General features: G+C 60.4%; 4 protein-coding genes across 5 annotated transcripts in view; 2 read left to right on the top strand and 2 right to left on the bottom strand.

Annotated features, from left to right (window-relative positions):
• NCBP3 (nuclear cap binding subunit 3) overlaps window positions 1-859 on the bottom strand; it is an 8,194-nt gene extending 7,335 nt beyond the window's left edge. Inside the window, exons 1-3 of the mRNA XM_031957356.1 lie at window positions 675-859; window positions 487-552; window positions 52-157 (exon numbers count right to left, since the gene is read on the bottom strand). Of these exons, the coding sequence (XP_031813216.1) occupies window positions 52-157; window positions 487-552; window positions 675-854 (352 nt within the window). The 5' untranslated portion in view covers window positions 855-859. The remainder of the gene's footprint in view (window positions 1-51; window positions 158-486; window positions 553-674) is intronic.
• Window positions 860-21,482: 20,623 nt separating this feature from the next.
• On the top strand, window positions 21,483-40,254 carry SMTNL2 (smoothelin like 2). The gene is given in 9 exon segments (XM_031957297.1): window positions 21,483-21,929; window positions 21,932-21,957; window positions 33,115-33,202; window positions 33,651-33,854; window positions 34,705-34,780; window positions 35,377-35,627; window positions 35,885-35,982; window positions 38,857-39,029; window positions 39,702-40,254. Coding segments are annotated over 9 exon segments (1,428 nt in total). The 5' UTR covers window positions 21,483-21,565; the 3' UTR covers window positions 39,850-40,254.
• Window positions 40,255-47,754: 7,500 nt separating this feature from the next.
• LOC100922817 (tricarboxylate transport protein, mitochondrial) lies at window positions 47,755-59,876 on the bottom strand. Of its 2 annotated transcripts, none has more exons than XM_031957352.1 (10): window positions 59,387-59,876; window positions 58,426-58,533; window positions 57,697-57,796; window positions 56,948-57,086; window positions 56,361-56,445; window positions 56,057-56,161; window positions 54,861-54,976; window positions 53,268-53,341; window positions 48,694-48,807; window positions 47,755-48,406 (listed from the first exon to the last, which is right to left on the bottom strand). In XM_031957352.1, coding segments are annotated over exons 1-10 (1,311 nt in total). In that variant the 5' UTR covers window positions 59,856-59,876; the 3' UTR covers window positions 47,755-48,405. The 2 variants fall into 2 exon arrangements, with proteins under 2 accessions (XP_031813212.1, XP_031813213.1); XM_031957353.1 differs by lacking the exon at window positions 59,387-59,876 and adding an exon at window positions 58,888-59,188.
• On the top strand, window positions 59,863-66,632 carry TEKT1 (tektin 1). Its single transcript, XM_031957354.1, has 8 exons — window positions 59,863-59,946; window positions 61,586-61,792; window positions 62,489-62,654; window positions 63,315-63,443; window positions 63,778-63,918; window positions 64,901-65,123; window positions 65,958-66,154; window positions 66,419-66,632. The coding sequence occupies exons 2-8, from the start codon at window positions 61,603-61,605 to the stop codon at window positions 66,576-66,578; spliced, it is 1,206 nt and encodes a 401-aa protein (XP_031813214.1). The 5' UTR covers window positions 59,863-59,946; window positions 61,586-61,602; the 3' UTR covers window positions 66,579-66,632.
• The last annotated feature ends 296 nt before the right edge of the window (window positions 66,633-66,928 follow it).

Raw genomic sequence — 66,928 nt, 5'->3', positions numbered from 1 at the left:
CCGAGGCCGGCGCCCCTCCCCCAGCCCCTCCCCCCAGCGCCAGCACCCTACCTTTCTTCATCATATCCCGGTCCAGGGCCACGTTCCTCTGGGCAAGGTTGACCTCGGCCCGGAAGTGGAAGCGCTTGGCGCGCTGCTCCTTCTTCTGGATGGCCTCCTGGAGAGGGGGGGCCGAGAATGAGGGGGAGGAGCGGCTGCGCCCGCCGGGAGCACGGAGCCGGCACGGCGCCCTCCCATACCCCCGGCGGCCCCTCCCCCCGAGGCTTCCCTCCTGGGCGGCCGGGGCCCACGGACGCGCTGCCCGCCGGGAGAAGGGAGCGCCCGGGCAGAGCCGGACACTCCGAGGGATCCCGCCCTGCACACAGTTGGCGCCTAATAAGCGGCTTCCTGGCTGGCTGACAGGAGGGGGGGGGGCCAGCACCGCGGGAGGGGGGGCACCCCCGGCAGGTGCATTGTGGGGAGGGCCTCCCCGCGGCCCCTCCCTACCTTGGAGGTGACGTCGATGCCCGTGATGAAGCTCCCCGCCTTGTTCTCGTAGCGGCGGCTCGTGTCCTAGAACGAGACGGGCCGTGAGGGCCTGAGCCCGCCCCCGCTCCCCGCCGCCCAACGGCCCCGGCGCGCCCGGAGGGAGGCCCTGCGGGCGCAGCCGCCCGGCGTCGGGCCCCGCGTCCTACCGGCAGCAGCGAGCGCCGCAGCGGCCCGGCCTCCAGCTCGCCCTCCTCCACCTCCATGGGCTCGGGCTCGCCCCGCTCGGGACCCGGCCCCAGCAGCCCCAGGGCCGGCCCCCCCGTTGGCGCCGCCGCCGCCGCCGCCTCGGCCTTCACTGACACCCGCAGGCCGCGCACGGCCGCCATGGCGCCGCCGCCGCCGCCGTCCGCCCGCCCTCCCGCAGTGCCAGCGAGAGCGCGTGCGCGCCGCCCAGAGCGCCGCCGCACGCCCGCGCGCGCACCAGCGAGAGCGAGCGGGCCGCCCAGAGCGCCGCGAACGTACCATTGAGATGTGGCCCGCGTGGCCTAGAGCGTCCACAAGGATCTCACCACGCCCCCTCCGCCCTGGGGGCGGAGCCGTTACCATGGTTACGGCTTCCCTGGCTCTGGAGTCTGCGCAGTCGGGCTGGGAGGGAGTCCCTGCAGGAATTCGGGGTCCCCCGCGCCCCTCGGCCTCCTCCATCCCCCTGCTTCCATAGAGGCCTTCTGGAGCGGGCGGACTTTGTTTCCTCCAGCATCTATGAAGCACTTACTGCTGCCCCCCGAGGGGGTCCCAGGTCCGCCTTGCTCTTGAGGGGCGGAGGCTCTACGGGGGCGCGACCCCTGGAAGGCCGGGCTGCAGACCCAGGGACCTAGAGCCGGGCCCCGGAGCCAGCTGCGGGAGGGCACACGCGGGGGTGGAGGAGCTGCCAGTCCGGGAGGACTCTGGCCCCGCCCGGCGCCGTCAGCCCGCCGGGACCGCCCGCTGTCCGTGTGTCCTGTTCCTTCCGCCCGGCCCCGCGGTTCCGGGGGGTGATCAGAGATGTGGGGTCGGGGGCACCAGCCTGAGCGAGACCAGGAGGAGCTGCCCCTGCTCTCTGTGGGCGAAAGAATTCAGTTCCTGGCGCTGACCGGTTCTCCCTGCCCCGGGCCACGGGGACTGTGTCCTGGGGGTGACGGGCTCTCCCTGCCCCCCTCCCCCCCACGGGGACTGTGTCCTGGGGGTGACGGGCTCTCCCTGCCCCCCCCACGGGGACCGTGTCCTGGGGTGACGGGCTCTCCCTGCCCCCCTCCCCCCCACGGGGACCGTGTCCTGGGGGTGACGGGCTCTCCCTGCCCCCCCCCCCCCACGGGGCCCGTGTCCCTGGGGGTGACGGGCTCTCCCTGCCCCCATGGGGACCGTGTCCTGGGGTGACGGCTCTCCCTTGCCCCCCCTCCCCCACGGGACCGTTCCTGGGGTGGCAGGCCTCCCTGCCCCCCATGGGGCGGTGTCCTGGGGGCGGGCTCTCCTGCCCCCCTCCCCACGGGGACCGGTCCTGGGGGTGGGCTCTCCCCCCCCCAGGGGACCATGTCCTGGGGATGACGGGCTCCCTGCCCCCTCCCCACGGGGGCGGTGTCCGGGGTGGCGGGTCTCCCTGCCCCCCCCCCCCGGGGACCTTCCGGGGGTGCGGCTCTCCCTGCCCCCCCCCACGGGGACCGTTCCTGGGGGACGGGGCTCTCCCTGCCCCCCCCCCCCCCACGGGGACCGTGTCCTGGGGGTGACGGGCTCTCCCTGCCCCCCTCCCCCCCACGGGGACCGTGTCCTGGGGTGACGGGCTCCCCACCCTAGGGCGCGCACCCACAGACTGCTCCCTGGCCTCTGTCCTTTCCCTCGGGTCACCTCCCCCCGGGCCCGGGGTCTTGTTCAGGCCCGTCCGGCCTTGGGTCGGGGTCACGCGGGGACCCAGGGGAAGGCGGCGCCAGCGCCCGCTGTGGGGGTGGGGCTTGTACCCCAGACAATAGCGTGGGAGCCCGAGGAGGGAAAGTGGGCGCGCATCCAAGGTCCGGCCCGAGGGTCTTGGCCCCTGGGGCAAGCCGTGGCCCCCCGGGCCGGGCCGAATCTTCCCGGCCCCGGGCCTGCGGGCTGGGCGCCTTCCAGGGGCGGGCCTCCAGGCGGCGGCTGTGGGGGCGGGGCTGGGGAGCACGGGGGGGGGGGGGGGGGCCTTCAGTCCGCGGCCCCCGGGGTGCTCCCCGCGGCGCCTGAGCCGCCTCCAGGGGGCGCTGCTCACGCTGCTGCTTGGGAAGGCTCCAGCCCGGGTTGGCTGGGGACGGGCGGCGGGAATGCGCGGGACGCGATGATTGGGGCCGCCAGGGGGGCCTGGGAAGGCCCCTGGGGCGGGAGGGCCCGGGGTGCAGATCCGGCTGGGGGCCTGGGCGGCGCGGCCCCCCGCTGCCTCGGGAACAAGTGCAACCAGGCGCCTCGGCTGCCCGGGTGCGGGGCGTCCGGCCCGGACTCGGGCAGGAAGGCGGCTCGTCCAGAAAGGGGCCGGGCCCACGGCCGCCGCCTCCCCCCCTCCCCTCCCCTCTCCCCCCTCTCCCCCTTCCCTCTGCCCCTCTCCCCCCCCCCTCTCCCCTCCCCTTTCTCCCCTCCCCCTCTCCTCCTCCTCCCCCTTCCTCTCCCCCTCCCTCCCCTTTCCCCTTCCTCCCTCTCCCCCCCCTCCCCTCCCTCCCTCCCCTCCCTCCCTCTCCCCCTCCCCTCTCCCCCCCTCCCCCCCTTCCCCCCCCCCTCCCCTTCCCCCCTCCCCCCCCTCTTCCCTTCCCCCCCCTCCCCCTCCCCCTCTCCTCCCCCCTCCCCTTTTCCCCCTCCCCTCCCCCTTCCCCTCCCCTCCCTGCCCCCCCCTCCCCCCTTTCTGCCCGGGGGCCTCCCTGAGGGGGGGGCTGCGCGCGCCCCCCTCGCCCTTGGGCCCCCCCCAGCGCCCCGGTCTGGATCCCACGCAGGAGAACCCCCCGCCGGCCTCCCGCCCCTCCTCTCCCCCCGCGCCCCCAAGCGCCCCCCCGGAGGGAGAAAAGGCACAGAGCTCCGCCCTCGGGCCCAGGCTTCATCTGGGACCAGCGCCCCCGCGATGGGGCCTCAGCGGTGACCCTTAAAAGGCCTTGCTCCTGTCAGGGGCAGCCCCACCTCCGGGGCCCGGGAGGTGCCAGAAGCCCGGCCCGACCCCCCCCCCTTCCGGCCCCGGCCCCCGCCAGCGTCCGGCCATTTTGTTTTAACTCCTTTGTCCATTCTTAACGGCCGTTCAAGAGAGGGGCCAGGGCCCAAGGCCTTCCTCCCAGCCCTTCTGCCTCGTGGCCCTCCCCCCCAGCGCCCCTCCCAGCTGCCCCAGGGCTATTCAGCCCCTGTTACCCCGGGGCTCCCCAGGCAGAAGTCCAGATAAAATCCAGCCTCGGAAGATGGCAACACGGCCCCAAAGGCGGCCTGGGGGCAGCCAAAGCCCCGCCCCGGCCAGTCTGTCCGGCCCCGTGCCCCTGCCCGGCCGGTCCGGCCCCGTGCCCCCCGCCAGTCTGTCCGGGCCCCGTGCCCCTGCCAAGTCAGTCCGGCTCTGTGGCCCCCCGCCAGTCTGTCCGGCCCCGTGCCCCCGCCCAGCGGTGCGGCCCCGTGCCCCCCGCCAGTCTGTCCGGCCCCGTGCCCCCGCCCAGCGGTGCGGCCCCGTGCCCCCCGCCAGTCTGTCCGGCCCCGTGCCCCCGCCCAGCGGTGCGGCCCTGTGCCCCCAGCCTGGCGGTCCCGCTTCTTGGAGGCCGTGACTCCCTGCTCCCTCCCTGGCCGCCCCAGCTCATGCTCCCCGGGGGCCCCGGGGGCCGTGTCTCTGGTCCCAAGGGCCCTCCTGTCCGTCGTGGCCAAGCTCCCAGAAGGGGCGCCTCCAGCAGACGCTCCCACTTCTGATCCCCTTGTGCCTCCCACACCGCCCTCCCCATGACTCTTCGCTGACCTCTCTAAAAGAATTATTTTGACCTCCTTTTGGTTTTTGACTTCCAAAGTCTCTGCCCCCCAGAAGGGAAGCAGTAGATTGTCAGTCATATTGCTAGGATACTTCAGGATTACCCCGCCCCCAAAGCAAGAAGAATCCAGGGAGCACATGACCCTTCCATTTGACTTGGGGGTCATCAGTTCTCTCTGGCGTTTTTCTGGGCGAGACCTCCAGCCCTCCACCCTTCTCTTTGCCCCGTTTCCCCTGACCTTGCAGCCCAGGACACTGTGGGTCTCTCTCAGGCCACCTTGACTCCTGGTCCTCGGCATCTGGCCACTCCTTTCCCGTCTTCTTGGCCCAGGTCAGGCCCCCGACCACAGGGAGTCCATGAGTTCTGTCCTGGGTCCTTTTCTCGGGTCCTTTCCCCTGGGTCCTTCCCCCCGGACCGCTTCAGCGGGCGCCCTCATCTGCTGCCTTGGATCCAACGACCACCGCTCCGCTGCTAGCTCTCCAACCTCCCTTTCTCTGCTTCCCTGCCGTCCCCACACCCGTGTCCAGCTGCCTCCCCGACATCTCCCAGGGGGCGTCCAGGAGCCGCAGCAAATTCTAAATGTTCAAACGGATTTCCCTCCCCCCCCCCCACCTTCCCTACGTTTTTGTTTTTCCTTATCGGATGGCCATGACATGGGGGGGGGGGGGCGCCATGACAATCACAGCGAGGGAGGCCTGGGCAAGGTCGCCGGCCTCGCTTTCTCAAGGGACTTTGGTGATTTCAGCCTGTCCCTCTAACCTCCTTTTCCATATTCCAACCGGGACTAAGACTGGTCTCCGCTTGGGATTCTGCGACGCCACCCTCCATTCTCGCCGTTCCCCCCTTTATTTTGTCTCTCCTAATGTATTTTTGCTCAGGTTCTGGAAAATCCTCCTTTGGCTGTTTAACTGGCCTAGCAGCGGTCAGTTAAACATCAATTCGTGCTGTCTCGTTTTTATTATATTGACACAGTCCAGCCATGGACAATGAATCTCGTTCCAGTTAGTGATGGCTTCCTTTCTCTTCCCTTTGCTTGAAGGACTAAGTAGACCCAATATTTTCCCCTTCTCCTTTCGTACTATTCTCTTCCTGAGGCGGAGCACGGATTTAAGCGCCTTCCACAGGCCCAGGAGGACTAAGTACCTCCCATGTGCCAGGAATACAAAAGCAAAACACATCCCTCCTCTAAAGGACTCTTATTCTACCGGGAGAGAGAACCTACAGAGCCCGTGTGCACAGGACCCAAATCAGAGAGAACCAGTCTGAGAGAGGCAGCTCTGGGAAAAGGGAAGCCAGAAGTGAGGCGGGCAGACCACATCCGGCCCATTCTGGTGGCCATTTCTGCCCCTACGGCCGGCGGAGAGGGCGAGGCAGGGCAAGGCTGTGCGTCCTCTGGGCCGTGGAATCTCCCACGCAGGCACCTTTGTCTTGGGTGACCTGGACATGTACCAAGCCCAGATCCATTTACATGAACCTCAGAGGGGTGTCCCTCTGCTGGAACTGAGTGATGGGGGACCCCGCCACCGTGTGCCAGCCTCCGGAGGGGCCAGGACCCTTGGCAGGGGCGCAGCTGCCCTGACCCCGCACAAACAGGATTCCGCGGGACCCTCTCACAGCCCTGGGAGGGGGCGACTCTTGTCAGCCTCTCATTTGAGAAATGGGGAAACTGAGGCAGGCCAAGTTCAATGACCCGACAGGGAAAATGCAAGAGTTTCTGAGGCAGGATTAAAACTCAGGCCCTTTTTTTTCATTCTGCCACCCAGCTCTCTTCTCCAGGACCCCCTAAAGCTAGAGGGAAGGCAGGGTGCTGGGGGAGCAGGGCAGCTGGGGGCACTGGGGGGGCAGGGCTGGCCCAGAGCCACGGTTTGCTTGTTGGCTATACCGCCACCCAGGGGTCACTTACAGGCCTCCAACCTTTGGCTGCCCGGGCCCCTGGAGCACCTGGGAGCCTTTAACTTACGGTGATTAATGAGTGGCTGAATGGGGCTCCTTTGGGACCTGGCTGTCTGTCGTCCTCGCAGCTGCCCCTGCCCCCTCCTCAGCTGCTCCCTCCCCCTGACCTCCCCTCATCATCCTGGGAAGGGGGCTCCCGGGCCCAGATGAGTCAGGGCCTGCTCTGGGGCTTCCTGGGGTACCACCAGCTCAAAAGAGGGAGCCGGGGAAGCCAGGGTCAGGGGCCAGGGGCAGGGCCGCGGAGGCTCCCCGGCAGCTGGCTCCCTTCGGGCAGCACCAGGCCCTGGGCGGCTCACAGCCCCTTTGCCCTCGCTTGCCCAGACCAACATTCCTGCGCTCGCAGCCGTGTTCCCACACGCTCGCTTTGTCCAAGAAGCCTCTGCCCAAGGGAGGGAGAGGCAGTAGAGGGGCAGGCAGTGGAGAGGCAGGGGGGGCGTCTCCCCTGGGCCCCCTGGGCCCCTCACCCCCTCAGCCCCCATGGCCCCTCGCCCCTTGGCCCCTCACTCCCTGGGCCCCTGTGGCCCCTCATCCCTCGGCCCCTCCTGGGCCCCCGTGGCCCCTCGCCCCTCGACCCCTCACCCCTGGGCCCCCATGGCCCCTCACCCTTCATGGCCTTCTCACCCTGGCCCCAAAAGCATTTCAAACCTCCCTTACCCCCCTAACCAAAAACCAAACTTCCCTTTCAGTCTGGGGCCCAAACCCTTGGGGTAACCCCTTAACCCCCTCAAAATAACCTCCCCCTTAAGAAATTTCAATGGGTGGAACTAAATCCCAGGAATCTGGAAAGAAACAAACAGGGCAACTCTAAACCCCTCTAACCCTCCAAACCCAAAACCGGGGGAAACAAAAACTTAACCCCAGGAAAATCCAACCTCACCCAAACCCCCATCCAAAATCCCCCCTCATAAACTTTTTCCCAAGGAATCAGCAAAAAATCCTAAATCCCAAAACAAAAAGGGGAAAAATCTCAATCCAAATCCCAAAACCCACAAAAAAACAAGCCAAACCAAAACCAAAATCACATTAAACTCTCCAATGGCCAAGCCAAAACACCTCATTCCCCAGCCAACTCCCAAAAATAACAAGGAAACAAAATAAAAACAACCCAAGGAAAGGGGGAAAAAATAAAACAAAACAAAACAAGGGGCAAACAAAAACAAGGAAAACAAACAAAGTAAAGGAAAATTAAAAACAGAAAACACAAAATAAAAACAAAAACAAAACACCAAGGTACCCTTCTCTCCAACCATCCCAAAACCGGGAAACAACTCTGGCCTCCAAGTCTTCCTGACCCCCACTTGGCCAAAAACAATTCCCTTGCCAAATTCCCAAAACTTTAACCTGGAAAAAATGGCCCAGAAAAACCAATGCCCAATAACACCTTCCCTAACCCTCAAATGGGCCCAAACCCCCAAAGGCCGAGCCCAAAGGGGAAGGAGGAGGAAAAACCTCCAAATCCTTCTCCCCACCCCTCCCCTTTTCCTTCCAAAACCTCAATTTCCCCAAAGGGTCAAGGAAAACCCTCCTTCACCCGGGCTACAAGGACAAAAACAAATCCTCCTTCCCCTTTCCCCTCTTAAAAATCTGGTCTCCAAATCAACATTGCAAAACCCAATCCTCCCCAGGGAAAACCACCCCCCAAATCAACAAGGGACCCAACCCCCCAAAAAAACACCCCGGTCAACACCAAGCCAGAAACCCACTGGGGCCATAAATCACCCCTCCCCACAAAACCTTAAAACATCCCCATCCAAACACGGGGCCAAAACCCCCATCCCCTCCCTCCATTCCAACTCTACCCCCCCCACCCCAAGCACGGGGCCCAACAACGGGGAAACTGCTGGGGGATCTCCCACCTTGGGAGGAAAACAATCCCAAACCACTCCAAAAATGGAAACCATGGAACCCTCAAAAATCAAAACCACCAAACCTAAACCCTCAAAAAACCGTAAACCTCCAAACTTAAACCCCTCAAACTTAAACAGTGGGTGACCCTGGACAAAGGGGCCAAAATTGCCGGGAAACATTCCATAATACCAAACCCAACCAAAAATTTCCGGGGCTGGAAAAGGCAACCCCTTAGGGGTGGGAAAGTTGCCAACCCTCCAAAATTTGGCAATCTCTTTACCTGTCCAAAACAAAACTCCAATGGCCCCAAAACCCCAAAATCCATGGAAACCAACAGGGGGGGGGGGAAAAACAAAACAAGGGAAAAAACAACCACCCCAGAAAACAAAGGGAAAGGGAAAGGAAAATCTACCAAACCTTGGCCCTTCACACTCAGGGCCCTCCAACAAATTCAAACCCTTTCTCAAGGCAAAAAAACATTGGAAACTCAACACCAAAACCCAACCCTAAAACCTTTCTCCCCCTGGGAACTCACAGCCCCCCCTCCCCAAGGGCCCACCCCCCTCTCCCCCAAAAAAACCACTCCCCAAAAAAACCACTCCTTCCAACCAAAAGAAAATCCATAACCTCAAACCCCTTCTTCCGGTTCCCTATCTCTTCCCTGGGGCCAAAACTCTCCCTCCCCTCCCCTCAGCCCAACCACAACTTTTTTGGTTGAAAAAACACAATCTGGGCCCAAAAACTTTAAATCGGTCTAACATAAAAACCCCAACCCCCACCCCAAATCTCATAAAACTTTAAAAGGGAAAAAACCTCTTTCCGGGCATTGGGCCTTTTCCCCCAGGCAGGAAACCAAGGCCAAACATGGCAAACTCCCCAAAAGGCCTCCCTGGTTTCCCCAAGAAAAACGCCCACTCCAACTCCCACCTCAGCCCCAGCCCCTGGGAAAACCCCTCAATCAAGGGAAAAAAACAAGGGAAAACATTGGGCTTTTCCCAATAAACTCTTAAAATTAAACCAACCACCTTTCCCCACTCTCTTCCCCCTCCCCACCAAACCCCCCCTTTCTCATCCTTCCCTTCTCTTTCCCCCCCCTTTCCCCCCACACCCCAAAACCCACTCCCTCCCAAACCACAAACGGCAAACAAGGGGGGGGGAAAAAAAAAAAACCCAGGGGGAAACTAAGTAAAGGGAAACAAAAAAAACTCCAACATAATTAAAAAATCCCAAAAACTCAAACTCTAAACTCCCCAAAACCCTTGTCCCGGGAAAAAACCCCCTCTCTTTCCTCTAAAACAACCAAACAAAAGGAACCCTCCCACATCCACTTAAAAACTCCCTTCCCAAACCCAAAACTTTCCCCCCAAAGGGCAAAAACCCCCATCTTACCTCTTAACAAACCCCCACCCCAAGGCCCACCCACAAAGGAAACCCTCAAAAGTAAACAACCTCCAAACCAACCTCCCAATCTCACACCTCCCGAAAAGGGAACCCCCCGGGCCCAACCCCCAAGGTAAACCCCACCTTGCCTTTAACCCCCCACAACTTCCCATCTTGGAACCGGGTTTATCCGGAAAGAACACAAGGCTCAAACCCTTCAAATCCCAAGGTCCCCCCCCAAAACCACCATTAAACCAAACACAACTCCCTCCCCCCCCTTCCAAACCAAGGCAAAACAAGGAAACAGTGGAAAACCCCCCCCCCCAAAAACCTTCCCCCAATCTGGTGGGGAACCTCTAAAACCTCCAAACTCCAAACAAAATCTTCTAACAACCCACTGCAAACCTCCCAAAACCAAAGGTAAACAAACCCCTCTTCCTTCTTCCCCCCCAGGCCCCAAAAAAAACCTCCCCGGAAACCCTCGGCCAAACCCCCCTCCCAACCATCTCCCCCCACCCTTCCCAAAACCTTTCCCACTAGGAAACCTTAAACTTTCCAACTTCCCCTCCCCAACTTTCGGGCTCTTGGCTCCCCAGGAGCCGGGCCTGGGTCTTGTCAGGAGAGATAAGGGAGCTTATGCTTCCTCCCCAGGCCTGGGAAGATTGATCCCTTCAAAGGCACATGTTTCCAGGGCCGGGGGGAGGGTCTTTGAGGCACCGATGAGACATGGGAGGCGTCTTCTTGCCTGGGACATGGCCCGCGTCCCCCCATGACTGCTCTGACCCGGGGGCTTCGAGTCCCAGAGCACTGCAGGGAACCGGGAAGAACAGCTGTGGCTGGGGGGGGGGGGGGGCTGAGCATGGTTGGATAGAGGGATGACGGAGGGGGTTCTATGGGTCTCACAAAGGAACTTCCCAAGCTAAGCCCCCCCCCCCCCCCGCCTCTGGGTCAGCTGGCAGAGAGTCTCCCATGGGTGTCTCCTGCCCACTCACTCACTCGCTCACTCAGCAGGGAACCAGAGGGTCTGTCGGGCTTGGCCCCCAGAGCCTGGGTTTGGAGCACTGCCCAGCCCGAGGTCCCCAGTGAAAGGTGCCGCAAACTAGCACCCCGATTCCACTTAGCCCAAAAGGGGTAACCCTTTTCTTCTTTTGCTCCTTCCTTCCCTCATCCCGTCCTTCAGCCTTCCTTCCTTCCTTTGCCCATTCCTTCCTTCCCTATCCAGATCCTCCTCCTCCTCCTCACAATCGGTTCTTGTCCCAGCCTGTGCGGCTGGTTTCCATGGCCCCCTCTCCCTGGAGCACTGTCTCTCTGGCTGCCAGTGACTTCTCCCCGGCTTCCAGAACCAACGGCCTTTCTTCACCCCCTGGAACCTCTCTGCACTCAGGGACACTGATGCCCTGGTTCTCCCCCCGGCTTTTCTCCCCCGACTTCCCTGTTGCGGGTCCATCCTGACTACTCTGGCTCCCACCTCTCTGTTCTTTCCTCTTCATCTTTAAGGGTCTTTTTCTTGGAAACCGGGTCCTCACCCGACTTTCCCTTATTACTTCTAAGTTGGTGGTTCCCACATGTGTCCCTTGGGCCCCGAACTCCGGGCCTAAGTTTTCGATTCCATCCTGCGTGTCCCAGGAGAGGGTCCCTTTTCTGACGCTAGGATTGGGAAGCAGAGGGATCTGGGGGCTGGAGCTGGAGGCGGGTGGTCTCCCTGAAAGCAGTTGGGGGAGCAGAAAGTAGTCAAAGCGCTCCTGGGATTTAGAGGGATGTGGAGATCATCGAGCTCGGTTTTCTCGTCCTACATGAGGAAACCGAGGACTAGACTTGAAGTTCCTCCCTCCAGGCCCACGCGTCCATTGCTGCCACTTCTCAGGGCTGACGCCAAGGCCAGGCTGGCGGCTCTTCCTCCATCAGTCCGCCTTGCCTCGCGCCTCAGGTGCGGCCCAGTGGGCCTCCTGTGAGAGCCTCCGTGGATTCCATTCCCTGGAAGGCTCCTTGGTTTTCCATGGAGGACAGGAAAGTGCAGGTGGTCTCATGGGAGTCCTGGGCCCATGTGGCCCGACCCCTAACCCCCGCCAGCCTGACCCCTGACCTGGGCCACGGATGAGTGGAAGCCCCAGCCCCTCGGGCAGTCTGGCAGGCGCGGCAGCGGCAAGCACGGACAAGACGGCAGAATGGGACGTGGCGGGACAGTGAGGGCCTTCCGAACCAGGGTTACAGCTGCTTTTGGTTTGGATAAAAAGTTATTGTGGCTTAGGTAGAAATCGTTTTCATTCTAGCCCCCCATGTGCAGAGGGCCCTCAGTCCGGGGCTCCTGGGGACCCCCTTGGGGGGAACCCACACGGACGGACCCCCGGAGCTGACGGAATGCTGGGAGGAAGCACCGATCCCTGCCCCCCGCACTCTACAGAGACCTCGTCCGAGCCCCAGAACGGGGAGCTCCTCAGGGCCCAATGTCGAGAACAAAGAGGAAAGAACAGTGGAGAAAAGCGAGGGGTGCCTAAGTTAAGGGACCTGTCCAGGATCACACGGCCGCCAGGTGTTTGGGTCTGGATTTGAACCCCATCTCCCTGGCTCCAGCCTCACCCCCACCTGGCTGCCCACACGGGGAGGCTGGCCTTCATTTCCCCTGCGATGCTGAGTCCTCTCTGGGCCACTTGCAGGTGATGGGGATCAAGCGACCGAGAAGTAAAATCCCATGGCCCAGCCAAGCCCAGAGGAAAACGGCGTCGCCAGAACGGTTGTAGCCTGGCCTTGCAGCCCGTGTCTCGGAGAGAGTCTGGAGAAATGCTGGGCCGGACCGGACTGGGTGCGGGGCAAAGCCCAGCACCAAAGCTTCCCCTCTCCCAGAGGCTGCGACCTTTCCAGGTCAGCGCTTTCCCTCGGGACCCCCCTCTTCCCTGGAGCTTCCCTCGAAAGCCGGCCCGGCAGCCAGGCTCTGGTGGTCGCATCGGCTCGGGACGGCGGAGCTGGGGAGCCTCCCCGCTGCAGCTTCCTCAGGGACTGCGTTGTTTCGTAGGAGAGTGAGCTGACAAAACAGTGTAGCAAGAAAAACTTGTGAGATCGCATCTGCAACCAGGACCCCGGGCCCCATTCTCCCATGTGTCCTGGACCCTGGCCCTGGTCTCCCACACATCTGGACCCCTGTCTCCCACGTGTCCTGGACCCTGGCCCTGGTCTCCCACATGTTTGGCACCCTGGACCCCACTCTCCCATGTGTCTGGGACCCCGCTCTCCCACATGTCCAGGACCCCAGGCTCCGGTCTCCCACACATCTGGCACCCTGGGCCCCGCTCTCCCAGCTTCCTTTGGGTTGACCCGCTCCCATTAGGGTAATCTGTGGCTTTGTCTCCGAGTCCTTTCTCATGCAGAGTCAGGGAGCCTTTGTTTCCTTCCTCACCAGTGGGGACCAGCCCCTCAAATCCGTGGCAAGGAGGACTGTGCTAAGAACTCTGCGAAGGCTGGGGAGGTCCCAGCCTCCAGGGAAAAACAAGGACAAAGCCCCAGGAATGCACACCTGCTGCTCCCAGACTCCCCAGAAATCCCCGGGCACACACAACCTTGGTGTTCTCCCTGCGATGCTGGACACGGGGCTGTGGAATAAGAGCCCCTGGAGAATCCCCTGGGGGTTTTGGGCACCAGGAGGGGGCTACTCCACACTTGTGAGGAACAGGGTGGAAAAGTGGGGTTGAGGTGCCGTCGGGGAACAGGGGAAGGAGGGGCCTGGCCCCGGTAAGAGCGGGAAGGCGTGGCAGCGAGCAGTCCCTGCCCATGACGTGCCAAGGGGCTGCCTGGACGGAGGCCGAGGCTTCCCGGAGGCTCCCCTGGGCCCACACTCGCCTTAGGTGCCTTAGGGCATGGGAAGGGAGGCCCGCTAAATGCGGGAGGCCAATGCCCCCCGAGGGCCACTCAGCAGCTGCCCCTCTAGGAGAGAAGGCCCCTGGCTGAGCTGGCCACAGCACCCTTGCTCTTGCCACTTCTGGAGGGAGCTGGGGACCCGGCACACGGCCAGGGCTCCATCCATGCCTGTAAGGGGACTGACAGCTGGTTATTCGTGCCCAGGTCCCGGCCCCCAGCCCAAAGCCCACCTTCCTTCCTCTTCTGATGGCCGAGCCACCACCCTGGGCCAAGGCGGGGCTGTTAGGGGTCAGAGTTGCTCACGGTCCCCAAAGCCCCATGCCTCCGGGGGCAGCCTTGTGCCCACCAGCCGGAGGGCACCCATCCCAGAAATAGCCTTCCAGCCTCCCCCCCCAAAAGCCACCGAGCTGGAAGCAGGCGGATCTGAACCGCAGCACGCCCAGAGCTGGCCCAAACCCAGGCTGCTTGGCCCTGGCCACTGGTGTTCCAGGCCTCCCCCTCCCTTCCCGGCTGGGGTGGCGGGGGCTGAGAACCCCTGGCTGCCAGCTGGCTCCCTCCCAGGCCCCACCTCGCCCTCCTCCCCTCTGGTATACCCACATGGAGCGAGACCTCCCTGATGGGATTAGGGCTGGTGAAAGGGGCCTGGGGCTCTGGGCCATGGCCAGATCCTCTGCTGAGCTCCGGCCCAGAGATTTCACGGTCATGACGGCAAATGCAACGAGCCGGGGTGTGTGTGTGGGGGGGCTGCCCTGCTGGCTCTGGCGTCCGATCCCACACAGAAGCTCCGTCTGGCCCCGTGTGCCGGAGCGGCTCCCCAGACCCTCAACCTCACACTCACACACACACCACACAGACACACGCAGACACACACACACACAGGCATGTACCCATACTTGGATTTACACACATGCATAGACACGCTCACATGTACATGCACTTACACAAACTTATGTTCCCAGTGTGTAACTCTCGTGCACACTTCAGCACCCTTGCACTTGTTCCATTACTTTCCTAAGAAATAACAATTGAGACGACCTGATCCCGCCTTCTTTGGTAGTGAATGGAGAGACTCCAGCGCAGGCTGCCCGGGTTAGCGGAGCTGCTAGGCTGCAGCTGGCCTGGAGGGACTGAGGGCATTTGTGCAAAGAAATGGCCCCATCCTCAGAGGAAAGGGCCGGAGTCTGCCGGAAGTACTTTCTGTGCGTGCCCTCCACTGGGTCCGTGTAATGGGCTGAGGCTCGAGTTGATGCACTGAGGTCCCAAGCACGTGAGGCTAAATAGTAATTGGACCTTACTCTATTAATATACATGCTTGGAGAAAGAATAACCCTGGCCCACTCTCTGTGCAAGTCCTGATGTGTTGTATGGGAAATGACCATTTTGGTGGGTGGAGGCAGAGGGGCGGAGAAAGGAGCAGAAGGAGAAGGCTGGTGGCTTCTTGACTCAGCTGCACACATTGCGATTGTGAACCCCCCTTCACCTCCGACCCCCCTTCACCTCCAATTCTTCTTCACCTCTACTGAGAATAAAGACTGAAGATTTTCCCTTAACCCGAATTCCTGACTCTGGCCGATTTTAAAATCCGCGATCGTCACAGGTCCGGGCCAGGCAGACCGACTTGAGAACGTGACCCAGGGTAGGAGAGCGGCAAGGACCTGGAAGAGGGGACACCCCTGGAGAAGAAATGGTCTTGGCAGACGGGGAGGGCTTCGACTCCCAGCCTTCCATCCTAGGGGTGGGGAGAAGCTCACCTGGTTTGCTTGGGCCACAGGAGGAGTGAAAAAAGTACCGATTAAGCACTTGCTGTATACCAAGCACCCTGCTACATGTAGGATGTACAAGGAGAAAGCAGGGCAGGCCCTAGCCTTGAAGAGTCCCTGGGCTAGGGGACAGCAGCTGGAAGGGCCTGGCTTCCTCTGACTCTCTGCGGGGCAGACAGGAACACATCTTCTCCGGAGAACCGTCACTTTCGTGAATGAACCCAGACCCATTTTCCATGTCGCACCACTGGACAAGGACAAGGGCTTCGGGGTCCTCGGTATCTGGGGCTGCTGAGGACGCGGCAATGCCAGGCCAGGTCCCTCCAGGGTGTTGCTGTGGAGGCTAATCTAGAAGCCAGGCCTACAGCCTGGGGGTTGGGGCTGCTGGCTGCAGGGTCCGAGGGAAGGCGGTGGGACTGCCCAGCCTCACAGCTGCTGCCTGTCTGACCGCAATCCTTGCTCCTGGTGAGCTTTCGCGGTTTTGCCATGATTTTACTCAGTTAATTAACTGTGTTTGCTTGATTTGCAGCGGCTGCTTTGTGAACATCAGAGGAACCTAGAGATTTTCCAGAGGGACGAGAGTCCAAGTGGAGGAGAGCTTCCAAGCCAATGCTGGCACCCGCATTTCCCAGGGCCGGGCCGGGAGCGGCCCTCTGAAATTCCCACAAATTGGGTAGAACCTTTGGAGAGAAATAAAGCCCTGCGCCCCCAAACTTCAGGGTCCTCTATTCCTGCCTATGCTTGGGGGGCAGGGCTGATGGAAGGAGGCAGGGCTTGCCAGGGGCAGGCTCCTCTAGGCTGGGGCCCTGCTTGGGCTGAACCTGAAAAGACTTCTGGGAAAGAAGTCATGGTGGGTGTTAAAGAGCCCATAGAATCACTCCCATGTCATCACCCCCCCACATGCACACACAACGCATGTGTTCCAGGGCCCTTGCGGTCACTTCCCTGGATCCCTTGGTCCCTCAAGCCACCGGGCCATTCTAGCCAAGCCAATGAGTATTCGTCAAGCGCTGGTAGCTGTCAGGTACTGCGTGAAGCTCCCCAAAGCAGGGTGTGATGGCGGGGAAGGTGGTGGGGGAGCCTTGAGTCAGGAGCCAAGGGGGAGGCACAAAGTGGGGAGGGCACAGGTACTGCCTCCCGTGGGCCATCTCCACACTGGGTCTGTGTGCTCGGACCTGGGCCAGCTTCTGCTTGGTGGAGACAAGACTTGGGGCTCTTGGGCCCCAAGGACGTTGTAATCCTCTCAGGGAATCAAGAAGAGAGACTGATGAGAGAATATGCCGAGTTCAGCACAAAATGGCGGGCAGTACTGTGCCCCAAAACACCCTCTTCCCTCTCTCCTTTCCTCCTCTCCCTCCCTTCCCCTCTCTCCTTCCCTCTCTCCCTCTGTGTCTGGGTCTCTCTGTGACCTCTTGGGGTCACTTGGGGTTCTCTTGGACAAGATGCTGGAGTATTTGCCACTTCCTTCTCCAGCTCATTTTACAGATAAGGAAACGGAGGCAAACAGAGTGAAGCGGCGTGCCCCGAGTCCCAGAGCTGGGCAGTGGCTGAGGCCAGATTTGAACTCCGAAGAGGAGCCTTCCTGAGCCCGGCCTCTGCTCGAGCACCACAGTGCCCCTGGCTGCCTTGATGCGCCACCCTCGGGGCTTTTCAAAGCTGCCCCCCGGCTCTCCTGCCTGGCCACCACTGCCCAATACCCTTTGCTGGGGCTCTCTCTAGGGCCTGCCCTTTATAGACCGACGGCTCAGGTTCTGTTCCGGGCCTCTTCCTTCTCCCTGCTGTTTCATTCGCTCTGCTTATCCACGCAGCCACTTCACACTCAGCTGGCCTTTCCAGCCCCAGCCTCCCTCCTGCTCTCTAGTCCCCCATCTTCCTACCCACTGGCAGTGGGAAGTGGCTGCTCAGGGGGCCCCTGAGCTCTTTATTTCCCTGCCAAGCCTTCATGTCTCCTGCCACTTCTGTGACATGGAACAGTCTGTTCCATGTCCTCCCAGGGCCAGACCCATAGCCCGGGAGTCCTCCTTGACTCCTCCCACACTCTCACCCCCAAATCCACTCTGGGGCTGAGCTCTGCTGCTTCTCCCTCTGGGATGCCCCTTCTCTCCCCACTCTGGGACGCCCCTTCTCTCCTCCGACACTACGGTAGTTTTGGTGCGGGCCCTCATCTCCTCACACCGGGCCTGCCAGAGGGAAGTAGGAGCTTTCCACAGGCCACGGCCCTTCCCTCGCCTGGGCGGCTCACCTTCTGCAAGCTGTCAAGGTTGGGGTTGACATCGTCACCCCTTCCCCACTCAGTAAACTCTGGAGACCGCCCCTCCCTCCCAGCATCAAGTCGAAATAGCTCTGGGTCCCTTCTAGAGCTCTTCATGCCTCAGCCGCTGCCCAGCACCCCTGTCTTTGTGTAACTTGCTTTCTTCCACATACTCTGTCAGGGACCGGCCTCCCGGCAGGTCCATATCCCTCTTTGGCAGTTTCTGCCAACTGTCCCCTGCCATGTTGTCTCTCCTTGCCTCTACCCGCTCCCCGCTTCCTTCAACAAAACAACCCCCTGCCTTCTGCAGGAAGCCGTTCCCAATCTCCCTTAATGGGCGTCCCTCTGCTGATTGTCTCCAATTTACTTCCTATAGAGTTATCATGTTGGCATGCTGTCCCCCTGGTTGGTCTGAGAGCGAGGGCTGTCTTTTGACTTTCTTAGTGCCCCCAGGCCCCCTGGCACACAGGAGGCACTTAGTGCTGATTGGCTGACTGCCCTCCCCCCACCCCCCGTGCCCTGTGGGGCACATGGGATAGTGGTGACACTAGGCCCCTCTGCTTCCTCAGTTTGTCCTTGCTCCCCAGCAGGGATATCATCAGCTTGTCAAATTGCTGGGCAGCCCAACCCCCAGGAACATTCAGTGGAGTCAATAAATAGCTGGCAAGTGTGGAGGAGCACCAGCTGGTCAGAAGAGTCAGGAGGATTTTATTCCTGGCTTTGCCACTCACTACCTCCCTCTAAGGCCTCTGGGACAGCGGAGCTGGGAGGCCCCTCTGAATGCTACAGGTCTCTGCCTCTCATGAGTCCAATGTCAGACCCATTCTCCCTTCAGGGGTGGCACAGTTAAGTACGGAATAGGGGCACTGGAAGGGCCTGGACCCAACCTCAGCCCCAGGCAGGAGCCCCCTGCCTAGAATATTCTCCCTAAACTTCTTGAGCAAGCCTCCCAGATCCCTTCCAGGTCTCTGTCCACTCCTGGTCTTAGTCTGGCTTTTGCTTCTGTTCCAGGACCTACTTTCCTGCTCTGCTTTACTCATCTGCTTGCTACATGGCGGGAGGATTCTAGCCACTGGTTGGGCAGGAGCTCCCTGGGGTCCTGGGTCCCTAAGCCAGGCCGGTTTCCACTAGGCTATGAAACCCCCCAGTCACAGGCTCAAGAGGGAAGATGTCCACGAGGGCGTAGAAGGAGGTGGCCTCCCCCAAATCTAATTGGACGTGGGTTTTCTTAACTGAAATACGTGATCCAGGAGCAGAGACATCTGTCCAATCTGCCCTGGGTGGGCTTTATCTGAGTGCTACATTTTGGAAGGGACCCTGAAAAGTAGGGCACGTCCCAGACAAAAAAGGGGTGCTGAACCGGGCTGAAGCCTCCTTGGAGGGAACGTTCTGAGGCCAGAGAAAACGGGAGGGGGCAGTAGGGAGGGCGATCCGGGGCTTCGGGTGGCCCCCAGGCTGTCACATGGAAGAGGTGAGAGACATCAGGAGCCTTGCTCAGCTTGGCCTTGGAAGGCAGAACTGGCAGCAATGGAACAAAGCTGGAGGGAAGCAGATTCCAGTTGCACCTCAGGACAAACTTTCCATCAGTCAAGAGCTGTTCAGAAACCTCAGCTGCCTTGGAAGCTAAGTGAGTTCCCTCAGGCCCTTCCCTGCTAGTCTCCTCAGAATAAATTCAGCCTTGTCCTCCAAGGCAATGGCTGCCTCTGACTGGCAGTGGCCGGGACTGAGCCTCACACTGAGCCGCGGACCTCTGAGCCTTTGTTTCCCCTTTAGAATTTGTGCCGCTCTGTCCTGAACTCCCGGTCTTTATTCCTTGAAGTCACAGGACCGGACTTCAGATTGTTTGCATTTCCTAAGAGACTGGGGATAAGTGTGGGGATGAGGTGTAACAGTAACAGAAGAGGAACTGGGTGATCGTGTAACCTGAAGGAGAAAAGCCAGGGTAATGTGGTACCTTACTGAGGGGAAGGGAGCTGGTGATACAGTGTAGCAGAAATAGGTGTTATGATGTAACTCAGGGGAGGGAGAAAAGGGCACCCGGTGACAGGCGGGCTAAGAAGTGTAGCCAGGGAAAGGTGCTGGGTGATACAATGTAACCTAGAACAAGAAGAAAGGCTGTGGAGCAGAGACAAGTGAAACAGTGTAACCCAATAGGATCCCAGTCATACAACCTAACAGAGCTGGGTAGCCTGGTGTAGCCTGGGAGCCAGCTGAGAAGATACATCAGGAGTGGGCCAAGGCAGTGGAACAAGGTCAAGAGCTGGGGTGGCCGGAGCACCTGGCCTCCAGAAAGGGCAGCCCTGATCTCAAATCCAGCCTCTGACACTGGCTGGCTGTAGGACCCTGGGAAACGACAGTCTCTATTTGCTGTAGTTTCTTCATCTGCAAAGTGAGGATAATGACAGCACTCCCTCCCAAGCTTGGGTGAGGCTCAAACGAGATCGTATTTGCAGGCGGCTATATAAAAGCTATTATTAACACGGGGGGGAAAACCGAAGGACAGCGGAACACAAGGTGATACAAAGTAATGGATGTAACCAGGAGCCTGGCCCAGAGAGAGCCCTTAGTAAATGCTGGGTGGCTCTGGCAGCCTGTGCCGCCCTTCCCTTCTGCACCAGCTCCTTCCCTCTCCTAGCAGCGCAGGAGCAGCTCTAGGAGCTCTCACCAGATCCCACTTGCCCTCCAAGCCTCTCTCCGATTTCTCTTCCCCCCTTTCTTGATAATGGGTCTTTTTTTGGCCTCTACTTTGTTTTCTCTCATTCACTGAACTCTTCCGTGTCGCTTCTGACTCAGTGGAACCCTCCTCTGTCTCTGGGGTTGCAAGTGATCTCTGAATTGCCAAACGCCCCCACATTTTCTCAATCTTTATCCCTTCTTGTCGCCTCCATGGCACTGACGGTGCTGACAAGCCCTCCTCGGGAGCTCGTTTTCATCCCGAGCTTTACAAGACCCCGGTCTCTCCTGGCTCAGGTCTCTCCCTCGGTCTTCATCCTCTGGGCTTCACCCCCCACCTCTGGGTGTCTGAGCCCCTGAGGCTCTGTCTGGTCCTCCTTCTCTCCTCCTTCTCTCCCTATTCTCATTTGGTGATCTTCTCAATGTCCACAGGTTTACCCCCCTCCCCCCATGCCTTCCAGGTCCGGGCTCTGGCCCCCATGGAGAGAAGGGCAGAGGGCGGTTCTGAGATCCGGAGATGCTACTTCCCAAACCCTGCGGACTTGGATTTCCAGGGGCACTCCAAGCGTGAATGTGCGTGTGCTTGTAAGATGAGGGTCTGCAGTGCGTGGTGTGCACTTGCGTGTGCAGGTCTGTGTGTACGGGTGTGTACGAGTGTGTACATTTTGCGCATAAAATGTCTCCGAGGTACAAAGTCACGGCAGAGTTGGGTGACGGGGAGCCGGGCGCTGCTTCTGCGGGGGATCAGATTCCAGACCCCGCCCACCATGGTTCTCAGTCCCTCCTCCCCGCCCCGCCCCCTGCACCTGCCCACCTCGGTGGCCCGGGTGGGGGTGGGGGGGCCTGAACTGGGGGACCTGAGCTGGGATGGAAAGGGGGCCTGGACCTTCCTCTCACTTCCTTCCCAGGAGGTCGCTCTAAGGAGAGGAATTATGTTTTATTCCCCCCGCCTCCCTCCCGCAGCGGGTGAGGGTGGACTAGCCGACCGGGACCGGGAAAGACCCTTCCCCCTCTTCTCCAGTCCCTCCCCTAGCCGGCCCGCTCTCTCCCTCCCTCCCTCCTTCCCTTGTGGGGAGCGATAAGGTCTGTTGACTTTGGCTGCGCCGGCCCCAGTGGGTTGGGTAAGAGAGCCCACTGGTTCTCCGCACCCTGCTCTCTTCTCCCCGCTTTCCTGCCCAACCCGAGGGGGCCCCCGGCGAGTTTCCCAGCGCCCGCCCCAGGCTGGTCTGGTCCCCACCCCCTGGCCCGGTCAGCTCCCCCCTCCCCCTCGTTTTTCCCCCTCCCTCTTCCCCCCGGGCGGCTCCACCCCTCCTCCGCCCCCCTCCCTCCGCGGCCCCCTCCAGAAATTAAGGCAGCACAGCCGGGGCGCCAGACTGCGCCTTACGTGACGCCCAGTGCGGAGCGGCCAGGCCATGGAGAGCGCATCGGGAGAGAAAGCCGGGGCGAGAGCCGCCGAGGCCGAGCTCGGGTTCGAGTGCGAGGGGGCGCCGGCGGGCCTCCGCGAGGAGGTGCGCGCCCTGCGCGCGGACGTGGCCCGCTTCCAGCGCGGCGTGGAGCGGAAAGTGTCCGAGGCGCTGGGGCTGGCGGGGCCCCTGGCGCGCACTGTGGCCGAGCTGCAGAGCGAGCACGAGCGTTTGCGGGCCCACCTGGGGCAGCTGGCGCGCCACGTGGAGGCGCTGGCGAACGCCACCGGCCTGCCCCTGGATGGCGGACCCGAACCCCGGGCCGGACCGGCGTCCCCCGGGGCCCGAGGGCCCCCGCGCTTCGCCAGCCACGCGGGTTCTCGCTGTCAGGCCGTGGCCAGGTGAGTGAGCGCCTCCTGTACCGGACCGGCCGGGTCGGGGAGGGCAGGGACAGAGCTGATGAGGGCTCGGACCCAGCGGGACGCAGCCGGCCCGAACCGTTGGGGGGCCTTCAAGGTTGAATCCCCCCTCCTCTGGGGCCTGCTCGAAAGGGTTTGAGAGCTTCTTTCTGACTTCCAGCCTCAACTTACCCTTCTATAACCTCCCCACCTGTTGTTCCTGCTTCTGCTAAAAAGCGGCCTCTGCTTTTCCCAGTCTGCCCTGCCTCAGTTTCCCCAGTCTGGGTCCCCGGCTCCCGCCGGCATCACCCGGCCTAGCTACTTGCTTGCTGAGGGTTAAATGACAAAGGCGGGACAGCTGTTGGAGGCCTCGGTCACACGTGCCTGGGGACTAACCCCTGGGCTTGAGAACAAAGGTACAAGAACTGCCCTCGGCCGTAAAAGCGGCCTGGCCTGCCCAGGAGGGTCCCTGGGTGTGGCCGGGGTGAGCCCAGCAGCAGGGGAGGACGCTTAGAAGAGGTGTGGAATGGGGAAATCAGGGAGCAGGGGGGAGGGGGCTTGGAGGAAGAAAGGGGGGACGAATGGGGGAGGGGCTTGGAGGAGAAGGGTGGGGGGAATCAGCAGTGGGGGAGGGGCTTGGAGGGGAAGAGTGGGGGAGATCAGAGCAGTGGGGGCTTGGAGAAGTGGGTGTGTCAAAGCTGTGGGGGAGAAGGTTTGGGGGACGAAGAGTACAAGGGGGGGCTGAGAAAGGGGGTGAGGGCTTTGGGGACAGGCCAGTTCAGGCCTGGCTAGCTCTGGGTCCACCTGTTTCTCAGCTTCAAGGGATTGAATGTGTTGGGGAGGCTCCTCCCCAGCCTCCTCTTTTTGAGGGGGAGGGGAAAGGGCCTTTGGGAACCTTCCCGGTGATAGTATCAGTGGCCGCCGCTTGGAGGGGGTGGGCTTGGAGAAGGTCCACAGCTCTGTTTAAAGAGCGCTCACTCCCTGAGGCTTGAGGGGAGAAGGGGCCAGCCCTCCCCGATTAAACCAGAGACCCCGAAGTTGGAGGCAGAGCCCGGGGAGGGACCCGAGCGCCGGAGCCGGAGCCGGGTCCAGGAGTGATCAGGGCCCGAGAAAGCGGCCAGCCCAGTCTCCGACTCTCTGGGTGGCTCAGTGGTGGGAGATGCCAATTTTCTGGGGGGGGGGGGGCCCAGGCCTGGGGAGCCCAAGTCCTTTGGAAGCCGGGGGCTGCCTGCTCGGGGGGTCCTGGGGAGAAAGCAGAACTGGACCGAGGTGGGCTTTCTCAGTCTCCCTCCTCCTCCTCCGCAAGGCTGTGGAAGCTTCGGCCCCCCTCCCGGAGGCTTGGCCTGGAACCACTTGCCTCCTTTCCTCCGATACCGCCCACTTTCTTTTCTTGTTCTCCCTCAAACTCTGACTTCGCTCCCAGGCAGCCTGACCCGTCTCCCTCCCTCCGCCCCCTTTCTCCCCCCTCCCCTCTTGTTTAACCCTTCCCCCTCCCCATGGTTTTAAAATGGGAGGGAGAAGCTGGGGAGCCCTTGAGGAGAGGGCTTGGGTCACTCCCCCTTCAGGCTTGCCTCTTGGCCCCAGGTGCCGGGAATTCTGCCTGAACCTCTGGGGGTCGGGGAGGTTTGGGTTTCACACCATCCTGGGCACCACAGCATTGGAAGAGCAGGAGCTGGTGGGGGGGGGGAGGCATTGGAAGAGCAGGAACTCAGCGGGGGGGGGAGGGGGGCATTGGAAGAGCAGGAGGGCCTTTGGGTTGACTTTACCAGCCCTAAGGCTACTAGTGGGAGGGGGTGGGAGGGGCTCGAAGCAGGCAGGCCCTTCAGGTTGGGTTCGGATGGGGGTCCGGTTCTTCCCTCGCTTAATTGTTCGTTCCTCCCACCACCCCCAAAGATTCCCTGAACAAACCGGGTTGAGCAGGCCTGCCTCCTGGGCTGGCCCCGTGCAGAGTAAAGGCTGTGCCCAGGAGGGAGAGCCAGGCGAATGAGGGTGGGACCTCGTCCGCTTCTTGGAGCACCTGAGTGGGCTTGGGAAGAATGGAGCCAGGCCATCCTCTGGAGCCAGGCCGTCTTCTGGGGCTGGACCATCCTTTGGAGCCAGACCATCCTCTGAGGCCAGGCCATCCTCTGGGGCCAGACCTTCCTCTGGAGCCAGACCATCCTCTGAGGCCGGACCTTCCTCTGGGACTAGGGGTGGCGGGGGTAAGGCCCGAGCCAGCCAAAGCTAGGGTCCACCCTGGTGTGGAGGGGCCTCCTGGCACTGCCCTTTCCACCCCTTCCTCCACCTGGAGAATAGTTAGAGAGTGTTTAAGTGTCTCTTTCCCCTCCTGAGTCCGGCACTCCCAGGGTAAAGTCTGGAAGCTCTGCCCGCTGAAGTTGTTAGCTTTGCCCTGGGGAGTGAGGGAAGCAAAAAGGAATCCTCAGTAGTTATTTTATTTTTCTAAATACACATAAAGACAGTTCCCAGCATTCCATTTGGTGAGACTTCATATTCCACCAGGTTCTCCCCTTCCCTCCCTTGCCTTTCCCACAATCTGATGGAGATTAAGTGTGTGTAGTCTTTTAACACGTGTCCATCTCTGTCATGCCGTGCAAGGAAAGTTGGATCAGAAGGGAAAAGGGCTCGTGAGAAAGCAAAGGCAAACAAGGTGCGGCTCCTCCTCTCTGATCCACACTTGGTCTCCGAGGCGCTCTGAGCGCGGATCCTCCGTCACGGTCATGGAACCGGCTCGCGCCGTGCTGAGAAGAGCCCTGTCCGTCCCAGCCAATAATCACGCTCGTGCTGGAGCCAGCTCGGGGTCTCCTGGCCCCGTTCACGTCCCTCAGCATCCGCTTGGGGATTTCAGATTCGACCTTTCTTTTTTTTGAAGGGTGCGTCTTTAGTCCATGCCTGCCGACTGTTTAGTGGCTCTCTGAAGGTCGTGGGACAAAGGATGTAGAAGCAGCCACGCCCCAGGGGACCTTTGGGGGGCCATCCCTAGGAAATTCGTACCTGTAACTGCAGGAGGGCTGTCTGACTGTGGGGGGGGAGCCCCCTGGGGAGGTCCAGACCCCCGGAGATGTGTGGTGAGGAGGGGGCATCTTCTGGGTGCTCCAGATGGAACAGAAGCCCAGTCCAGGCCCTCCTCCAGAGGGAGAGCTGGCCATGGGGGCTTTCTTGCATGCCAGTGGAGAGGGTTAGGTGGGGGCTCGGGAACCTGGAAACTGCGCCATCTTGGCCTCCACAGGCCCCATGTGCCGAGCATCAGGCTCACTCCTTACCCCTCAGAACCCGCACCGTCCTTGACCTGCTCCTCCTCCTGTTCCGTCTCTGTCTCCCTTCTTTACCATCATTCTCTTCCTGGCCTCTCAAGGCTCACTCTTGAGGTCCCTTTTCCTTGACTTCAGTTCCTCTGCCCCTCTCCCGCCCTAGGCCCACTCCACCAGGGGCCGTGATGACTCCCTGCTCCCCGGGGACTCCCTTGTCTTTCCCGCAGCCGCTCACAAATGGACCCTGAGAAAGTCTTTGCCCATTGATTCCCCCCAGCGGCAGCGGGGGCTTTTTCCTCTCAGCCCTGCCCCATGAGGGCTGTTCCTAGGTGTGGATTCTTCTCCCTGGGCTCCTTGAGCCCCGGCAGGCAGGGGTCCGTCTCACCAGAAGTCGGGGAGGCTGCCGTGCCGAGGGTGGGAGCTAAGGAGTCGGCAAGAGACCGGGGCGGGGGTGGCAGCGGGGGTGCAGGGGAGCCGAGGACACCCCCAGAGGAGGGGGTGGTAGGGCCGGTCAGCTGCCTGAGCTGAGATCTGGGGCTAAACCTGGGCCGTGAATACAGACGGGGCCGAAGAAGGGGGGGGCTAGAATCTGGGTGAGGGAAATGCTCCTGATGGGAAGCTGGGAAGAGGGCTGAGAGCAGAGGGAAAGGGCCCACTGTAAGAAAGGCTCTGACACGGTCAGGCCCTGGAGAATTGGCCCAGGGGCTCGTGGGCTTAGCTTCTTTGTGGCCCATGGGATTCTTCCCCCAGGCCCCGCCATTGTCGGACTCCACGTGGAGAGAGCCCTGGCTCTCAAGCAGAACCTGAGATCAAATTCCACTTCTGTCACTTACTGCAGGCCTGTCACTTTTCCCAAGCCTCGGTTTACTCATCTGTAAAACAAGGAGCTTAGCCTTGCCGGTCATTTGGCCCCCACCAACGCCGGCTCCTCTGTGCTGTTAGAACTTCAGAAAGAGATTGGCAAAAGGCCAGGGGAGGCCTGAGAAAAGCCCAGGCATTTCTGTCCATCCAAGGCTGGCGGGGATGGGGGAGGGACTCCGCAGGGGCTTCCCCTGGTCCTGGATGGGCCGGAGGCTGGGCTGGACTCCAGAACAGTTACCTGAGCCCACCCACGAGCCCCATTAGCTGAGAGGGGAGCAGAGTGGGGGCCTCTGGGCCCACGGAATGCTGGGGAGCTCAGCGGCCTTTGTGTGAGGCAAGCCAGACCCGGCCTTATCTCTCCTTCCCCGCCGCCGCCGCGTTATTTTTATAACAAAGTGAGCCACTTTGGGAGAGGTTTAAATCAAGTTCTTTAAAGCCTCGGCCTGAGGAGAGGGGGCCCATGCTGAGGCGTTAATTGTCTTCTGTGTCCTGGGGAAGGCTACAGGGCCTGGGAGCACATGGGGTCACTGCAGTGAGAGAGTGTGTGTGAGTATATGTGAGCGTGTGAATGTGTGAGTGTGAGTGTATGTGTGGGGTGTGTGTGTGCATGTATGTGTGTGAGTGTGTGAGAGAGAGTGAGTGTGTGTGCATGTGCAAGTGTGAGTGTGCATGTGTGAGTGTGTGTGTGTGTGTGTGTGTGTGTGCTTTGGGGAAATGGGGAAATGAACATTTGGGGTTGGAAAACCCAAGACACCGAGAGGGGGGAAGCCGCGGTTTGTGCACCCGACAGCACTGCTGCTCCAGCCTCCCTGGCCTCGAAGCAGTGTCTTTCCCACCTAATTCTCATGCCAACAAATGCCAGCCAGAGGGGGACGCCTTCTGTGTGGGAGGCAGGAAAGGGGCCACTTTGAAGACTGGTTTTCCTTTGGGAGACCGGACTAAAGCCAGTGGGCCGTGCTCCAAGCTGGTTCGGGAGTCAGTGTTTTGGGCTTGAGCCCACCATTGAGGCTGGGCTGCCTGCTGCAGAAGGCCTTTGGGCCTCTGGAATCGGGGCCGGTCATCTGTGGGGTTCTCTTTGTCTCGGTGATGTATCGGCCCCTCACTCTGGGGCAGCCTACCGGGGTCTCCCCGACTCCCTCTGGAGCTGTCCCCTTGGCCACCACTCACAGTCTGTTCCATCACATGCATCTGCCAGCACTTGTTCCACTGTTCCCCAATAATTGGCTCAGGGGAGTCTCAGAAGGCCCCCTACTCCCTTCCTTACCCCCACTCCCTTCCTTACCCCCCATTCCCTTCCTTACCCTTGCTCTCCAGCAGGCCTCTCCTCCCTAGGAGGGAGTCGCATGGGACGACCCAGCCCTCCAAGGAAGTGGGTCTCTTGGCAGCCATTCGGTCTCTGGTTTTCTGTAACCCCAAGGATAACTATGGCTGAGTCGGGGGGCGGAGCCCCACTCAAGGCAGCCTCAGCTTCCGCAGGTGCCCAAGGACGGCCCGGGCACTCAGGGCCTCATTGCCAACCACACGTGCTCCGTGTGCAGGGACATGACAAAGGGCTTCTCCTGCCCCTAAGGGAGAGGCTGTTGTAAGGCTTAGGAGAAAGTCTGTCCCGGCTTTTAAAGGAAACAGTTATGGGAATTTTAGGCGCCCCCTGGGCCTCGGGCCTCCTTGCCCCCCCCCTTCTCTGGTCCCCTGGGGCCAGAGGGGCTGGGGGTCCTGGAGGCCAAATTCAGAGTCCCTGGAGCATCTGGGATGGCTTCCCTTTTCCCAAGTCGGTACCACGGCCTGAGAGGGGAGAGGGGCCAGGGGAGGTCGGCCTCCAAAGGCCAGACATCATCTCCAAGCCAGCCCTTATAATGAGGACCCCTTTCCATAGGGGAAGGGGGGAGGAGGAGAGAGATCTGTGAGCTCAGGGGAGGAGGGATCTTTTCCTTCCTTTGACAGGTATCCCCAAGTGCCTCCCGGAGCTGTCGCCCCCCCTCCCTTCCTTCCCCCCCACCCAGGACAAGAGTGAGCAAGGTTTGCCTGATCACTTAAGTGGTGAGTGAATCAGGCGGCCTTTAATTCCAGCAGCAGCGGGCACCCTCCACATAAATCCCTGCCCTTCTGCCTTTCCTTCCAATGGTTTTCCTGGAAGTTCCTCAAAGTCAGCTCCTGGGTCTGAAAACGCAGCCCCATTCTGCCAGGGATGGACCCCGAAGAGCTATGGGGGCGGCACTGGTCTGCGCCCCCCTCGCCCCTCCCACTTCTGGTCCAGGCAACACCCCTAGGTGGGTCCCGGACAGGGCTGTACCCACACCTTCCTGGTTTGGGGCTCCGCCTCTGCCTCTCCACACCCCAGATCAAGCACATGAGGTGAATGGCAGTCACAGAAAGGCGAGGGGGGCAGGAGGATGGGCAAGAGGAGGCCCAAGGGAGGGAGGTGAAGGGGAGAGAGGGAGGTGAAGGGGAGAGCGGAAGGAAGGGGAATTCCCCAACAAAACCATTGATCCGACTGAATCAGACTCGGCCTCCACCTTGCCTAGGGCTGTCCCAGTGCCGCCCCATCAGCCCCAGAAAAAGCTTCCCTCCAGCTTGGGCCTGGTGGCCCTTCCTTCCTCTCCTACTCCTCAGCCTTGCTGCCTCCTTTCACCACCAAGGACCCCTTTCTGTCCCCAGTTTGTCTTGCCTTTGAAGGCAAGTTTTTCTTTCCTTTTTCTTTCTTTTAATTCTAAGCATTAATTTTCTCCTCCTCATCATCCCCGCCACTCAGAGTGAACAGCCCTTGGAATGGCCCAAACCAAGCAAGCGCATTCCCATGTGGGCCCACGTGGGGGAGGAGCAGGATGAGCCCTGTACCAGGTCCAGCCTCTCTAGTTAGGAAACATTTCCCTTTTAAGCCCGACATCCATTAATCCCCTCTGGGGAGGCCCCTCTGAGGCCTCCGGCCATGTATTCCTCCATCCCTCCCTCCATCCCTCTATCCATCCTTCCCTCCCTCCATCTCTCCCTCCCTCCCTCCTTCCTTCCCTCCCTCCCTCCTTCCTTCCCTCCCTCCCTTCTTCCTTCCCTCCTTCCTTCCCTCCCTCCCTCCTTCCTTCCCTCCCTCCCTCCCTCCCTCCTTCCTTCCCTCCCTCCCTTCTTCCTTCCTCCCCCTCCTTCCTTCCCTCCCTCCTTCTTCCTTCCCTCCTTCCTTCCTTCCCTCCCTCCCTCCTTCCTTCCCTCCCTCCCTTCTTCCTTCCCTCCTTCCGTCCAAGCCATCTTTTCTGGGCCTCCTGAAGAAATCTGGCTCTGTAAGACTCTCCTCGTGGTTTCTCTTGCTCCTTCAGTGACATTCACACTTGGGTTGTAGCTCTGGCTGTGCTTGGGGTCACCCTGTGACACCCCCCCCCGACCCTGCCCAGCCCTTCAGCCTTTGTAATGCGGGACCCCTAGAACTCAGGGCCTGGCCCAAAGTGAAGCTGGCCTGGGGTGTCCAAGAGGAGAACCTCTGACTCACAAGAGTCCCTGGCGCTTGGGGGCTTCCTTCTGCCTCCTGAGGAGCAAATAAAAACCCTTCCCTGGGGGGGGGGGAGCTCTTTACCTCTTGGCCCCTCCCGCCCTGACTCCTTGCGCTCCCCCCGCTGCCCTTGGGCTTCAGCTCAGGGGCTGACCCGCTGTGCCCGTAGCTGCCCCATCTCCCATCTCCCCCTTTTGCTCCGGCTGCCCTCCTTCCTGAACTGCTTCTCCCCACCCCCACCTCCCAGAGTCCCTGGTTTCCTGAAAGGCAGCTCCCCGAATCAGCTTCTCCTGAAGCTTTTCCTGCTCTCCCCAGAGCTGGGCTTGGACTCAGAAAGGATGCTCGTACTGGGAAGTCACAGCCACCGGCAGCCGGGTTTTATCCACATAAGGGGGGGGGGGCCCCCCCCCGGGGGGGGGGGGGGGGGGAGGGTTTATAAACGATTCAATTCTCCCTCTCTCTCTGTCTCTGTCTCTCTCTGCCTCCCTTTCTCTCTCTCCCTGTCTCTGTCTCTCCCCCTTTCTGTCTCTCTTTGTGTCTCTGTCTCTTTCTCTCCCCCCTCCCTCTCTCTCCACCCCCCACCAGGTGAATGTTCTTTCTTCCCATAGAGAATGAGGCGGCCTCCGAGAGTCTCGCCTAAGCCCCCCAGCCCGCACTGTGGCTGACCAGAAATACCAGTCCCATAGCGTGACAGAGAGCGCCCCGGGGCCCCAGGTTCCACAGCAGGGGCCGCACTCCCCTCCCCCACCGCGCCTCCCCGGCCCCAACTTCTCTCCAAATGAAGGGCGTGGGGGAGGGGCTCTCCCCCTCCAGCATGGGCTAAGGGAGAAAGGGGGGCAGGATGAGTAACTCCCACGGATTGCTCATTAGCATTTAAATTCACCCATTGGCCCTCCCCCCTCAGGTTGGTGTGCAGGGCACATGGGCCCAGCCAAAGCCCGATGAAAGTGCCTGTTTCCCACAACCAGGCTAGGGGAGGAGGAAGGAGGAGGAAGAGGAGGAGGAGGAGGAGGAGGGGGGGAAGAAGAGGAGGAAGAGGAAGAAAAGGAGGAGGAGGAGGAGGAGGAGGAGGAGGAGGAGGAGGAGGAGGAGGGCCAGCATCTGCCTAGGTCCCTGGGGCCACTGGAAAAATGCATTTAAAACCTGACAGGCTTCGAATGGAAATTTAAGCATCAGCACAACAGCCCTTCTTTAAACCTGCGAGCTCTGGGCCCCAGAACTCGGGCTTGGAACTTGTTCCCCAGCAGCTTCTCCCCGCTCCCTTACTCTCCCACGGGAATGTTCTTGTCTCTCCACAGGTTTTGGAGGGTCAGCTCTGCCCTCTCGCCCCCGCCCGGGGCGTGGCCACTGTCCAAGGGCTTCCGGGGTTCTGTCCCCTCCCCCTTTTTCTTCCATGCCCCCCAGGTCTTAGTTGCCTTTTCTGTAGGAATCGCTCCGGCCCCCAACATCCTTAGCCGCGACCCCCCCCTCCCCAGGGATGCTCACATCAGGGGCAGGAGGGTTTGTGGAAGAGAACCCCTTCCCCCTCCCCTCCCCCCGCAGAGAGAGACCCTCTGTCACGGGGCCAGCCCGTTTGCTCTAGGTCCTTTCTGAGGGTGGCCCCTCCTTGGGGAGCTTGTTCGGGGGATCTTTGCCCACAAGCCTGGTTCCGGCGGCCACAGAGGTCCCTTCCGGCCCAGAGACTTGCGGGGCTGGTTCCAGGCTGTGTTCCTTGGGAATGGGAGGGGTTACTGGTTGTTGATTGTGAGCAGTGGAGTAAATATTCTTTCCTCTAAAGAAAATCTTCGTTTTTATAGACTCAAATCCCTCTTCCAATAATTCCTCGTGTTTTTGCTGACCCGACTGGGGTTATGTGACTTGCCCAGGGCCCCACAGCTGGGAAGCGTCACCTAGCGGCCCCAGCAGCTCCTCTCTCTGCCCCGCTGGAGGTCAGCTTCTGCTCCTGCTTTTTCAGGTTCTGGCTGGAACTGCCAGGATCCCTGTGGGGTGCGGGGGCTTGTTCTGGGGAAGCCCTGCTGCCCTGCCCAGTCCCGCTCGCCTCACCCAGCGCTCCCCACTGGTTTTAGCTGCACTTGTGCCAGCTGCACCTTCCAGGGGACCCCGGGTCACAGGGATCAGCTGCTCCTGCGCGGAAGAGCCGAGAAGCAGTGTCCGGCAGAGCGGGCCTCCCGGGCAGAGCAGGCTCCTCCCGGCAGAACGATCTTCCCTGGCAGAGTGGTGCTCCTCTCTGCCGGCCAGAGCCTTTAGGCCCCATGTGGGCACCTGCGCTTGCTTTTATCCCTTGGAGTGCCCCGACACCAGGAGAAGTCCCTTGTAGCCGCCTGACCCAGGGCGCAGCTCTGAGAAGTCGTGGCGGCCTTTTCTGGGACTATGGGGGCCTGAGGCCCTGTTGGGGGAGTGCGGGGGGACGGCCCAGGCCACGTTACCCTCCCCTCCTCCCCCACTGTCAGAAGTGAGGGGCACAGGGGCTCCCCAGCTTTGGGCTGAGCTAGTGGGATTTTGACGGGGTTGGCAGAGGAGGGAGGCCCAGAGGGAGCACGACCCTAAAAAGGCGTGCCAGCCTCTGGGCCCTGAGGAAGGTGTGGGCTCCCAGTTGTAGGGATCCCGGCGGGGCCCATGGCTGGCGGGCCCTGCCAAGCTTGCGCCCTGACGGAGCCGCGGACGAGGGGAGGCTGGGCGCTGGAGGCGATGGCCTGGTTCTCCAGAACACGTTCTGGTCGGGTCCAGGAGGCTTACTGAGCCCCCGCTGGTCCGAAGAAGCTGGAGTCCAAGGGTCCTCTCTGTTGGGAGGTGATGCGACTAGGAAGCACTGCAAGCGGCTTCCCGGCCAGGCCTCCTGACTGCACGGGTGGCGCATTTCTGGGCTGCCCTCTCCTTCAACAAGCATGTCTTTATTTTTGGATTTTATTGTTGCTCCCTTCCCCTTCCCCTTCCCCTTCCCCTTTCCCTTCCCTTCTTTGCTTAAGAATTCCTCCTCCTCCTCCTCCTTATCCTGGGTCCTAACTCCTCCTCTCCTTCTTCCTTCTCCTTTCCTTCCCCTTCCTCCTCTTTTGTCCTTTGTCTTCTCCTCCCTCCCCCTTCCCTCTCTTTCTTCTTTCCCTTTCCTTTCTCCTGCCTCTTCCTCCTCCTTCCCCTCTCCCTCCCCGTCTCTCTCCTTCTTCCTCCCCTTCCCCTTCTCTCTCCCTTCCCCAGTGGATGGAGGACACAGCCTTTCCTTTTCTTTCGGCTGCAGCCTCTGGGGTGAGATGCCGACATAAGCCGTTTGCCACCAGTCTCTCTCCCCTGTGACCCTCTTCTGGGAGATTTCTTTGCCATAAGCCCACACTGGCTTGGGGAGCTCGGTTGAGTGTGTCCATGTGCAGCCCCCACAGCCCCAGGTGGAACAGGGGACAGCTGTGCGCCAGCTGTGGCCCCGCCTTGGCCTTTGGCTCCCCACAAAGCTTAAGTCCCTTTCCTCCCCTGCCCCTTTTGCCATCCCTAAAGGGCCCGAAGGGCTATTGGAGGCTCTGGTGGGAGAGCGGGGATCTGGGAGGGCCCCTGTGAGACCCACAGACACGTGGCTTTGTGTCCTTGCAGAGCGGGGAGCAGGAGGAATGGGCCGATTCCGAGGCAAAGAGAGGCTCAAATGCCTCAGTTATGGAGAACGGGCACCAGGTGACGGCAGGTGAGTGAGCCGGGTTAGGGAGGAGTACCCTTGGGCTTGGGAGGAGTACCTCTGGGTTAGGGAGGAGTATCTCTGGGCTTGGCCCTGACTGCTGCCCAGGCTCCTCAGGCTTTCTGCAGCTAATCTCCAAGGAATAGCGCGGTCTGGAAACTAGGCCCTGGAGGATCAAGCCAAGAGGGACACAGGGAGCCCCTGGAGGTTTTTGAGCCCAGAAAGGAGGCTATAAACTGTCCTTTGGGGGAGCGGGCACGGGGCTGCGGACGGCCGAGAGGGAAGCTGGTCCTGCTCCTCTGTGGCCACTGGAGGCCTCGCTCGGCACTGGCGGAGGAGGGAGGGCCGGCGGGCCACCCAGCCTGGCAGCTCCTAGGCTTTGGGGCATCGTGGATGAGGGCGTGGCCCCCGCAGGGTGAGGCCGCTGTCCCACCCCGCGCTGCTCTGCTCTCTCTAGGTCCGGGGCACCTGTCCCCAGAGGCCCCCGAGCCCTTCGAGTCTCACCCCCCCAGCGTGGCTCTTTGCATGCCCCACCAGCCCGTCACAGCCATCACCCGGGGCTCCGAGAAGGCTTCGGGGGAGATCGTGTCCCCAGCCCTGGCAGGCGCCTCCGTGGCCAGCCAGGGCTCCGGTGAAACGGGGAAGACGGCCGGCCATGCAGGTAGGGTGGGCAGGAGGGCGGCTCCGGCCCGGGCACATGGCTCCGGGTATGAAGGACCTCCTCCTCTGCCCCCCAGTCATTCTAGCAATCCCCCCCCTCCCTCGGGCTCACCCACTTTCCCCCTGGGAGCAGCGGCCGAAAGCGTCACGGGGACTCTGGCCCGGCGGCGGGAGGGGCCGCATTTAAACTCCGCCACAGATGGTCACTGGCCTCCTGCCTCAGTTTCCTCCTTTGTAAAAGGGGGATCAGGATCTGCCTCTGGGCTGTGGCAAGGACCAAGGGAGAGACCTTTAAGTGTCTTGAGGAAGCAATCGTTCACCTCATGGCCCAGGGGCCTTAGGCCAGATCCATCTTCATTTTGCAGATGGAGATACCGAGGCTGGGCAGAAAGGGCAGGTGACCCAGGGCTGCTCGCCAGCCTGAGCCTCAGTTTTCCCTTCTGTTCAGTTGGGGAGAATCGTGTCATGGCTCTCTCCCTGCTAGGCCACAAGCCTCCGAGGGGTGGGTCCGCGCCTTCCCTGAGCCTGGGCTCCCCCACGGCCGAGCCCACAGATTTTTCTGGCCCTGCCCAGGGTTACGCAGCGGCAGGGGTGGAAGGCCTCCAAGGTGGGGCTGGCCCTACCTCAGACCCCTGGGTGGGCTCGGAGCGCTAGCCTGGCCCCCTTGGCCGAGTCCTCCCTTAGCCTGGCCCTGGGCTCCTCGCTGCCTTCCCTGGCTGAAGCAGGGGGGAGGGAGCAGGTCCCAGGAGGGGTGAGCTTGGGATGGGGAGGGCGGTGGGAGGGGCCCGGGGGCAGCCGCTCCCACTCAACTGAGTGGTCACTGTTTTGGTGTCTCGTCTCCCACCATTCAGAGAAGAGCTTCAGGGTCACCAGGTCCTCCTCGGTCACCAGCTTCGGGATGAGCAATGTCTTTGTCAACAATGAGAGGTAAGCCAGATGCCATAGGCACCCGCAGCCCCCTATGGCCACTCTTGGCCGCCCGGGCCCCCAGGACCGTTATTACCCGGAGCTCTTGTGGCCTTGGACTTTGCGGCACAGCCCGAGGCCCAGCGTCTCTCCCACTTGGGACCGTGGCCTTAGCCCCAGGCCTCAAAGCCTCCCACGATCCTGGGGGGTCGTGCTCCTGGGGCTGCTCCCAAGAGTCTATTCCTGCCAGTCAGGGAGCACTGAGATCTGCATTAAAGGGGGCTTAGTGGGGACTGAGTGAAAGCGGTGATCCCCGGAATAGGGAGGAGGGCTCGTTGGAGAACTAGTAGAATCCTGATTCTCTTCCTTCCGCATTGCCTCTTGGAGCTTGGGCCCATCCTGGGGTCTCTGGCCGGGGGGCCTCACTGGGCACTGGGCCTGGGGGCAAAACTGGTCAAGCTGGTCCCCGGCTCGAGCCCAGGGCCCTTCCTTGCCTGGCCCGCCCCAGAGCGCACAGGAGGAGGAAGAGCTCTCCAGCCCCCTGGGTCCCACTGTGGGGTGGGGGCCATCCCGGGTGGGGGCTTCCCTTCCCCTGTATCAGGGCACCCTCTCTCCAGTCTCCAGCAGGCGACCACTCCCAAATCCCCATCCCCACCTCCACCGGCAGTCGGCCATCGGCAGGGGGAGCGCCGCCGAGAGCTGGTGAGATCCCAGACGTTGCCGCGGACCTCGGGGGCTCAGGCCCGCAAAGCTCTCTTTGAGAAGTGGGAACAAGACGCCGGCAAGTACGGGACCCCCCGGGGCTGCCGAGCCCCACCTCCTGGTGCCCTCGTGTGGCCCCCATCCCCATTGGGACTGACCGACAAGGGCAGAGGGCAGAGGGGGCGCACTGACCCCGCTTCCGCACCCACTGCAGCAAAGCCCCCGACTGAACCCTGAGGTAGCCCTTCCCCTTGGCAGGCGGTGGGCCTCCGGGCCTCCCCAGCTCCCCTGGTAACAACCCCCAGGGCCCCGCAATTTTTGGGAGCCCTGGCGGGCGGGGCCGGGGCCATAACTAGGTCCTGCCCTGTTTGGGAAAGAGAGCCCTTGGGTGGGCAGCCCCACAGCCTGTGCTCTGCCTTCCAGGGGCCGGGGGTCCGGCCAGCCGCCCCAGAGCTTCAAGGGCCAGCGCCAGAAATGCAGGTCCCATTGAATTGGTGCGCTCCAAGACCCTCGGGTACCAGGTGGGGCCCGGGGCCGGGGGGGGGCCCTTCCCGCCCAGAGTGGCGGAATAAAATATGTAAATGTGTGTGGAAAATCCAGGTAATTGTTATGGCATGTAAATGGAAGTGGTTAAAGTGTTAGTTGGGAAGCAAGGTGAAAGGCCACATGAGTGTGGGTTAAAGGTGTGTAAATGCGGTAAAATTGGGGTTAGGGGAGGAGTGTAAAGGGGTGTGTGGGGCACAGGAGTGTTGGAGGAGGAAATGTTGGGTGTGTAAATTTCAGGAAAGTTTGGGGAAGGAGGTTAAGAGAGAGAAATTAAATGTTTGGGGGTGTGAACAGTGAGGTGTAATGAAGAGAAATTAAATGTGTTGTGGTGGAAGGTAAATGTGCCCGTGGTTGGTAAAAATTATTTATTGCCAGTAGGTTGTGTTAAAATGAGGAGGAAAAGGCCCAGGGTGTTTGGGGGAGAAGAAAGGGAAATGTTAGTTTAATTGGGGTAAATGGCCCCTTCTTTCCCCAGTGTGGTTTAAATTAAGGGGGATGGCATAGGCCTTCCTTATCCTTTCCCGAGGCCTTGATCAAAACCGGCCCCAGCCAGGGAAAATTTCTGGCCTTTACTAGGCCGAGGGAGGGTGCCCGGGGACCCCTTCCTGGGACTCCCGGGATTTCCCCAAGGGGCCCCCCCCTTCTTTTCCCAAACGGGAAGAAACCCTCCAGCTGGGCCTGGCAATTTGGCCCAATTATCCTTTTAGGGCCCTTTATCAATTTTGGCCCCAACCGCCGGAGAAAACCTGAGAACCCTTTCCAGGGCTTTGGTGGGAAGGGGACCCGGGGGTTGGGGGGAGGGCCGGGGGAGGGAGCAGGCCCGGGGATGGGGGCCAGAGGCCAGAAGGCCCAAAACAGGAGAAACCCAGGGGCGGGAGAAAAGGGTGGGGGAGGCCGGGCCAAGAGGGATAGATTAAGGGAGGGGAGAGAGGAAGCCCAAGCCAGGGCGGGAGCCAACCCAGAGGAGGGGTAGGAGGAGACAGAGGAAGGAGAAGAGACAGGAGAGAGAGGACAGACAAGAGGACAGGGAAGAGAGGAAACAAAGAGAAAGACAGAAAGGAAAGACAGAGAGAAGGAAGAGAGAGAGGGGAAAAGGAGAGAGAAAGACAGAAGGGGAAAGGAGACAGAGACAAAAGAGAGAAGGAGAAGAGACAGAGGAGAGAAGACAAACAAAGAGAAAGAAAGAGAAGAGAGACGGAGACAGAAGGGAAAGAAGGAGGAAAACAAGAAAGACAGAAGGAAAGAAGAGAGAGACAAGAGGAAAGGGACAAAGAGGGAGGGAGATAAAGAGACAAAGAGAAGAGACAAGACAAAAGAGAAAACAAGAAACAAAAGAAGAGAAGAGAAATTGGGGGGGGGGGAAAGGAAAAGGAAAAGGGCCGGGAAAACCAAACTTTTTGGGAAGGGGCTGCCTTGAGGCCCAGGCAGGGGTCCCCCTTTGGACTCACACCTTGGGGAGACATTTTGGGGTACAACTATAGCGCTGTGGGTTTGCTGGACCCCAGAATGCAGGAACATCCCGTGGGGGCCTGGTGCCTCCTCTCAGGGAGCTGAGCTGTGCTTCCCACTCCCCAAACCGATGGGGGCAGAGGAGCTGGAAGCTGGTTCTGCCGTGGGGGGTCATGGCTCCACCAGCAAATGGGATTGGATGAGGGCCCCGAGTTGGTGGTGGGCGCTACCCCCAACCCCACGGGGAGAGGTCAGAAGCCAGACTTGGAGGAGTGGGGGGCAGCCTGCTCGTGCCTTGTCCCGATGGGGGCGGTGGTCGGGAAGGGCCCAAAAGTTTGGGGTCCCAGACTGGCCTCGAAGTTTGCAGGCTTGAACCCATTTCCTGGTCAAGGGGCAAAGTTTGCTGCGGTTGTGACGCCGGCGCCCCGTTCCCACAGATTGGCCAAGTCCCGAGAGCCCCGATCCCCGGACCGGCCCAGGTGGGGGTCTCCTCAGTCGGCCTGCGCGGTGCCCCCCTCCCCCCACCAGGACCGGTCACTTCTGAGTCACACAGGCTGGGCCAGGCAAAGCCAGGCTTAGGAGCACCCACTTAAGCCCCCCTAAAGTCAGGGCTGCAAACAGCAGGGGAGGGAGCGGCAGTGGCACTGGGGGCACTGCGGGGGTGGGGGTGGGGGGGACGCTGCCGGGGCCGTGGCACTTTGGGGGCTGGGGAAGCTGGACGGTCCAGAAGCGGCAGCGGGTGGGGAGTGAAAATCACCTCGTGAGAGGGAGGGGCCATAGGGACAATCTGTGGCCCTCGTGGGCAGAGGAGCTGGCCGAGGGCTGAGAGTGACTGAAGGCGTCTGGGGAATGGGGGGGATGGGCAGCCGGGCGCTTTCTTCTACCCTTGGGAAATAATTGGCTTTTTCAGCTCTTGCTGGAAACGTGTGTGACCCAAACCTGCAGTTTGGGGGAGGGGCTGGGGCCCCCAGGGAGACTGCTCCTCTGCAGTGGGTGGCAGCCCCCACCAGGGACAGGGCAGAGCCCGGCCCCCTCCCCCAGGGTCCAGTGCCGAAAGCCAGCGGAGGCAGCCTCCCTTTGGCCCCGGCGGGAATGTGCCGGGTCTCCGGTTACAGCTGGAACGAGTGGGGGGCGGCAGCTGCCCGGGGGCTATTTGCGGCGGCCATGTGTCTCTGCTGAAAACTGAACTGAGCTCGTCGAATTTCCTGACACGCTCGGAAAATTCCTCCTAAGGAAAACTGCCAGCGCTGCCTTACTGCTGGACTGGGCCCTGCCTGCCCCCCATGGGGTCCTCCCCCCACCCATGGGGTCCTCCCCACCCCCTCGGGGCCCTTCCCCCTATCCTGTCGGGGCTCTCCCCCCAGCCCTTACCCTATCGAGGCTCTCCTCCATCCTCTCAGGGTCCTTCTCCCCCCACCCCTTTGGGACCCCTCTCCCGGGAGGCCCTGGGTGCCCGCTACTCTACCTACTGTGTGCTAGGTGAGGGGGATACCACAGAGGCCAAAGGTGCCGGGTGCCCCCGGAAGCTCCCAGTCTGGGGGGAGACAAAGGGTGGCTTGTGCCCACATGCCAGGTACCGGTACTGGGGAGAGGAGGGCCCTTGGAGGAGAAGGGGCTGGAAGGAAGCCACTGGCCCTCATCCAGCCACTTCCTGGCAATCACTGGTGGCCCTTCCCCTGGGGTGCGTGTGTCCGGGGGGGAGCCTTAAATAGGAGCTGTGAGGACAGCCTGTGACAGATGGCTCAATTTCGCCTTGACCTTTGGGTTTTGGAGGGTGCCCGGGCCGGCCGGGGCCTGCACAGCGTGTCACTGGGCAGCAGTCGCAGGGCACATTGGGTGGGGGGGCTGGGGGGGAAGGGACTGATGCCGGGCCCCCTCACTGAGGGCGGACTGTCTCATGATGGGGGCGGGGCACCCCGGAGCCCTCTTGGCCCCCTCGCACCTCCTCTCGAGCAGCCCCCTGCCCCCTAGGTGGGCTCTAGGGCCCCGGCTCTCGGCCTTCCCTGGGCGCCCCTGATGCAGGGCTGTAACATTTATAATTATCACGCGTATCTTCGTTATTGAGTCAGTGAAGGGAAGGCTTTGGAAGGGACCCCCAATCTTGGAGAATGTGGATCTGAATCAGAGGGGTTGCGGCTCCCTCACTAACCACCCACTGTGTGTCCATCCCTGTACCCTGGGGCTTAGCTCAGGGCCAGCACACAGTGGGCCCACAGGGAAGGCTGACCGGGGCGCCCCCTCACTGACCGCCCGCTGTGTGTTCTAGGAACCTGGCCCAGTGCGAGCGGCTCATCGAGGTGGACGACATGATGGTGATGGGCCGCAAGCCGGACCCCATGTGTGTCTTCACGTACGTGCAGTCCCTGTACAACCACCTGCGGCGCTTTGAGTGACGTCCCTGGGCCTGCGCTCCCGGGGCTGCCCCAGAAGAGGCTGGAGAGCCTGGGGGTTAGCCCCTCTGCACGGGGAGGTCGAAGGCAGCACTGGAGCAGGTGGAGAAAGGAGGGGACGTTGGTGCTACGAGAGCCCCCTTCCCCGAGTCCAGAATGTGAAAGGCCGAGGCTCCCTCTGGCCGTTACTGAATCCTGAGGCGCCTCCCCATGGCCGGGAAGCCGCCCAGCCCCCACAGGCTCGGCCCCAAGGCCAGGCCACCCCCCAGGCCAGGCCGCCCCTCTGGGGGCCGCAGGCCCACCCGGGGCAGCTGGTCTCTTTATAGAGGGCTGCCTGCAGCTATTTATGAGGCCACGTGACCCCCCCTGTGTCAGAGCTCGTTTGTACATAAAAGATGCCAGCTCGGGCTCCCTCTGGACTTGGCTTTGTGTCTGGGAGGGGAGGTGTGACCCGCCCACCGGGCAGTCCGGCCCTCTGCCCACCCTGCCCTCTGCCCGCCCCAGTCCTCTGCCTGCCTGCCCGGCGTCCCCAGACCTTTTGTAGAGAGAGAAGTCATGATTTTGGGAAGCTCAGAACCCGGGCCGGGCCTTTCTGGGTCTCAGCCACCTTCTTCCTCCCTGAACAAAATCCTCCCCACCTCGCAACGCTCCCCTCCCCACCCCTTACCCCCCAGGCCTTCTTCCCTTTCCCTGCCACCCGGTGCTGTAGTTTTATGAGGCACATGCTAAGAAGCCATCATCCTGTGACCCCGGGGTGAGGAGGCACAGTTTCTGCGCCCGGAACTCCTGCCCCTCGGCCCCCTTCGCCCCCACTCACTCGGCCGGGTCCCTGTCTCCTCAGGGAGTGAGCCTGACTGGTTTGGGGCTGAGCAGCAGAGCTTGTGGGCTGGGGGTGCCAGGTCCCAGCGGCCGCCCCAGAGCTGCCATCTAGCCCCGGCCAATAATGAAAATGCTCGGCATTTATGTAGCACCCACTGGGTGCCAGTCGCTGCGAGGCACTTTAGAGACATTTCACTGAACCTCACAACAGTCCTGGGAGGGAAGTGCTCTTAGCATCCCCGTTTTACAGGTAGGGAAACCGAGGCAGAGGTGAAGGGCCTTGTTCAGGGTCACACAGCTAGTGTCCGAGGCAAGCTTTGAACTCGGCTCCTTCTGATGCTAGTTCTGCCGTCCGGTCCAGTGTATCATGGAGCCGCCCGTTGCCTCGGCCCAACAGAACAAAACCCAAGGGAACAAGCCCCAAGGAGGTCACTGAGACCACCTCCTTGTGTCAAAAGAGCATGCTGGCCCCAGTCAGTCATCGAGTCCCTCGCCATAACCACAAAATGTCCCAATGGACAGCACCTGTGGGGGCGGGGCAGGGTCCGCGAGGGGGGAGGGGGCTCCTGCCACATGGGGGAGCCGTGGGCTCTGGGGTGTCGCTGATGACATCACTGGCCACAGGATGTAGGGAGAAGCCCCAAGGGGTCACTAAGGGGGTTTGGGGGCAGCTCCACCTTCTGTAGACATCACTGGTCCTTTGGCCATTAGCTCTCAGTGACCTTAGGGAGCTTGTTTCAAGCTGGGGTTCTTCAATGGGGTCTACAACCTATAACTAGGGGTTGCCCCCTAACCCCATCGATCTTACTTCCTGCACCTGAAAACCGTTCCGGGGCGGTCCATAGCTCCTGGCCGAGTGCCCGGGTGGGCCGGGGCCCCAAGAGGTGGAGGGCTCTGTTTCCATCATGGTTGTTCTGAGCCCCCACTTGGGTCTGACACGGAGGCCGATTGGGGATGGGGGGCGGAGTTAGAGCATCTGTGGTCAGGCCCCAAGTGGCCAGGCCCCTTATCGGGGCAGGGGCTGGGGGTGTCAGCTGGCTCCGGATCTAGGTTGGGCCCAGATCTGCTCTGACGGCCCTTTGCCTTGCAGTTTCTTGGCCGGCAGCCCAGACTCCTCCAAGAAGCCCTTGGGGTCAATGTCTGGGCGGGCTGGGCCCCAGCTTGTGCTGAGACATTTCTGCTGTGGTTTAGGGGAGCCCTCCTTCTGGGTCCCTGGGGAAGGAAAGGCCCAGGTGGGTCAGGAAGGCGAGGGCAAGGCCCGGCCCATCTGGAACGTGACCATGCAGTGGCAGGCAGCTCTGGGGCACTGGCATGGGGCCTGCCGGGACCTGGCGGGGGCTTGGAATCTCATGGGAGGCCTTGTTCCATGCCATCGCCCTGGGATCCATGGCACAGGGACTAAGGGGAAGGGTCCTAAAGAGACTGGGGGGGACAAGGAGGAGGGGGCCTAAAGAGACTGGGGGGGACAAGGGGAAGGGTCCTAAAGAAACTGGGGGGGACAAGGAGGAGGGGGCCTAAAGAGACTGGGGGGGACAAGGAGGAGGGGGCCTAAAGAGACTGGGGGGGGAGGGAGGAGGGAGAGGGGGTTTTAAAAACCCATTTCAGGACTAGAGCAGTTTCCCTTCCTTTGGGAGCACAAGGCACCCCCATTTCAGGGCTTTCCAGTATGTGGCTGTTTGGGTCTGGACTGACTCGGAGGGGATGTAACTCCACTTCTGGGCTGGCCCGGAACAGGCTCTTCCTTCTGAGTACCAGGAGACCATCCTTTGCCTTGTCACCTTACCTCCATCTCTGAGTGGGGGCTGCCTCCAACTGAGACCTGGCATACAGGCGGCGCTCAGTCAGTGCTCCCCAGCACCTTGCACGGAGCCTGGCACACAGGCGGTGCCCAATCAGTGCTCCCCAGTGCCTTGCACGGAGCCTGGCATACAGGTGGCGCTCAATCAGTGCTCCCAGGTACTTTGCATACATAGGCAATGCTCAATCAGTGCTCCCCAGCACCTGGCACACAGGCGGCGCTCAATCAGTGCTCCCCAGCGCCTGGCACACAGGTGGCGCTCAATCAGTGCTCCCCAGCGCCTGGCATACAGGCGGCGCTCAATCAGTGCTCCCCAGCACCTTGCACGGAGCCTGGCAAACAGGTGGCGCTCAGTCAGTGCTCCCTGGCACTTTGCACACACAGACGGCGCTCAATCCGTGCTTGCTGCCTCCATCGTCTCCCGCTCGCCCCTGTGGGTTCTCCTGGGCCCAAACCCCAGCGGGGCCTGGCTTCTCGGGGCCTTCCCTTCTTTCAAGGGCACTTCCAGCCCCGCTCGCTGACTCCCTCCCTCAGAACTGCCAGGCACTTTCCTGTAGAGGTCCCGGGCCTTTTCTGTGGGCAGCCTTCAAGGCCTCGGCCCTCGGAGTGGCCAGTGGGCATCGCGCCTGCCCCGTGGAGCCCCAGGAACCAGCCCCGGCCCATCCCAGCCGATTCCAGTCCCAGGGGCTTTCCAGCATGCTCCGGGAGGCCCCGCCCATCAGGCCCCGCCTCTCCGCCCCGCCCCCTACGGCCCCGCCCCGCCCCCGGCTGACAGAAGGCCCGCTGTCAGGACAGCGACCCGCCCCCGAGCCGGCCTGTCCGGCTGTGTCTCGGTCCTGCCGGGGGCGCTGAGGTGCAGAGCGTGCTCCCGGGCACCCAGGCAGGCGCTGTGGAGCTCCGGCCCAACTTCCGGGGCTGCTTCGGGGGCGGGGGGGGGGAAGGGGGGGAGGGGGGGATGGGCTTTCCGAAGTCCGCCGCTCTCAGCATGGGCCCTGCGGGCGGGGCCAGAGGGGATCGGCGCAGGCCGGGCCCCGCCTTCCTGGAGGCGGAGCCGGCCAAAGACTCGCCCCGCCCCGCCCCAGGGCTTCCAGGGCCCAGCACATGGGCTAATACTGCCCTCTGGTGGAAGAACCGAGAAATGGTCCCCCCAGCAGAGATCCCGGGTGCCCCGGGCTCAGCCTTTCCCCGCTGCTTCCGTTGGCGGGACTCCCGGCCCCCCCCCCCCCAGGGCCTTTGCTCCGCGCTTTTATCCCAGCCAGGCCATGGGACGGTCTCCGTCTCCCCGGCTTGCCCGCGCAGGGCCCTTGTTAAAGCCCGCGCTTCGGCCTCCTGGGGGCTTTCCCCTCATGGAACTGCTGGCCCTGCGGGGCCCCCCCTCCGCCCGTGGGGAGGCCTTTGGCCCTGTGGGCCCTGGGGGCCCTGAAGCCGGGGTGGCCGCCTGGACCGGGGGCGCGCCCGGCCGGGGCCCCGGGGACGGGGGCCCCGCGCCCTGGGGGGCTGGCCCAGCGGGCCCTTCCCCCCCCAAAAACCGGGCACCGACCGGCCCCAGCAGGGCCTCCGCCCCGGTTGGGGGCCTTCCCCTCACCCGCCCCCCGGGGCCCCGGGGGCCCAATACGGCCTTCCTCTTCCCCCCCAAAAACGGGCTCCGTGCCGGTTCCCAGCGTTAACGGGCCCTTTGGGCCCCTTGGCCCCGGCCCGCCCCTGAGGGGCTTTCCGAAGGCCTCGGCCAACAAAGTTCTAAAATGGGTAGCCTTCCGTAAGGGAATTAAAGGCCTAAAGGAAGGGGACTCCCAGCAGGCCCCCGGAAGGCCCTTGGAAAGCACCCGGCCCGGGGGGGGGGCCTGGGGAAGGGGGGCGCGTCTCCGCTAGCGCCTGGGGGGCGGCGCTGAGGGATGGCAGAAGCGGAGAATTCAGGTGAAAGCCGGAGGAGCCGCGCGGGCTGATGAGTAGGGAGAGAGTTACAATGAACTAAAGGAGGTGGCTCAGCTCCCAGCAGTGAAAACCTCCACCCGAGAAGGTCCTGTGTGGAAAAGCGAGCTCCTTGCCAGCGGGAGGGGGGGGCTACCGGGACAGAACAGGGCATCCACCCTCAGACAGAGTCTTCCCCACGGATGTTTCTGCCCCCTTGTTTTCCTTGGTCACAAGGGAGGGAAATTAGTGGGAAACAGATGAAAGGCATCAATAAAATATAAGATCTTCAAAGTAAAAAATAACATATCTCTAATGCTGCTCTGAATATTCTATAAAGCATAGTTCATGAAAATCTTTTCCTTGAAGTCAGGAAGAACAAAGTTCAAATCCCACGCAGCTGGCTGGTTTCTTTCCCTGCCTCAGTGTCCTCATCCATAAAATGGGGATAGAACAACACCCATCCCCCAGGGTTGTGAGGATCAAATGAGATGATGTTTATAAAGCACTTAACAAAATGCCATTTTATTTGGGTGAAAGTTTGGCTTTTTTAAAATCAAAACACTATATTGTGCCTTTTTTTTTTTTTTTTTTTAATTCTCTGTCTTGAGCCCAGTTAAGAATTTTCCCTTAAGTCATAATTGCAAAAGACAACCCTCCGTTTCTTGTGGGTTTTATATTTAGCCTCCACCCCTTCCCCACTAGGTGCTGGCCATAAAGGGCTGTGGTTCATGGCCTGGGATGCTGGTTTTCCCCAGACGACTTCCCCATTTTCCCAGTAGTTCTTGTGGGGGGACGGGCTCTCTGGGTTTCTCAGACCCTGCGTCGCTCTAAATCTGTAACCTCAGCTTAGGGAAGCTGGGAATGGGGGGCACGTTGTCCGGGCAGTGAGTGGGGCCCAGTGTGCTGAGCTGAAAGCGTCTGTGGGCCTCCACGGCTCTAGGCTGAGAGAGAAAGCGCTCCATCGATTTTTCCGTTTCTTGGGGCTTTAGTTTAGTCACCGGTTTAGTTTAGTTTAGTGATTGGTTCTGAGTGACCTGGGGGACTCCCACCACAGAGCTGGCCACCCCTACTCTGGGACAGGTAAACGCCAAGGCCTCGGCCTGGTGCCCACAGCCTCCTCCCACTTCTCCCCACCAGGCTCTTTCCCATCAGCTCTTCTCAGCCCAAGCCGCGGCCCACTCACCCTGGGCCTCTGCATGGACTAGGCAGCCACGGTGCGCCGGGCACTGTGCCAGCCTCGGGGACGGGAGGCAAGGGCACTTCCTGCTCCCCAGGAGCGCTCGCCCCTCACTCAGGGGGGAGGCCTGAGAGGGCCCTTGTCGCCCCACCCATGTCTGCCTTTGGACTCCTCCTTCCTGGGCTCCCTTCCAAGCTCAGCCCCGGCATTCCGCCTCACCTGGGCCTTGCCCCTCCTGTCAGGGCTGGGGGCCGCGGTTCCCCCTGCAGGACCAGTGGCTGCTCTTGGAAGGCAGGAGGCCTCCACATGGCCAGGGCGTCCGGCACTCACTTTGCTCTTAATGAACACTTGTTAAGGTGAACTGAATGGGCTGAAAGTTCAGATTCTCTTTCAATTTCAGCCTTGAAATAGGAACCAGAAGGTAGCAGCCCTCAGACATCCTGGGGTCTCTACCCTGACGCTGGCTCTACCACGAGAGGCTGCTCACGAGCCCCTCCTGGAGCCCCTCACCATGACTACCAACACTGGCCAAATGTCACTAGCTTCTAGAAAAGGGTGCGCACAAAAGCTGGCCCAATACTTACCCGCCTTTCCCCGCCCTCACCCCAAAGTTCGTGGCACACAATCCGGGGGACCCCCCAAAGTTCGTGGCACACAATCCGGGGGACCCCCAAAGTTCATGACACACAATCCGGGGGACCCCCAAAGTTCGTGGCACAATCCGGGGGACCCCAAAAGTTCATGACACACAATCTGGGGGACCCCACCCCAAAGTTTGTGGCACACAATCCAGGGGAAGGTGGACTCAAGCTTAGAAAGCTCCCTCTTGCTGTGATGCTCTCTTCAGGCGTGGAGTGGCTTTTCATCATTTCCACTGGCTCAGTCCTAGAGGCCAGGCCTGGGACTCCTCCCCCTACTCTGTCCTTTCTCTGCTCTCCATGGACCCTGACTGACTCCTGGGTTTATGCCGGGACAGCAGACACACCTTTTCGGAGCAAGGCCATTTTTGAAAGTGTTTCCCAATGGCACCAGTCACAGTGCACGCTACAGAGACCAGCCGTGGGTTAGCAGCTCATGAGCACGAAGACGCATCTCTCGCACCCGGAGCTCGCCCTGAGACAGCAAAGGCTTAACCGGGGGAGGTCAGCAGCTGTCCCTCCGGACACCCACCTCTTGGACCAGGAGCTGCGGCCCAGCTTGGCCTTGGTCAGAAAGCATCCTAAGGACATCAGTCCCAGGCAGGTGTGAGGGGATCTGGGAGCTGGGCTCCAGCAGCCCCATTCGGAGGCTCCTTTGTGGGGGAACCCGACCAGAGGCTAGAGGCCCAGACCCTCCGGCAAGGAGACCTGCCCAGCGCCAGGCAGGCTTGGACCCTGAGGCGGCACCACTCCTTGCGGTCCATTGCTGGGCCAAGGGAGCCAAGCCCTCGTCCAAGCCCCCAGCCTGGGCACTCCCTTCTAGCCTTTCCATCCCTCTACTCTCCCGACCACCGGCTGCACCCGTATGAGAGGCATGTAGAGACTGACGTCCAGCTGTTGGCTTCCCTTCTGTCTGGGGCGTTGCTCTGGTTTGTGCAAAGCCTAATTGAATGCACTAATTACCCACTTGAGGCCTGGAGATGCTCTCTCTCTGGTCAGTCCTTCCCTTTCCTCCTTCAGACAAAAGTTCCCTAGGCCCCTAATTTGCTTTTGGGACAAGACCTTACCTTGGAATCTGGTAGGAGACGCTGGTCTGTACCTGTTTCCCCCAGATCGCTTCCCAGCAGTTTTTGTCAGATTGTCCTTTCTTGTCCCCAGGGATGGGGAACCTGGCAGCCACAGAAAGGGCCCTTGGGGAAGCCAGAAAAAGGTAGAGCGATGAATGGGGCAGGGGTCGGGCTCAGAAGGGACAATGCGCTCTTGTCCATCTCACAGCTCCCTTCTCTGCTGGGGCCTGACTGGATCGTGAGGAGTCTGTTCTGGGCAGGAACAGCCATTCACAAGATCCCCTCCTAGGAATGCTGGGGAAAGTCATGGAATGGGCAATGTGGAGGGCTCGGGGAACCAGGCAGGGCCAGAAAGTGGGGTCTACACCATCTGCCACCAGCCAAGGGGACTGCAAGACCAAGGGTCATGATGGGGATGCGGAGGGGCTGAAAAGGATGGACACTGGATGAGCTGAGAGTCATTGCTTTGATGGCAGTTGCTCAAAGAAAGCACAAAACTTAGAATTCTGAAGCCTTTTAAACAACTTCACTCAAAGGTTTATTGAGTCTCTTGGCAAGAAAAGTTAGAACGTGAGAATCAATTTCATCAGAAATGGGACAAATAACAGCCTGAGAAGCATCAAGGTGGCACCAGGAGTGAAGGTACGTTGCCCGAGGACCCCCTGGTGGGCTCTTCCCTGGCCCCAAGAGCCACGGAGGTCACGGAACAACATGAGTGGCTCTGGGGAACACGGCAGCCCTCCTACCTCAGCCGCTCACCCACCTCAGCCGCTCTCCCACCTCTGCCTCTGAACCAGGTGGCTGCTCCCCCCAATCCCCCCTTCTCATCCCCTTGTCTTTGTCCACTTCGGCTGCACTCCAGGCGCCTTTGTGGCGGCAAAATGCAGGCCCACGAGGAGGGCCCCCAGGCACTGGCCGAGTGCTGGCGGCTCCCACAGAAGAGGCTTTGGTCCCCCCTCCTTTAGAGAAGGGAGGGCTAAAGCTCAGGCTGCTGACAAATTCTAGCCGAGGTTTAAAGAAAAGCTGGGGTTGGGGGCTCGTGCAGGATGCCCACCAAGGTGGGAGCCAATGGAGGTGGATGGTGGCTCCCACCACCCATCACCATCAGCAGTCTGGAAGGCCACAGCCGGTGTCCACTTGGCGGTCTCCTCTGGGAGGGGAGGGGGCAAATGAGACAAGGCAGCGCTCAGGTCAACAGCGCGAGGCCATGGCAAAGTCAAGGCAAAGCCCCAGGGCGATGGGCTCAATCTTCCAAACAAGTCATGGCCACAGAAGAGGGCGGGCCCGTTCCCCTGGGGGCTTAGGGGGACAGGAGGGACACAGCCCCTTTCCATCTTCCTTGGACCCCCACAGCACCAGAATCCCCAGCTCAGCCGTCAGCTTCTAGGGACCCTCTGGAGGATCAAAGGCCATCAGAGCTACCCACGTCCTGCTTACCAATTGGTTACCCAGATCAGGTTGAGAAATTTCATGATTTCCTCATACAGGACAAAGACAACGGCCATGTCCAGGCAAACCCTGCTAAGGCGCGGGATAGTTCCCTTGTAAAACCTGTGAAGTAGGAAAGGAGTGACAGAGAGACCTCCTCACGGGGGCAGTCGAGATGGCAGAGCGCCTGGCCCGGGCTCTCCCCGAGCCCTCTGAACAAACTGCAGGCGCGGAGCCCACCAAAGGGTGGGTCTGACACCGTTTCCCAGGACAGGAAAGGTCTGTCACACTGCGACACGGGAGCCCAGCCCAGCCCCGTCCCCAGCAAACCATGGAGGCCTTGGGAGCCACTGAGCGACTGCTGCTCCCCCAGCTCTCAGCCCTCAGACCGGAGGGGGTTGGGCTGGTCAGGAGGAGGTTACAGGACAGCTCTTTGCTGGCACCAGGGGCAGGACTCTGTGGCTTTCTCCCTACTCACATCCGGGTTTCAGTCCTGGGTCTCAGTCCGAGGATGAGGAGCATTGGCACACCAGAGCTTGGGGCCACAGGGGAGCGGGGACCCTCCCCAGAGTTCCAGGGCAGAAAAGAGTGCTTATGGTCACTCACAGAACACAGGCCAGGAGAGGAGGAAATACCTCTCCTCAGATCATAGCATTTTGGAAGAACTGAAAACGTGCAGGTCTCTAGAAGGACCTCTGAAAACAGTTGCACGAAGCCCCCCAAGCATGGGACGTTGTACGCTCCACCCTAGCAGAGCCCGACTTGTGAGTTACAAGTCAAGTAATAGGCTGGGAAAATGAGCAAACAACAGAAAAAGATTCTGACCGCAGAAAGTTACCATGGTCACAAGAAGATTAAAATACACACTCAGAAGAAGATCCCACTATCAAAGTTCCAACATCCACAGCCTCCAAGAAAAATAAAAATTAGTCTCAGGTCATGGAAAAGCTCAAAAAAATATCCTGAAAATCAAGTAAGGGAGGTAGAGGAAAAATTAGGAAGAGAAATGAGAGTGATTTAAGATAATCTTGAAAAACGAGACAACAGCTGTGTAGTCCAGGCTAACACTCTGGAGGGGCTCAGGATCAGTCAGAGTCCTTGGTCTTTAGGGGGAGAAGTGAAGGAGGCAGGTGAGCTGCCGTGCAGCTTGCCAAAGATATATCCTGGATTCTGGAGTGCGGAGTCTCCAGCCTCTCTCCTCCTTGACCTGCAGCCAAGTGACCCTGACCTCTCTCCCTCAGCCTTCAATCCTTCCTGCCATGACCTCACTACCACACATTCAGCAAGCACCAATCATAAGGAGAGGCATCACATCACCATCTCATCTAAGTATATGCTTATAGAACCATTATCTCACACCGAATAGGTAATTAACCTTAAGTGCTCTGCTGTCTGATTCAAGCACACCTTTTCAGAGTTTCAGCCCCTCTACAACAGCTGGTAAAGGACACACAAAAAATACTGAAAAAAATAACACTTTAAAAAGCAGAATAGGTCAAATGAAAAAGAAGGTACAAGCATTCACTGAAGAAAAAAAAAACTTAAAAGTAGAATTAGCCAAATAAAAAAGGAGGTACAAAAGCTCACTGAAGGAAAAAAACTTAAAAAGCAGAATAGGTCAAATGAAAAAAGAGGTACAAGCATTCACTGAAGAAAAAAAAACTTAAGTAGAATTGAGCAAATGGAAGCTAATGATTTTATGAGACATTAAGAAACAATCAAACAAAACCAAAATAATGGGAAAAATAGGCAACAATGTGAAATAAGTCACTGGAAAAACTAACCTTGAAAATTGATTAGGAGAGATAATTTTTAAATTATTGGACTAACTGAAAGCCATGATGAAAAAAAAGATCTTATATATCATCTTTCAAGAAATTATCAGGGAAACTGCCCTGATATTCTGAAACCAGAGGGTAAATTTGAAATGGAAAGAACCTACTGATCACTTCCTAGAAGATATCCCCAAATTAAAACTCACAGAAATATCATAGACAAATTTCAGAGCTCCAAGGCCAAAGATAAAATTTTGTAAGTAACCAGAAAGAAACAATTCAAGTATTGTGGACCGACAGAACAACACAAGATTTAACCATTTCTACATTAAAGGGTTTGGAATATATTCTAGGAGGCAAAAGGGCTAGGATTACAACAAAATAATCTAATCAGTAAAACTGAGAATAATCCTTCAGGCAGAAAAATGGGACATCAAAAAAAAAATAGAGAACTTTCAAGGATTCTTGATGAAAAGAGCAAAGCTAAACAGAAAATCTGACTTTCAAATATAAACTCAAAAGAACCATAAACAGGTAAACAGGAAAGGGAAATCATAAGGGACTTAGTAAGGTTAAACTATTTATATTCCTACATGGGAAGGCAATACTTGTAACTCATAACACCTTTCTCATTATTAGAGCAGTTAGTAGTGTATAAATAGACAAAGGGCACGGAGTGAATTGACTATGAATGGACAAAATTAAAAAAGTAAAATTAAAGGGTGAGGAAGAAAAGTACTGAAAGAAAGGAAAAGAGAGGGGCAAATTATCCCATATAAAAGAGGCAAGGAAAAACTTTTACTGTGGAGGGATATAGGGGGAAAAAAGAGGGGGTGAATGAACCTTCCTTTCATCAGAATTGGCTCAAAAAGGGAATAACATACACACTCAGTTGGATATAAAAATCTACCTTACCTACAGAAAAGGAGGGGAAGGGGATAAGAGAAGGGGGAATGATAGAAGGGAGAGCATTGGGAGTGGGGGTAATTAGAAACAAAATACTTTTTGAGGAGAGGCGGATTGAAAAGAAAATAGAATAAATGGGAAAATAGGATGGAGGTAGAATAGTAATAGTAGCTGTAAAAACATCTTGGGACAAATCTCCTTTGACAGAGACCTATTTTCTCAAACATGAAGAGAATGGAGTCAAATTTAAAAAATAAGAGCTATTCCTCAACTGATAAATGATCAAAACACATGAACAGTTTTCTGATGAAGTAATCAAAGCTATCTATAATGTCCTCTCTATTGATTGGAGAAATGGAAATTAAAACAATTCTGAAGTACCACCTCATAACTATTAGATTGGCTAGCAGAATTTTAAAAAGGAAAATGTGAAATGGTGAAGGGAATATGGGAAAAATGAAATATCAGTGCACTGTTGGTGGAATTGTGAACTGATTCAACCATTCTGCAGCGCAATTTGGAACTATGCCCAAAGGGCTATAAAACCATGCATACCTTTAACTTAGTAATACTAGGTCTGTATCCCCAAAGGGATAAAAAAAAGAAGTAAAAATAAAAGGACCTTACATAAAAAAACATTACAGCCACTCTGTTCTGGGGACAAAGAATTGGAAATTGAGGGGATGCCTCTCAGTCGGGGAGTAGATGAACAAACTGTGGTATCTGATAATGATGAATTACTCTTGTGCTGTAAGAAATGATGAGCAGGATGCTCTCCAAAAAACCTGGAGAGACTTCCCGTGTCCAAGGGAACAGGGTAGCGTGACATAATCAGCTGTGAAAGTATGAGCTATTCTCAGCAATACAGGGACCCAAGGCAACCCTGAGCGGCTGAGGCTGAAAAGTGCCACTATCGTCAGAGAAGGAACTACGTGTCTGAATGCAGATGAAGCACACTTTAAATTTTTCCTTCACTTTTCTTGAAAGTGTGACTACAATGGAAGTGTTTTTGTGACTACATGTGTATGACTAAGTACACTGTAGTGAATAGCTTGCCTTCCTTGATCAAGGAGGCAGGTGGAGAGGGAGCGAGAGAATTGGAACTCAATGTTTTTAAAATAAACATTAAAAATTGCTTTTACATGTAATTAGGGAAAATACTACACTTTTTTTTTTTTTAATTAATGTCCTCTAGGAAAAAAGAGACCCTTTCCTCTTTCAGTCAAAGGACACCACTGGACTGGAGTTGAGGGGATCTGAGTTCAAATCCAGAATTAAGCACTTCCTGGCCCTTTAAACCTCAGCCTGTCTCAGTTTCCTTATTTGGGGAGATAAGGGAAGAACTTCTTCCTCTCAGGACTGTTGTGAGGATTCCATGGAGTAAAAATGGCTATGTGCTTATTAGCTCAGTGCTAAACAAAGGGCTTCGTGTATCCTCTTTCCTTTTCTCCTCCCTTATTCTTTTTCCTTTTCTCCTTCTGTAGTTTCATTCCTCTTTTTCTCCCTCTTCTTCCTCCTTCCCTCTCTCCTTTTGACTTCCTTCCTCCCTTTCCTCTCCCTCTTTTCATCCCTCCCATATTCTGATTCTTCCTTCCTCCCTCTCCTTCTGTGATTTCCTCCCCTCTCTCTTTTTTTCTTCTTTTCTCTCTTTCCTTTTTTTCCCTCAAGCACTCAAACGTGTCCTGGACCCCCCCTCCCCCGCCAGGACCCTGGCTCGGCTCCTTTTCTCTCTGGAGTCTGGACATGGGGGCACCAAGGCTGAATTTCAGGGTTAAATCATCAGAGAGAAATGGCCAGATGACGCCACATGACACCGTGGGGACCCTCCCAACGGGGAGAAAGGAAGGCCTGGCCTTCCTGTCCAGGAAAGTCAGGGCAGCTCGGGCGTCCCGAGGCACTTACGCCAGCAGGCCCTCGTTTTTATAGATCTGGGAGATGCAGTCAATCGTACTTTTGTATTTGTTCGCTTCCAGGCTCTGAAAGAAAAGAGGCACAGCAATGACGGGTGCGGGAAGGCAAAGCGAAAGCTCGGCGGGCGGCTACGCCAGCAACCGCGTGAAGCTCCTACTGTGCGCCAGACACTGGGCCATGTGCTCATAAATAGGAAGGGATCCCTGCTCCCAGGATGCTGGAGGTCTAAAGGGAAGACACCAAGGACAGCTGAGCACAGGTGCTGGGGAGAGAAGGGACCTGGCCAGTGGGAGCAATCCTCGCGTCTATTTGCCGGTCATCCATCCATCTGTCCATCCATCTATGTGACTCTCAAACTATGTGTCTAGCTCCCTATGTATGTATGTATGTCTACTTATCCATTATGTGCCTTTGCACTTACGTATCTATGCATCTCTATTCATCCGTCTGTCCAACCATCCGTCCATGTGTCTATCAAACTGTGTGTCTGCTACATATGTATGTGTGCATGTATCTTTCTATCCAACCATGCGCCTCTGTATCTAGCCATCCATCCGTCCGTCCACCTATCCATTCTTCTGTCTTTCCATCCATGTAACTATCAAACTACGTATCTAAATATATATGTATGTATGTATATAGCTGTCTGTCCTGCCTACTCATGCACCTATGGATCCATCAATCCTCCTGTGTAACTATTAAACTACATATTTAGCTATTTGTATGTATATAAAATCCATCCATGTAGCTATGTATCTATCCATCCATCCATTACCTATCTCTAGCTATATGTGTGAGTGTATATATATCAACCCATCCACCTACATATCTATGTATCCATCCATTCATCTATCTCCCCATCTATGTAACCGTCCATCCATGTCTAACTATATATTTACCTCTAGCTGTATGTGTAAGTCTATCTGTCTATCTATCTATCATATACATCCATCCCTCTATCTGTCTGTCTGTCTAGCTATCATCTCTATCCATCCATCTATTTATCTATCATCTAGCTAGCTAGCTGTCTGTCTGTGTCTGTCTATCTCGATCCATATATCTATCTGTCTATCTGTCTGTCTATCTATCTATCATATACATCCATCCCTCTATCTGTCTGTCTGTCTAGCTATCATCTCTATCTATCTATCTACCATCCACCTACGTATCCATGCATCCATTATCTCCCCATCTATGTAACGACCTATCCCTCCATCTCTCTGAGTCCCCCGACCTTGCCCAAGCCTACAAGTGCAGTGCCCCACCCCCGCCCAATTGCATGGGAATTCTGGCCGATTTGCCCATGCTCTGGGAGTGCCAGGGGGCTCAGGGTACTGGGGGCCACGCTGCCTGTGGGCACCATCAGCTCTAACCCTAGTGCAGCGTGAGGGGGGCGCAGCCTCGGGCTCCAGACGTTTGGATTTGTCTTGGCAGCCTTTCTCATAGCTGCCTTGGCCAGAGGAGCCTTTTGTCGCTCCGCCCTTGTAGGGCTCTGAGGGACGAGGGGGCGCAGGGCCCATCGGCTGTTCTTCCTCTGGCTGTCTTATCTCTGGGTAAGAACCGGCTCCCGTGCCTTTGCATTACCTGCATCCGTGTTTTTACCACATCAACTGGGGTGTTGCCAAAGACGCTGGCGGCTCCTGCGGTCATCCCGAAGGTGGCTGTGATGAAAGGGTTGATCTTTTTCTGGGGATTGTCACCTGATGGAGAAATTCGGGTTTAGTGTTAGATGGGCCAAAGGCTAGAGACGCTGCCCACTCAGAACCAACCTCACCACCTCACCCTGGACCAAAGTCCCCCTGGGACAAGCCCCGTTCTCTCCCCCAGGAGCTCAGCAACTTGAGGGGAAACAGTCTCTCTTTGGCTCTGCCCAGCCTGGGACTCTAAGTTCCTGCCCCTCCGGGAGCCAGACTTTCTCTGGGGAGCCCCGTTACTTTTCTCATCTTGGCCAACACTGAGACTGTTGGCTGAAAGAGCCTTGCTTGGGCAGCTCCCACCCCACCCCCCCAGGCCTTCAGATGCCCCTTCTCAGAATCAGGTTGTTTTATGGAGGAAATGAAACGTGGAGACCAAGAGAGACCAGTTAGGTGACAATGTGATTATTTGAATGTTCTCCCAGTCCAAGTTCTCAGACCCCCTGAAATCCTCCCCAAACCCCTTTGGGGCCCTACGGAGTGGGGAGCACTCTGCTCTGAGAGCACTGCTTGTCCCTGGCTCCATCCCTGGGAGCACAACTGACCTCTGAGCATCCTCTGAGGGAGCCCGAGAGTCTAAAGGTGGCAAGGCAGGCCCAGGCTCCATGACCCTATCAGGTGGGTGACACCCCAAAGGGACAAGACCTCTGGGGGGCAGAACGAGGCCTGAGTCTGGGGACGCTCATTATTGAGGAGGAGAACATGAAACCCTCAGTGTGTTTACACAACTACAGGCAGGGAAGTGGGGAGGGGCTAGAGTGGGCTGTCCTGCAGCGGGTCAGAGCTTAGGAGGGGGAAGGGAATATGGGCAGTGGCAAAGGGCCTTCGAGGGCCCAGGAGAAGAGATCAAGGCCAGCACTGGTCAGGCGGCAGCCGGGGCCTCCCCACGCTTGCGTGCAGGGTGAGGGAGGCCTTGACGCTCTTCCCCTCCTCTGCCACAGCCTGGAATCCTTGACAGCCTCTGCCCTTGCCCATGGGCCTTGGACCTTGGGGCCTCTTCCCTGGAGCAGCTCGTTTCCCAAGGTCCCCTCTGGCCATGCTCAGGAAGGGAGCCCAGCCCCTGCGCCGGCCTGGCCCTGCCCTCACCTTGGTACCAGTTGCGGAGGGAGGTCATTGTGAAGAAGCGGATGGCCTGGTTGGATCCCTGCTTGATGATGGTGGCCGTGAGGCCCCGGTAGATTCCTTGCACGCCTGGGAAGGGCCAGGCGCTGCCCATCACTGGCATTCATCCCTTTCTCCCCCCCTTCCCAAGACCCACGGGACCCAAGCGGCCACTGAGACCTGCTTTCGGCCCCCAGGACCAGAGCTGGCAGCCCAGGGGCACAGGGAGTACCATGGAGGGACCATGTGCTGTTGGGATGGTCCCTGCTCAGCGGGGGTTCCCAAGTACCTTGTACCCTCACAATCTCACGGATTCCGTGGAAAAATCCTTGGTATTTAATTTCTCCGAACGTCTGATTGTGAATGAATTTCACCTGTGGACCACAGAAGGGCCGCTGGCTTCCTGTGGCGGGACTCTGTGCCTTCCTCCTCCCCTGCCCAGGGCGGGCGCCTACGCGGCAAAGCCCAGAACCTCCTTCCCGAGATGGTTTTGTACGAGGGACGAAACCTTCCCTCTGACACTCCCTGCTCGCTGGGGAATGTGAGGTCGGCACTGGCAGGGGCAGCCAGGGATGCCACCCTCTGGCCTGGCACGGGCCCCCTTGGGCAGGAGATCACGCTGCCATCTCTGCCAAGTGACCCAAGAGGCAGGACAGAGACAAAGGAGACCCCATTCTGCCCCTCCTCTCCCCATTGCCCAGCAGCCATGCCGGTGCCCTCCAGAGGGCGCCGTTGGGGAGGTTTCCGCTGAAGCCCAGTCCCCCCCTGCTCCCCATCCTCCCCAGCTTTGGAGGGCGCAGCCCCACGGGCAGGAGGGAGGGAGCCCAGCCTGGGTCGCCCGCTTGTGGCCCATCCCCAGGTCCGGGGTGCACGGACCTTGATGGTTTCCAGAGGGCAGACAATAACCACGGCCTCCGTGGCACCGGCCCCCAGGCCGCAGAGAAAGCTCTTTCTGTTGCTCAGTTTGCCGTCGGCATCTCGGAAGCGATTGCTCAGGAACTCAAACATGCCGAACCTGCAGAGTGCCAAGCATCAGCGGGCATCCCCGTGCCAAGCATCAGTGGGCATCCCTGTGCCTGGCCCTGAAGTCGCTTTGGGAGTGCCAAGCATCAGCAGGCATCCTTGTGCCAAGCATCAGTGGGCATCCCTGTGCCCGGCCCTGAAGTGGCCTTGGGCCATGCGGGCTGTGCAGCAGGCAGGGCCCAAAGTTGGGTCCTTGCTGACACCCAATAATGGCGAAGATCGGGCAGGGGGATGTTCCGGGGCCTCCACCAGGAGAGCAGCCCCAAGCCAGGTGGGCAGGGAGAGGGCGCTGAGGGCCCTCTTGCCCAGCCGTGGGGGGGGGGGCGCACCAAGAGCCGACAGGCCCGGGAGAAGCGCTGCCCCGGGCCTCTGCCCTCCCCTCGGGTTGGGGCTCTCCAGAGCCTTTCCGCCCCAGACTCACTGGAGAAGACCCTTCTCTCCTGGGTCCTCCCCAAGCCGGGCAGACACTGAGGCGGGGGCCCCAGCTAAGAAGGGTCTGAGGCAGGAGGAGCTGGGTCCTCCTGCCTCCAAACCGGTATCTCCGAGCAACTGCGGGGGCTGTGGCAGCGCCGGGACTGCCCCGATGGCCCCCGGCCACTCACCTCACGGCCGACTTGGGGATGGAGCCGTAGAGCAGGGAGCTGAGGCCCCGGTAGAGGCCCCGGAAGCCGTGCTCCTGAATGGTCAGCTTCACACAGTGAACTGGGAGAGGAACAGGGGTCAGCGAGGGAGGGGGCATCCCAGGCTGCCCGTGGGGCGTCCCTGACCTCCCAGTAGGGGGGCTCTGCCCATGGGGGGTCCCTGACCGCCAGTGGGAGGGTCCCTGACCACCCATGGGGGGGTCTCTGCCCGTGGGGGGTCCCTGACCGCACACGGGGGGCCCCTGATCGCCAGTGGGGGGGACCCTGACCGCCCGTGAGGGGCCCCTGACCGCCCGTGGAAGGGTCCCTGACTGCCAGTGGGAGGGTCCCTGACCTCCAGTGGGAGGGTCCCTGACCACCCATGGGGGGTCTCTGCCCGTGGGGGGTCCCTGACCGCACACGGGGGGCCCCTGATCGCCAGTGGGGGGGACCCTGACCGCCCGTGAGGGGCCCCTGCCCCTGACCGCCAGTGGGAGGGTCCCTGACCGCACATGGAGGGCCCCTGACCGCCAGTGGGGGGGGTCCCTGACCACCAGTGGGAGGGTCCCTGACCGCACATGGAGGGCCCCTGACCGCCCATGGGGGGCCCCTGACCACCAGTGGGGGGGGCCCCTGACCGCCAGTGGGGGGGGTCCCTGACCGCCCCCAGGGGCCCACGAGGGGGCCCGCCCGCTTCCCGCCCCCCCTCACGGATGCTGGTGTAGCGCGGCTGCTTGGCCCTCTCGTCCAGCTGCAGCTGCGTCTTGATGTACTCGGTGGGGAAGCTGATGCAGATTTCGATGCCGCCCGCGATCCCACCTGCGGGGCCGGGCAGAAAAAAGCGCTCGGGCTTCGCGAGGAGGCGGTTACAAGGTCTCCCCGCCCGGCCCGGGCTGCGGGGCCTGAGAATCTCCCCCGCGCCGCCTCCCAGGCTCAAGGGGGCGCTGGGGGGAGGACATGGGGGGGCGCTGGGGGGATGGGGGGCTGCTTAGGGCGTTGACCCTGACCCCCCCTCCCCCAATCTGCCTGAATAACCGTGGCCTCTACCGGGCAGCCTTTCCACGTGGGGGGAGGGGACCACCGGGGCCCTTCACGTGACCTGGGCATCCTCAGACTCCGGCGGGACCGCGGCTTCGGCCCCTCCCCCACCCCGCGTGACCCCGCCCCCATTACCGGCCAGGATGGCCTTTCCCGGGTGCGTGATCTTGCCTCCTCCGGACCCCGGGGCTGCAGCGGCCAGGCCCAGGCCGGGGCCGAGGTGAGGGAGCGCAGGGACTTGCCCGAGAGTGCCGGGACCCCTCAGAACCTCCGGCCTCATCTTCGCTTGGCCGAGCCTCGGACTGCGCGTGCCCCGCCCCCAGCCTCAACCTCAGCCGGGCCGGCCCTCGGCCTCCGTCCCGCTCTGACCCCGCCCCTTATTTGCAAGTCAGTCATGGACACGCCCCCTCAGCATCAAACCCGCCCTGGTCCCGCCTCCTAACGTCCGTCGCGCTGTAGCCTCAACTCCCTTCTGCCTTGGCCTCGCCCCCAGTTTTAATTTCTGCTCCCTCTCCCCGCCCCTTCCCGGTCCCGCCCCGCCCCTTGCCCCGCCCTCAGATGCAACCTGGTGGGCCTCCCTCCTGACCTGCCCATCAGCCTCGATCCCGCCCTTGGACCCGCCCCCCGCTCTCACTTTCAGGCCGGAGCAGACGCTGGGGGCAGGCTCTTGGCTCATTGCTCGCTTCTGATTGGCTGTTGGAGAAGCGCTCGTGGTTTAGATTGGATAGAGTTCGAGGGGGCGCGACTGGGGTCCGGGAGCGAGTCCACATCCCCTCCCGTGACAGGTGGGGACGGGGAGTCAGTGGGGCGTGGCAAAGTCTGCGGGGCTTCCCCTGCCCCGCCCCCCGCGCCCGGACGCCTCCCGCAGCGCGGGAGCATCGCCCGCAGGAGAGCGCGAGGAGGCGGGGCCGGAACCCCGCCCCGCCCATTTTCGGAGGGCCGGGGGGCGCGCCTGAGCCGGAGCTGGCCCTCCCTCCTTCCCCTCCCTGCGCGCTGCCTCGGGCGTTGGGGCTTGGGCGCGTGCGGGGCCGGGCAGCGAAGCCTGGCAACGCGCCCGCTGCGGCGCAGCCCCATCTCCCCGGAGACGCGTTCTTGGTTGCCATGGGAACCTGAAGGTTTGCCGCTCCCAGTCCGCAGTCCGGTGTGGACAAAGTCGGGGGCAGCTCCTGACTTTGCGCTCTCCAGATCGCCAAGGTGAGGCTGGGGGGCGTCTCCGGGGCGCCCGGGAAGGCTGTGGGGGCTGTCTCCGGGGCGCCCGGGAAGCCTGTGGGGGGCGTCTCCGGGGTGCCCTGGGAGTTTGTGGGGGGCGTCTCCGGGGCGCCCGGGGAGTTTGTGGGGGGCGTCTCCGGGGCGCCCGGGGAGTTTGTGGGGGGCGTCTCCGGGGCGCCCGGGAAGGCTGTGGGGGGGCGTCTCCGGGGTGCCCTGGGAGTTTGTGGGGGGGGGCGTCTCCGGGGCGCCCGGGAAGGCTGTGGGGGGCGTCTCCGGGGCGCCCGGGGAGTTTGTGGGGGGCGTCTCCGGGGCGCCCGGGAAGGCTGTGGGGGGGCGTCTCCGGGGCGCCCGGGGAGTTTGTGGGGGGGCATCTCCGGGGCACCCGGGAAGGCTGTGGAGGGCAGGGCTGTGCTGGGGCACCTTGCTCCTCACCCCCCTAACTCCTGGAAGCAGCTGCAGTGCTGGGGCTCGAACCCTCCCCAGACTGAGCCTGAGGTCTCCCTCCATCCCCCCCACTTCCTCTTCCCCTTTCCCCACATAGTTCCTGCGGAAGTCATGGGCTGCAGCCTAGGTGCCCGGCAAGCGGCCTGGGGGCGGGGGCTCCCCAGAAGCCGTGGGGCAGCTCAGTGGGGCTGGTCTGGCCTCGGGCCCAGTCCTGCGGGACGAGCCACGGGCTCCCGTCCGGGATCTGGGCGCAGCCTCGGTACCATTGTTGGAGTGGGACGGAGGAGGCTCCCTCCCGGCCAGCACCGCTCTGTGGGCTCTGCCCCACACCCTCCGGCCACCCCCTTCCTTCTGCACTGGCCAGTGACTTCAGCGTCCGGGGCCAGGGAGCTCATCCCCTCTTGGGTCGGCCCTGCCCCCTCGGGCAGCCAGAAGGTTTGGGCCACTTTGTCAGACCAGATAAAAACTCTGCGCTCTGCCCTTCCCACCGCCTCATTTTGAGCTTCTTAGGCCCAACCCCTCCCCCAGTCCCTCGGGCTGGCAGGAAGCCTGTTTTGGGCCAAGCTGCACCCTCCTCCTCAGCAGCCCCCGATCCCCAACCCCCCCATGGGGCGAGCCCCCCCAATCTCCCCAGCGGAACGGCAGCCAGAGCCCTGGGCCTTTGTTCAGGCTGCTCCTGACCCAGCTCTGGCTATGTGGGGCCCAGTCCTCCCTTCCCCCCTTGAGCTCAAGCCTGATGTGAATTTGGGGAAGGGGGTGCAGGCGGTGCCCTCTGGGAGTCAGGGAGCCCCGCCTGTGCTCTGGCAAGCTCTGGAAGCCTCTGGGGAGATGGCTTTCAGCTCCTCGGGCACCCTCCCTTTCCTCCGGCTGCATTCAGTTGGAGCTTTTGTGTGCCGAGCACCGGGCTGGGCACTGGGAGGGAGGGCCTGTAGCTCTCCAGCATGTGCTATACCAAGTGTGTCCGGGAGACCCCAGCGTGCACCAGGGCAGTGCCCACAAAGCTGCCCTCAGCCTCCATTTCTGCCTGAGGGGACGGGGGGCTTCCTGGGAGCATCATAATGGAGGACTGGGGGGGGGGAGGCAAATGCAGGAGGCTCGGATGGTCTGGTTGGAGGCTGCTGCTGGTGGGGGCCAGGCAGGGACGGGCTGAAGGGGCTCTGAGAGTCACCGCCTTTCCCAGGACCCAGGACGGCCACCATGGCCAAATTGCTACAAGCCCCTCCCAAGTTCCTGTCTTCCGAGTGGCACATCGCCAACAAGAGCCAGCTGAACAGCGTGGAGGCCCAGCGGGCGCAGTCCCAGCGCCTTGTGGCCGAGAGCCAGAGGCTGGTGGACGAGATTGAGAAGACCACGCAGAGAACACAGAGCGCCGTCAAGAAGAAGATCGGTGAGGGCTCCTGGGGGGGGGGGGCTCCAGTTGGTGAATTTAGGGGGAGAGAAGGGGAACGGCCTGGACAAAGCCACAGAAGTGGGGAGACTTAATGGGATGGGGATGTGAGAAAGAGATCAAAGGCAGGTGGGGGCTGGTAGGGGCTGGAGGCCAGATTTGGGCTCTGGTGGGCAGAGAGAATTAGTGGAGGGAGGCCCAAGGCTGAGCTCGAAGGTTCAGAACAGCCCGTGTGACCTGGCAGCTGAGGCTTAGGATGGGGAGGAACCAGGGGGTCAAGAACACCCCCGGCCAGGCCGCCCTGGGGGCTCTCGGGACGCCACAGGGGAGACAAGTTCCAGCCACAGAAGGGCTGCAGGGTCATGGGGACTAGATGGGGATGTGAGTTTTGGAGGCTCCTCTGGAAGGAGGCCTGAGGCAGAACCATCAGGGGTTGGGGAGGCCCTGGGCCGGGAGGATAAACCCTCGTGGGGCTCCTGCATGAGCCAGACCAGCTGGGTTCTAAGGGACTTTTGCTGCTGAGACCAGCCGGGTTCACAACCACACATCTGAGGGTTTGTGGGGAAGGCGGCAGCCCACAGGGGCACAGCGCCCCGGAGCCTGGCCAGACAATGCTTTTTGACTGCTTGATGGAGGTGGGGGGCAGGGTTTGAATGCTGGTCACTGATTGCCCGACCCTCGGTACATACCCTGCAGAACAGAGACTCGATGAGATAAAGTTCTGGAAGAAGGAGTTGAGTAATAAACTCGAGGAGCTTGTAAAGGAGACCGACGTGCTCCTCACCTTTAAGACAAGATTGGAGAAGGCCCTGGAGAGCTACCAAGAGCCCTTAGACATTGCCCGGAAATGTCTGATGTACAGGTGGGTGAGAGAATGCGGGCGGGGGGGGGGGAGGCAGGGAGGGGAAGGAGAAGGGGGAGAGGGGAAGGGAGATGGAAGAGGGGAAGGGAAGAGAAAAAAGGGAGAGAGGGAAAGGAAGGAAGGAGGTAGAGAGACAGAGACAGACACAAAGAGAGAGATGAAGACAGACACAGAGAGAGGGAGAGGAGGAGAGAAGAGTAAGGGAGGGGAAGGGTGGGGGGCAGGAGAGGGGCAGAGTTAGGTGCCAATGTGGGAATAAGATCTTCCAGTGCGGGAGAGCCGAGTCCGGAGTCCCCTATCTGCCCTTGCCCTTGCCCGGGCATTCCCGTGTGCCAGGTAGCCTGCTGGGAGCCGGGAAGCCCCGACCCCCATAAAACCCTGAGGGGACACAAGGCCCCAGGAATCATGGATTTGACGTCCTCCTGGCCATTGCACTGCAGACCTGCTCCATTGTGCTGTTCATTGGCTCTCTGGGGAACATGGCTCCTGGTGCTGGACAGATGGGGTGGCAGAGGGCAGGGGACCCGAGGTCGCCATGGGGGTGGGGGCAGCCAGAGATTGGGAGAAGGGGAGGCAGGGTGTGCTCAGTGAGAACCGCGGGCCTTGGCGTAGTGGGTGCTGGCTGCTTGCCCAGCCAGCCCTCCCCCTTCTCTTGGCCAGGGAGCAGCGGGTTGGGATTGACCTAGTCCATGATGCTGCTGACCTGGAGCTGACCAAGGAGGTGGAGGTCTTGCAGGGGGTCATTTCCCTGCTCCAGCGCACCCTGGAAGAGATCTCAGAGCAGCTCCGGTGAGGACAGGCCCAGAGAAGGGCGCCCTGCCCTCCTTCCCCTCCCGGCACCAGGGCCAATCCCAGTAGCCTGGGCAAGTCCCTTCCTCAGTTGGGGATGCTGGGCTTGCGCTGGAGGACCCGAGGGCCCATCCAAGGGGGAGGTGGCCCCCTGCCCGGGTCCAGCCTTTGCAGGCCTTGCAGAGCCCAAGTGTGGGGGCACCGGCTGGGTTTGAGGGGTCCACACACAGCCCCAGGAGGCCCATGCAAGGGGGGGAAGAAGGTCCCAGGCCCGTGGGGAGGGGGGGAGGCAGGGATGGGCAGTAAGCTGAGATTGGCGTGGGGCTTTTCCCAGGTTGAACCGAGCCGCTAAATACCACCTGGAGAAGGATCTGAAGGACAAATTTGCCGCCCTGACGGTGGATGACTTCTGCTCGTCGCTCACCAATAACAACCCCGACATCTACTACTCCGATGATGTCAAAATCGAGCCCAAGTACGGGGTGGGGGCTGGGAGTGCGAGTGCGGGCTTCCTCTGGCTGACGCTGCAGGGCCAGGCCCCCGGGGTCCGGGAGCCGCCATGGGGGGTGTTCGGAGCTTCGGGACGCGCACCTCAGGCTGATCCCCGGGGTGGGGGGGAGGAGTATCCATTCGTCACCTTGTGCCCCCTGTGGGTGCAGCCTGCCCGCCCTGCCGGCCCAGCCTGGGCCCAGGGTTCCTGCTCCAAGGCTGGGCCGGACAACGCTCTGCTTGTGGCATTTGCTCAGTCCCCCTGGGCCAGACTGATGGTGGTCCGTGAGGGCCTCTGGGACCCCCGTCCTTTCCCTTCCACTGTGGGCTCTGAGTAAAAGAAGAAAAAGTGATGTAGCAAATCATGACCAGCCTCGGCCCAGGGTGGCTGAGTGGGAGGGCGGGGTGCAAAGGGCCCTGAGGGGGGAGAGACCCCCAGCCCCATGTCAAGGCTCCTGGCCCAAGCCTGACAGGGAAGCCTGGGACGGCCCCAGAGGCTTGGCCAGCTCCGAGTCCCGTGGGGGGGGGGGCGCTGAGGGCGGCCATCCGCGGGGGGAGAAGGCAGCTGTACTGAGGTACAAGCTCCGGCCGAAGGGCGCCTGCACTGGGGCCGAATGGGCCGGGGGTCGACGGGGGCCCGGCCCTTGGGTCCACGCCGCCGTTGGAAGCGGCCCCTCCCTTTCTGCTAGGTGGCCAAAGGCCGCAGGGAGGATGGGTCAGTGTTGCTTGGCCCTGGAAGCAGCCACCAAAGTGGGCCCAGGCTCTACCCGCTGCCCTGGCCGGGGACCTCAGTGGGCCCTGGGCCGGAGGCCGGGCTCTTTCCTTCAGCCACCAAGCGCGCCAGGTGCTTATGGGCTCCCGGGCCCCTCAGGGGTGGCTGGCGAGGGGCAGGCGGGCAGCAGGAGGGGGCGCCCTGCCCCGGCACAGGGAAGCTCCCCGGGACCCTCCCCGGCGGCCCTCTCTTCCAGCTCGGTGGAGTTGGACGACTGGATAGATTTCTCCAACATTAACGTGGAGACGGCCGACAAGCAGAGGAACAACACGCTGGCGCTGGAGGCCCTGATCAACCGCATCCTGTCCCAGACGGCTGGCGACCTGCGCAAGCAGAACGAGGCCGTGACCCTCGCCCTGCAGAATGGGATTCGGGAGACCAAGGAGGCCAAGGAGAGGCTGACCGGGCACCTTGCCAAGGTGCTGCTCGGGGGGGCAACACTGGGGGGCTTTGGGGGAGTCCTGCTGGGCGTCCCGGGGCAGCCTGTCACCTAGTCGCCGGCAGAGGGGCTTGGGGATTCATCCAGAGCCAAGCGGCCCCTGCCCCCCGCCCCAGAGCCCCGAGCCCGTCATCCCAGCTCAGGAAGGGCTCCCAGGCCGTGTGGGGAAGCGTTGGCCCCCCTGAAGCCTCCTCAGAAGCCCCCGGGCACTGGTCAGCCTGCTCCCCTTCTCCAGCGTCCCCCACTCCAAGGCTCACCCCTCCAGTGCTGGCCCCCAGTGTCATACCGGCCAAATAGCCATAGACAAGCACGTGCACCTATTCCCCCACTGGGGGACACAGGGGTCTGGGGACTGTGGGCCCCCTGGGCAAGGTAGGAACCTGGGGGCAAAGAGCAATGCAGACCAAGGCCTGATGCCACAGGAGCCTCCACAGAGGGAGCAGGGGGGCCCACGGCTGAGACTTAGAGGGGGAGCTGAGAAAGGGGCCGCTCGCACAAGACCCCAGGTGGTCCCCGGGAAGTGCAGCCTGGGCAGAACTGAGCATTTGGGCTGCAGGGGGGCAGCAGGAGCTCATTCAGAGACAAGTCTACATGAGGTACTATTCCAGCCAGGAGGATGAGGGGCCTAGTGGGGGAAGGGCCCAGAGGCCTGCTGGGACCTTGGGCCGGGGGAAGCTTTTATTGAAACTGTGGCCTGTGGCTCCCTTGGGCCTGAGGGGGAGGAGGGCAGAGCCTGTTCCCCCTACCCTCCTATCCCCACTCCCCCCCCCCCCACCCCGGGCCCACCTTGGACAGGCCTCTGGCCTCGCCGCAGGTGATGGATGAGATTGGGGCCCAGGAAAAGAACATTGAGATTCTGCAAAAAGCTGTCTTTGACAAGGAGGGCCCGGCCAAGCTGGCTCAGACGCGGCTGCAGTCCCGGAACCAGCGGCCCAACGTGGAGCTGTGCAGGGACAAGGTGCAGAGCCAGCTGATGAAGGAGGTGCAGGAGATCACCAACAACATCGACAGGTGAAAGGCCGCCTCTGCCCCAGGGCCAGAGACTCCCCCCGGGCACAGAGACTCCCCGGGGCACAGAGACTCCCTTGGCACAGAGAGGCCTCCACAGAGATGCCCCTGGGCACAGAAGCTCCCCTGGATCCAAGAGCCCGGCTTGGCCGGGAACCTCCATGGCAGCCCCGGGAGAGCAGGGACTTCCGGGGCTATTGGGGGTGGGGGGCACTCTGCCCTGACCGGGCGCCCGGGGCCCCCATCCACTGCTGGCCAATCCTGCAGACTCAAGTGCATGATGAGCCAGGCGGAGGTGGAGCTGAAGGGCCTGAGCCGCCGCCAGCTGGCCCTGCAGGAGGAGATCCGGGTGAAGGAGAACACCATCTACATCAACGAGGTCCTGTGCCTGCAGATGCGGAAGAGCATCATCTATCACAGCTTCTGAGCCTGCCCCTCGTCAGAGATTTCAGATTTTCAATAAAGAAGCTCCTTAACTGTGCCCGGCCCAGCCCTCTTTGCAGCCAGTGCCGCCCCGGGTGGGCACCAAGTCACTGGGTGCCCGCTGACGTGGGGACTCCCAGACAGAAGGGGAGGGGGCTCCACGTCCGCGGGAGCCTCTGGCTTTGGGGAGACTAGTGTGAGTACCCCCTCTTCTCCCCCTGCAGGGGCTTTAGCTGGAGGGAGGCAGCCCCCTCTTCTCCAATAAGAGGGCTCGGCTCCCAAAGCCTTTCATTCCTTTCTGACATTTCGGGGCGTTCAGTGTCCTTGTTCCCTCCCCCTCCAGAAAAGGGAAGC

This window comes from Sarcophilus harrisii, chromosome 3 (genome assembly GCF_902635505.1).
Source record: "Sarcophilus harrisii chromosome 3, mSarHar1.11, whole genome shotgun sequence".
In the NCBI taxonomy this organism is placed as follows: domain Eukaryota; kingdom Metazoa; phylum Chordata; class Mammalia; order Dasyuromorphia; family Dasyuridae; genus Sarcophilus; species Sarcophilus harrisii.
Note: the sequence above shows the minus strand (reverse complement) of the source record. Positions and strands in the feature narration are given on the sequence as shown.

Coding starts and splice junctions, on each gene's coding strand:
- LOC100922817 (XM_031957352.1), bottom strand. CDS start 59,855: ATGGCAACCAAGAACGCGTCTCCGGGGAGATGGGGCTGCGCCGCAGCG. Junction 57,087..57,696: donor ATCCCCAAGTCGGCCGTGAG/GTGAGTGGCCGG, acceptor GGCACTCTGCAG/GTTCGGCATGTTTGAGTTCC. Junction 54,977..56,056: donor CCTCCGCAACTGGTACCAAG/GTGAGGGCAGGG, acceptor TTTCTCCATCAG/GTGACAATCCCCAGAAAAAG.
- TEKT1 (XM_031957354.1), top strand. CDS start 61,603: ATGGCCAAATTGCTACAAGCCCCTCCCAAGTTCCTGTCTTCCGAGTGG. Junction 63,444..63,777: donor GAGATCTCAGAGCAGCTCCG/GTGAGGACAGGC, acceptor GGCTTTTCCCAG/GTTGAACCGAGCCGCTAAAT. Junction 66,155..66,418: donor ATCACCAACAACATCGACAG/GTGAAAGGCCGC, acceptor CCAATCCTGCAG/ACTCAAGTGCATGATGAGCC.